The sequence below is a fragment of the Hypanus sabinus genome, unplaced genomic scaffold (genome assembly GCF_030144855.1).
Source record: "Hypanus sabinus isolate sHypSab1 unplaced genomic scaffold, sHypSab1.hap1 scaffold_533, whole genome shotgun sequence".
NCBI lineage: Eukaryota > Metazoa > Chordata > Chondrichthyes > Myliobatiformes > Dasyatidae > Hypanus > Hypanus sabinus.
In genome coordinates this window covers 110,271-182,359 of record NW_026781395.1, presented here as the reverse complement: position 1 = coordinate 182,359, position 72,089 = coordinate 110,271, and positions in this window count along the sequence as shown.

The following is a 72,089-nucleotide window of genomic DNA, read 5'->3' as shown; positions in this document are numbered from 1 at the left end:
CTGACTCCTGGACTGCGCGCTGGGACTCAGTGGACGGAGCTTCACTATATTTCCAATCTGGAGGAGTGTGATGCTCAGGAGAGCTTCACTCCAGGTCTGACCTTGCAAGTGTGTAACGGGACGGTGTGGAGGGGACGTCACTCTGTGTATGACTGTGGGAGTGTGTGATGGGATGGTGTAGAGGCAGATTCAATCTGTGAATGAGCCCGAGAGAATGTGGTAGGACGGTGTGGACGGAGCTGATCTGGGTGTCTGACCCCGATATATGAAATCGGATGGAGTGGAGGGTGCTTCACTCTGGTGTGGATATATGACACATTACTCCTGCTCTTTTGAATTTATTTCAAGAAGCTTTGAAACAGAGTTAGAACAATGTTGCTTCGGCCCATCCTTTCACACCGGCCCATCACACATTCCAGGCGTCAGGTGTAAAGTAAATATCCCTACGAACCGGCTGATCAAACAGACTTGGCGGGTTAGAGACAGAGTGAAGCTCCGCATGCACACTCCCATCAAATAGTCCTGTTGATTTCAAAACACAGTCCCAGTGGATACTCATTTGGCTTGACAGCTAGACAAACACACTCCACTCTCTCTCTCTCTCTCTCTCTCTCTCTCTCTCTCTCTCTCTCTCTCTCTCTCTCTCTCTTATCCAGACACAGACACTACACATCTCCTTCCACACCGCCACCAGTTTATCCACTACCCTCACTCCCATCACCGAAGCCCCCGCTTACTTACTGTGGATGAAATAACTAATCCCCACTGTCCAGTGAGTGGCGTCATTCACGGAAACGGTAGAGACGGCTCGGTCACATTTCAGTCCAGTGAACTTTCACTATGAGTGGGAGAGAATGGGAAGGGAGAAGGTGGATAGAGAGGGTGGGGAGACAGAAAGAGAAAGCTTCGTGAGGAGGGCAGTGAGATAGAATAGCTGAGGAAAGAGAGGGAGTAGAGGAAAAAAGGTGAGTGCATGAGAGAGGAGCGAAATTGAAGCAGGTTAGAGGCATTCAATAGACAATAGGCAATAGACAATAGGAGCAGAAGTAGACCTTTCGGCCATTCGAGCCTGCACCGCCATTCTGAGATCATGGCTGATCATCTTCTATCAATGCCCGGCTCCTGCCTTTTCACCATCTCCCTCGATTCCCCTATCCATAGAGATACCTATCTATCTCCTTCATTAAAGCATCCAGAGAACTGGCCTACACTGCCTTCTGAGGCAGTGCATTCCACTCCCTCACAACTCTCTGTGAGAAGAAGTGTTTCCTTAACACTGTCCTAAATGACCTACCCCTTATTCTCGAAACTTGCCCTCTGGTTCTGGACTCGCCCAGTATCTGGAACATATTTACTGCCTCTATCTTGTCCAATCTCTTATAATCTTATATGTTGCAATCAGATCCCCTCTCAATCTGCTTAATTCCAGCGTGTACAAGCCCAGTCTCTCTAACCTCTGGGTAATACAGTCCGGACCTTGTGAATCTACGCTGCACTTCCTCTGCAGCCAAGATGTCCTTGCTTAACCCTGGAGACCAAAACTGTGCAAAATTGTCTAGTTGTGGTCTCACCAGCGCTCTGTACAAATACAAAAAGATTGCCTTGCTGTTGTACTCAATTCCCTTTGTAATAAACGCCAACATTCCATTAGCCTTCTTCACTGCCTGCTGCACTTGCACATTCACCTTCAGTGACTGATGAACAAGGACTCCGAGATCTCTTTGTATTTCTCCCTTAACTAACTCTACACCGCTCAGATTAAAATCTGACTTCCTGTTCTTACTCCCAAAGTGCATAACCTCACACTTATTCACATTAAACGTGATCTGCCGAGTATCTGCCCACTCACTCAGCCTATCCAAGTCACCCGGCGTTCTCCCAACATCCTCATCACATGTCACACTGCCACCCAGCTTACTATCATCAGCAAACTTTTTGATGTTATTCTCAATGCCTTCATCTAAATAGCTGATGGAAATAGTAAACAGTTGTGGTCCCAATACCGAACCCTCTGGCACCCCACTAGTCACAACCTGCCATTCCGAGACACACCCATTCACCGTTACCCTTTGCTTTCTATCTCCCACCAGTTTCCTATACATGTCAATATCTTCTCCCTAATGCCATGATTTTACCCAACACTCACATATGTAGGACCTTATCAAATGCCTTCTGAAAATCGAGGTACACAACATCCACTGGATCTCTCTTGTCTAACTTCCTGGTTACATCCTCAAAAAACTCCAATAGATTAGTCAAGGATGATTTGCCCTTGGTAAATCCATGCTGGCTCGGCCCAATCCTATCACTGCTATCCAGATTTGCCACTATTTCATCTTTAATAATGGACTCTAGCATCTTCCCCACTACTGATGTTGGGCTGACTGGAAGACAGTTCTCTCTTTTCTCCCTTCCTTTTTCTTAAAAAAGTGGGATAACATTAGCCATTCTCCAATCCTCAGGAACTGATCATGAATCTAAAGAACATTGAAAAATGATTACCAATGCATCCGCAAATTCCAGAGACAACTCCTTTGGTACCCTCGGATGCAGACCATCTGGACCTGGGGATGTGTTAGCCTTCAGTCCCGTCAGTCTACTCATCACCGTGTCCTTCGTGATGTCAATTTGTTTCATTTCCTCTGTTACCCTATGTTCTTGGCCCATCCATACATCGGGAAGATTGCTTGTGTGTTCCCTAGTGAAGACAGATCTAAAGTACTAATTAAATTCTTCTGCCATTTCTCTGTTTCTCTAAACAATTTCACCCAAATCTTTCTTCAAGGGCCCATCATTGTTCTTACCTATCTTCTTTCACTACACATTGCTAAAAAAACTTTTGCTATCCTCCTTTATATTCCTGGCGAGCTTGCGTTCGTATCTCATTTTTTCTCCCCGTATTGCCTTTTTACTTAAGTTCTGTTGTTCCTTAAAAACTTCCAATTCATCTATCCTCCCACTCACCTTAGCTCTGTCATACTTCCTTCTTTTTAATGCTATGCAATCTGTGACTTCCTTTGTCAACCACTGTGCCCCTTTCCCCCCTTTGATTCCTTCCTTCTCCGGGGATGAAATCATTTTGCACATTGTGCATTATTCCCAAGAATACCCGCCTTTGCTGTTCCACTGTCTTTTCTGCTAGGATATCCGTCCATTTAACTTTTCCCAGCTCCTCCCTCAGGGATACATAGTCTCCTTTGTTCAACTGCAACACTGACACCTCCGAGCCGCCCTTCTCCTTCTCAAATTGCAGATAAAAACATCTTATTGTGGTCACTACCTCCTAATGGCTCCTTTACTTCAAGATCGCTTACGCATTCATGGGTTAGAAATAGGGAGATAGTGAAGGGAAAGTGGGGGACGCAGAAAGAGAAAATGATAGACAGAAGGCGATGGAGGGTTTTTGAGAGAGCTCCAGAACTCCGTCTGCGGGGCTGACGTCACTGCTATTTTTATTTTTTGCTGCCTGTATGCCGGCCAAGTCAGTGTAGCCGCACGCTTTCAATACTTCTCTGAAATACTGAAAACCCCAATTACAATGGGTGAAGAGAGTCAAACCTCAAACACCGCTCAGCGTCTGTTGGCTTTCTTTAAACATCAATATCTAAATATATGCACAGAGGGCCTGAATAAACAGGATGTTGCGGTTGGTTCTAAACCTCTCTTACAGTAAATGCAATTTATCCGCCCGAAAGAGTGAATAGAAGACAAAAGAGAAAGCTCGAGAGTGAAGCCAAATTGATTCCCTCCAAAAATCCACCATCTCCATTTCTACCCCTCTCTCTACATTGTCTTCCACTTCTTGCCCTCCCCTTCTTTCAGTGATACCCCTTTCCCTCCCGTCACTCACGATTCTCTCTCCGCCAAACCCTCTCTCCCCTCACTCTCCCTTCTTCTGTTTCTCCCCACTCTCACTGCTTCCCCGCCTCAGCCGCTCTCATCCCTCCAGACCACCCTCCTCTCAATCTCTCTCTCCTCCAGCACTTCCTCCCCTGGTTGATATTTTGTATTTATTCTATAATTAATCAAATGACATTAATATACCTACTTCAAAACAATCTCCTATATATCTAATCTCTGTTTGAAAACAGTTGAATAAAAGTTGATTATCCATTGTAAAAGGAATAAGTATATTTTGAGTTAAAGGTCTCTTTGCTGATAAAGAATTCCTTATCACATCATCACATTTATTTTATTCCATAGATCAATCAAATGTTTTAATATAGGGGATTCTTTCTTTTCCCGTATTCTCTTAGATTCCCACTTATATATAAAATATTCTGGTGTATTTTCTCCTATTTTATGCAGTTCTATTCTAATCCATGCCTGTTTATCTTTAAGTTGATTTGCTCTATAATAATTCTTAAAGCTTGGAAGTTGTAACCCTCCTAGATATATTTCCATGTCAATTTTTCCAACGATATTCTTGACATGTTACCCTTCCAAAGGAACTTCCTCACATATTTATTTAACTCTTAAAAAAAAAACTTGTGGAGTAGTTGTATTGGTAGTGTTTGGAATAAGTATTGCAATCTAGGAAATATATTCATTTTTACGGCATTTACTCTACCTACTAATGACATTGGTAATATCTTCCATTTATCAAGATCTTCTTGAATTATTTTCCATAATGGTAAATTATTTAATTCATATGTTCTTTATATCATTATAAACCCTTATTACTAAAAATGTTTTACCATTTATCGGCCATCTAAATTGAGTTATTAATCGACATAGTCTATAATCTCCTTTAGTAAGAGGTAAAATTTCGATTTTATTCTAATTTATTTTGTAGCCTGATATTTTCCCATATTCTTCAAATCCAGCAGATAATTTACGCAGCGAGTTGAATGGGTTTGTTAAATAAAGCAGAACGTCGTCAGCAAATAAGTTAATCTTGTATTCCTCCTAATTAACTGTGAAACCCTTAATATCTGGATCCAATTTAATTAATTCAGCTAATGGTTCAATCTCCAACACAAATAAAGCAGGTGACAATGGACAACCTTGCCTATTTGACCTGGTTAACTGAAATGTTGTTGAAATTTGAACATTTGTTACTACTTTAGCTTTGGGATTATTATTTAAGGTTTTAATCCATTTTATAAAGGATACTAATCCATATTTTCCCATACCTTAAATTAAAAAAATCACATTCCAATCTATCAAATGCTTTTCCTGCATCTAACGCAACTGCGCACTGATTTCCTCCCTCTTTTGTGCCAAATTAATTATACTAAGTAAACGGGTTACATTATCTATCGAATGTCTGTTTTTGATAAACCCTGTTTGATCCATATGTATTAATTTTGGAAAGTATTTAGATAATCTTCCAGATATATTTTCTGCTATTATTTTACCGTCAGTGTTTAACAAAGAAATGGGTCCATAAGATGTTGACTTTAAAAGATATCTATCTTTTTGTGGCAATACTATTAAGATAGCTGTCGAAGAAGATTCTGGAAGTTCATGTGTTTTTTTCCCCTTGATATATTAACTCCATAAAAGGAGGAATTAATAAATATTTAAACTTTTTTAAAAAAAATTCGGTCGGAAAACCATCTTCTCCTGGGTTCTTCGACCTCTTTTAATGTGAGAGGCATTTCTAATCCCTTCTGTTCTTCCGATGTCAATTTTCGAAGAGACATTCGTGATAAAAATCTTTCTATCCTGACATTATCATTTTGTGATTCTGATTAATACAGTTCGGTATAAAAATTCCTAAAAGTTTCAATAATTTCTAAAGGTTTGTAAGTAATTATATTTAATTTTGTTCTAATTGCATTTATTGTTTTAGAAGTCTGGTCTGTTTTTAACTGCCAAGCAAGAACCTTATGTGATCTTTCACCTAGTTCATATTATCTCTGTTTAGTTCTCATAATTGTTTTTTTCTGTTCGATGGGTCTGAAGTCTATTATAATGTAACTTCTTGTTAACAATTTGTCTTCGTTTTTCTTCTGTCATACATCTATGAGATTCTTTTTCTAATTTTGTAATCTCCTTTTCCAATTGATCAATTTCTATCAAATATTCTTTCTTAACTTTAAAAGTGTAACATTATCTGGCCTCTTAAATATGCCTTCATTGCTTCCCACAATATGAATTTATAATCAACTGAATGTGAATTTGTATCTAAAAGAACTGTCTGCTTTTTCATAAAATCGCCATGTTAATGTTTTAATAATATTAAATTAAATCTCCATCTATAAATCGATACATCTTTATCTATCATTATCATTGTCATTAACAAAGGAGAATGATCTGACAATATTCTCGCTTTATATTGCATATTTTTCACTCTGTCTTGAATATTCGTTGTTTATAGGAAAAAAATCTATCCTTGAATAAGTTTTATGTCTATTTGAATAAAATGAATAACCTCTTTCTATTGGGTTAATTCTTCTCCATATATCAATCAAATTAAAATCGTTCATCAATGATAAAGTTAATTTTGCTACTTTTGATTTTATAACAACCTTTGTTGATCTATCTAAAACTGGATCAAGACAAAAGTTAAAATCTCCAGCTAATAATATTTTGTCATGTGCGTCAGCCAAATTCAAAAAGACGTCTTGTATAAATTTTACATCATAAATATTGGTGCATAAATATTCATGAGTCCATTGTTCTGAAAAAAATTGGCAATGTATAATTACAAGTCTGCCCGTCGAATCAATTAATACATTCTGTATTTTAATCGGTAAAGTTTTATTAACCAAAATTGCAACTCCTCTCGCCTTTGAGTTAAATGAAGCTGCAATAACATTTCCAACCCAATCTTTTTTTTTTAAATTTCTGATGTTCTATCTCTGTTAAGTGTGTTTCTTGTAAAAAAAAAGCTATATCTATTTTCATTTTCTTAAAATATGTTAAAATTATTTTTTCTTTTCACTGCTCCATTAAGCCCATTAACATTAAAACTTTAATAATTCAGTAAATTAGACAGTTTTTAATTGTGTTACTCCAATCTATAATAATACCTAATGTTTCAACTTTCGTGGTACTTTGGGGAGTCTTTTTAAAATTCTTCGTGTTTCTATGTGTGTCCCCATCGATTATCCAGGCAAAGAAAGAAAGATAGAAGAAAAATAGATTATATAAAAATACAATATACACCCCCCCTACTAATGTTGTGGGTAAAGAAAACATAACATTACCCGCCTTTGTTGTACGGGTCATGACAATCGCCATGATTACCACGTGAATCCCGTAGCAATCGATCCGATGCTCCCCCAGCTCCCCCGCAAAATAGAAGTGTATGTACATATGAGAAGAAAAAAATAATATCACTACTCTCAATTAATACTTCTCAAATGTTTTACCTTTCACAGATGTATCATATAATTTAAATAAATTTAAATATTATTCTGTCCTTAAATATCCATCAATTCCATTAACTTTCCCTGTCTTCATCTTCCATCCGTTTCGCTTTGAAACCTTTGAGTGTGGTTAGTGAATATTTGGGAGTTTTTGTGCGAACTCTTCCGCATCTCGATAATCGGTAAAAAAAAAACTTCTTTTCCCATTCTTCAAAAAATTATCGGTGTTGCCGAATGACGCATTATGAATTTATAATCCTTTTCCCATGAAGCATTTTTCGCTGGGTTAAATTACTTCTTTCTCTTCAAAAGGCTATAACTTCTATCAGGATAGAAACGAACTGCTTTCCCTTTTATCATCAATGGCTCTTTTCTCTTTTTGGCTCATTGGGCAGCCACCGTCAGGATCTTTATCTTGATATCATAAGCATTTTCTCAAAAATGATCGTGGATTTTGATAAATTTGAAGTTTTGATCTTAAGGATCGATGAGTCCTTTCAATTTCAATTAACTGGGATACTTCTTCCATTTCCAAGTTTTCCGTACACCATTTTAAAAAAAAAATTTATCGGATATTCTTCTTCTACATATTCTTTAAGTCCAACAATCTTAATATTGTTTCGTCTGCTAAATTTTTCAAGCATATCGACTTTTTTCAATAACTGTTTTATTTCTGATGTCCAGGCAGAAATATTATCGTCCATTTTGTTCATTCCTTCAACAATGTCTTCTGTTGTTAATTCCAAGTCTGTAATTCTCTTCTCCATTTTGTCCTGTCTTTTAATAATTTTGTCAAATATAATCTTGATATATTTAATATCATTTTTATTGCTTTTAATAAGTTTAATTTTTCTAATTTACACATTATTTGCATCAAACATTTTTCTATATTTCCATAAAAAACTTTTACCTCCATCTTCGCATGATTTTTCCAGAGAATCTGAATCTACCGCAGATTCACTTCAACTTCCGGTTTTAGTCTTATCTGGGATTTGTTGTCCAAGTTGCTCGTGGTTGCGCATGCTGCTTCTTTCACGTTTGCGCAATTCTTGTTGATCTTTTTCTTTAGAAATGGTTGATATTGCCACAGTTTCCTGTTTTGTATCGCCGGAGGTATAATGTACTTGAGCTCGATGTTCTTCTGTAGCGGCGGGCCTTGATTCTGTTCCAACTTGCGTTGTCTTCAAGGTAATAGTTTTCTTCGTCTTCCGTTTTTGAGACATAGTTTGAAACAATCCGGAGAAGTTTATAAGTAACTTTTAAAAAGTATTTACTAACTTTTCTTCACTTAAACATTAATTTACTGATGTTTTACGGAAGAGCTGGATTTCCATGTCTCGAACCTACGTCATCACGTGACGTCCCCGATCCAGCTCGGCTTTGAGGGAAACTACTCCCTCTGTGAACTGAGGGAAGTGCAGAGATTCGTGAACAAATCTCCGCACATCCGGGGTATCAGCCTCACCTCCCCGGACTCGCTTTTCACTTTCCGCTGAAGCAGACAGCCAGCCTGGATAATTCTCTTACACCCCATTCCCTCCTATCGGTGGAAGATGCGAAAGCACATTGCAGCACGCTCAAAGACAGGTTCTACCCCGCTGTTATCAGACATTTGAACAGTCCACAATTCCGATAAGATGTATTCTTGACCGCAAAGTTTAACTCGCCGTCGCCCTTGCCCCTTATGGACTGCCTGAACTGCACTTTCAGCATTCTGTCACTGGTTTACCCTGTTCTGCTCTCGTGATGTGATCGGTGTCTATTGCATTCCACTGGGACTCTCCTGTCTGTGACATATCAAGAAGGAGCTGGATAGATATCTGATGGATAGGGGAATCAAGGGATATGGGGACAAGGCAGGGACTGGGTATTGATAGTGAATGATCAGCCATGATCTCAGAATGGCGGTGCAGACTCGAGGGGCCGAATGGTCTACTTCTGCACCTATTTTCTATATCTGTCGGGGTTCTGAGTAGGGTCAGTGGGAGAGACGGTGAGGAGGGGGCACAGTATAAAACTTAAAACTCTCACTCACTTTTCTAACCTCACACTCTTCCTTCCTCTCCCTTGTATACCCTCCTCTCACTCCATCTCCTCTCTCTATCCTCTCTCCCTTTACCACCCTGTCCTTCTCTCAAAATCGTTCCCCTTTGTCTCCCATTGTCCCTTGATCATCACCCTTTCCTCTCACTGTCATCCCCTCCCGAGCTATACCCGTTCTATCTACCACTGTCCCTAGGTTTGCCGCCCATCTGCCTTTCATGCCCTCCTCTAGCCCCTATCCACCTCTATATCCATTTCTCCAATGTTGTCTCTCCTCGCCATTTCCCCTCTCGCTGGTTCTCTTCTCTCTCTTTCCCATTGCTCTCTGCACTCTCTCCGTTTTCATTCACCATCTGTTTCGCTCTGTCTCGCACGTTTCACTCCCCTCTCACTGTTCCTGTCTTTCGGTACTCTCTCCCGTCACACTCACCCCTCCCCGTCATCTCTCAATCTCTCCTCTTTCTCATCTTCTCGTTTGTTGTCGTATTTTCCCGCCTATTGCCCCATGGCTCTCTGCAAGTCCCTGTCTATCGCTTTCACACACCTCTTCATTCTCCTCTCTCTCCCCCACACCATTTGTCCCGCTCTCACCCAGGCCCCCTCTGCCCCTTGCTTACCCTTTCTCTCTCATTCTCTATCCCTGTCTGATTCCCTCCCTGATATGCCTGCCCGACTCTCTTTCCCAGACAGCCTGACCTCCACATACACGGAGCTGAAATTTCGGAGAGACGAACCCTTCATGGATGAGGACGAGGTTCCTCCCATTGCCTCGGGACCCGGACGGATGCCAACGACTGCACAAACAGGTCAGAGTTCACAATAGTGACGCTATTCTGGAAGAGTCAGGAGTCATTCGCCCACGATTTTCAGATTTCTAATTCATCTAACTCAACCACTTCTCTGGGAGCTACTGACTATGATGTATATAAGTGATGAAGATGAAATTGTATAATGAGGGGAGACATGGCAGAGGTATATAAAATTATGATGGGTATAGATAGAATGCATACAAACAGACTTTTCAAGTAAGGCTAGGGGAGAAAAAAAGCAGAGTACGTGTTATGGATGAAGGCGGAAATTTAAGGGGAAAATTGGGGTGGGGGCTTCTTCTCCCAGAGAGCGGTGGGAGTGTGGAGTGGGCTGCCAGATGAAGTGGTAAATGCGGGCTCACAATTAAAATTAAAAAAAAACGAACAGATACATAGATGAAAGGTATGTGGAGGGATATGGACAAGGTGTAGCTCAAAGGGATTAAGCAGAAAAATGCGAAATGAACAGGCGCTCCCTCTCCCCTCAGATCAATTTCAGTCTCCGAACAAACCCCATTGTCCTATCGTCTCCAAACTGATTTATGACTGTTCCGAAATGTATCCCAATATTCCACACCCTTCTCTCAGCCCTGTGCCGGGCCCAGATTAATCCTGTTGCTTTTCTCTCTACCCAAATCTTCGTGTCTGTCTCCTGTCATATCCCACTAAACTGCGCACTCCCTATAGCATTGGCTGATCGGCAGAAAAGAGAGAGTGGGACTAAAGGGAAATGATTCTGGCTAGCAGCCGGTTACCAGCGGAGCTCCACAGGGCTCGTTGTTGGGACCGCAGATTTCTATGATGGTTGTCAATGACTTGGACCATGGGATTCAGGGATTTGTGGAAAAATTAGTGGATGATACAACGATATGTGAAGGAACGGGTAGCGTTGAGGAAACAGAGAGCCTGCAGAGAACCTTAGATAGTTTAGGGGAATGGGCAAAAAAGTGGCAAATGCAGTACAATATTGGAAAATGTATGGTGATGCACGTTGGTGGATGAAATAAACAAGCAGACAATTATCTAGATAGTGAGAGAATTCAAAATGCAGAGTCAAAACAGATTTGGGAGTCATTGTGCAACAGACCCTAAAGGTTAACCTCCAGGTTGAGTTGGTGGTGAAGAAAGCGAAGGAAATGTTGACATTAATTTTTAGATGTATAGAATATAAGACCAGAGATGTGATGTTGAGTCACCAAAAGACACTCGTGAGACCACACTTAGAGTATCGAGCGCAATTTTGGGCTACTTGTTTTAGACAAGATATACTGACATTGGAGAGGGTTCGGAGAAGATTCACCAGGAAGATTCAAGAAATGAAAGCGGTACTGTCTGAGGAAAACCGGGCAGCTCGGCTTCTATTCCCCGGAGTTCTGGAGGATGAGGGGGCATCTCATAGAGAGTTAGCGAATGTTGAAAGGCCTGAACAGGTTAGATATGGAAAATGTTATTTCCAATGTTCAGCGATTCTGGGACAAGTGGGCACCACTTCCGGATTGATGAACTCCCTTTTAGAACTGAGATCCGGAGAAATTACTTCCGTCAGAGGCTGTTAAATCTGTGGAATCAAGTCATTAGATGTATTTAGGGCAGAGAGTGATGTACGCTCTTGATTTGCCCGGACAGCAAAGGGTATGGGGAGAAGGCAGCGGAGTGGAGATGACTGGAAGTATTGGATCAGCCCATGATTGAATGGCGGGTCAGACGCGATGGCCCGAATGGCCTCTTTCTGCCATTATATCTTATGGTCTCATGGTCTTATGGTCTCTCCGCAGGTGCGCATGACCAGCAGTCGAAAGTGAAGATCGGAAATAGACCGTACCGTCTTGTCTGCCTACTCTGCCTAGTTACATCCGCCCTCATCGTGATAGTGGTCCGGCTCTCGATCCATGGTGAGTGGAAACGGCTCCATGTGGAGTCAGACCGTAAATAAAGAGAGTGGAATAAACTGTTATTGTAAAACACCACAGCGACACCGACACGGCCCTTACCTAACACCGATTAAATCCCATCACCATAACACGGACACACCCCTAACCGTGATAAAAACACGGCCTGAACCGTAACACAGTCAAGACTCGTCCTGACACCCACACGACATTCACTGTCGACCTCGTCCCGGCCGCCGAAACAAGCAAAGCCGAGGTCTCGGAGGCCTTCTCCTCCGGAGATTCCGGACCGCACGGTAGCAGCGGCAGCGAAGCGGGCATTTCAGAAGATTCTCCAGATGTTCCTCCGCCTCTCACGTCTGTCTCCATCAAATCAGGATTGTGCTCGGATCCCTACTTAACAAGTAACAGATATCCATCTCCAGAAAGGCCGCGCGCGCTGCGTCGCGCCGCCATTTTCTCCTCCTTTACTGGGACACCCTTCACCGTCACACTGACATAAAACTCTCTGTGACCCGTGCGGTAGCGCGATGCTGACTCACGTGTCACTGCAAACGCGAAACATCCTTCACCATCTCTCTCAGTATCGCAGATTCTTCAGTCTAATGTCACCTCCGACCGAAACTACCATGAGTTGAACTCAACCCTGCAATCCAAGCTTTCTGCACTCAACTGTAATCTGTCCCTTCTTAAAGGAATGCAGAGCGATCTCCGTCACCAGTGCACTGAGATGGAAACGAAGTACAGATCTGTCAACGAAACCAAAGCTCAATTCTGTGAATTTTTGACCAGCAGAAGAGGTGAGGCACCATCCCCTTCTTTCACCCGCTCCTCATCACAGAGCAAGCATGGAGAGAAGAAGCGTCATTCTGTGCTTGACATCGGGAGTGTATGGTTATGGTAGGGAGTGTGATTCAGTCTATGTCTTACTCTGGGAATATCTGACGGGACAGTATGGATCCAGCTTCACTCTGTGCCTGACAGCGGGATTGTGTGATCGGACAGTGCACAGAGAGATTCACCCCATGTCTGACCCCTGAAGTGCGTTATCCACCGTGGAGAGAGAGCTTCACTCTCAATCCGGGAGTGTGTGACGGGACGGTGCAGCGGGGGCTTTACTCTGTGTCTGAATTCGGGATTATGTGGTGGGACCGTGGAGAGAGAGGGACTGTATTTGATTCCAGGACTGTGTGATGGGAGCGTGCAGATGGAAGTAAGGTGACGTAAGGAGGGAGATTCACAATGTGTCTGAACAAGGCCTTGTGTGACTGGACTTTGTGGAGCGATCTTAATTCTGATCTCTGACGTAGGGAATGTGTGAGGGGCGGTGTGGGGTGAGCTTCACTCTGTGGTTGACGCTGGGAGTGTATGAAGGAACCGTGAGACAAGAGTTTCATTCTTTGTCTGTCTCCGAAAATGTGCGACGTGACATTTTGGATGGAACCCTAATTACTGTCTTCACTCCGTGTCTTTCTCCGGGTGTCAGTAATCGGACGGTGCTGAAGGAGCTACACTGTGTCTGATCTCTGGAGTGTGTGAATGGACACTGTCACAGTCGCCGAGCTCTGTGTCTCACTCCGCAAATGTGTGATGTGTGATGGGACGCTGTGGAGGGGAGGGAGGGAGAGAGAGAGAGAGAGAGAGAGAGAGAGAGAGAGAGAGAGAGATTGATTCCCACTGAGTCTGATACCGGGGGTGCACGATAGGAGAGTTTGGAGGGAACTTAATTCTGGGTCCAAACCAGAGACTGTTGGGACGGTGTGGGGGTAGCATCGCTCTGTTTCTGACACACCGGTTGTGTGATGGGTTGCTGTGGATCGAGCCTCACATTCTGTCTGACTCCGTGAGTGTTTCGGGGACGTGGTAGCGGAAGCCTGAATCTGTGCCTGACTGGAGAGTCTGTGATAGATGATGTAGAGGAAACTTCACTCTATGCCTGATCCTGTGAATCTGTGACGGGACGTTGTGGAGGGAACTTCATTCTGTGTCTCTCCCCGGGCGTGTGCGATAGGACAGTGTGGTACGAGATTCACTCTGCGTCTTGACACCGCGAGTGTATGATGGATGGTTTGGGGAGGAATTCACTGTGCCTTATCCTGTTAATGTGCGATGGGACGATGTTGGGGGCGGGAAAATTCCCTCTGTGACTGACCTCAGGTGAACGTAACGGGACAGCATGGCCTGAAATTCACTATGTGCATCCACCCGGATGTGTGTGATGGGAAAATGTGCAGGGAGATTCACTCTGTGTCTCACTGTTCCTTGTTCGTGATTTACAGAGCAAAACAGTTCCAAGGACTGGGTCACAAATAAAGACCGTTGTTATTACGTATCCAGGTTTAAAGCATCTTTCCAAAAAGCGATACAAGAATGTTCAAACCGTGATTCAAGGCTGCTGGAAATCAATTCAAGGGATGAAGCGGTATGTGTCACAGAACGGGAAGATCCCACAATATCGCAGGAATCATCACACACTCTCCGATTCAGGCACAGATTGAACACACAACATACACTCCCAGCACACACACACACACACACACACTCTGACACAGAGTGAATCTACCTCCACATCTTCCCTTCACACACTCCCGGGTTCAGACACAGAACGGTTCTCCCTCCATGCCGTGACGTCACGCATTCCCGGGGTCTGACACAAAGTGAACCTTCCTCCACACCGTCCCATCACACACTCCCGTGGTCAGTCACAGAGTGAATCTCCCTCCACACCGTCCCATCAAATACTCCCGTAGTCAGACACAAAGTGAAGCTCCCTTCACACCGTCCCATCACACACTGCCGTGGTCAGACACAGAGTGAATTCCCTCCACACCGTCCCATCACACACTCCCGGGGTCAGACACAGATTGAATCGCACTCCACACCGTCCCATCACGGATTCCTTTTGTAGTCATCTGAGAGAATTTCCTTACATTGATTTCGATTCTTGGCATTAATCAAATGAATGTAATTCCTCAGAGCTTTGTATACAACAATCTTTTGTACAAGAACCTTGAGTACTGGATTGGAAAATGCGAAGACGGGTAAGATTTAGACTGATGTGTGGGGTGAGAGTTGAGTATGCAGATTGTGCTGATGGGATTATATGGGATTCGTTTACGGACTGAAGTAGTTTTGTGGGGAAAGGGAGGGGCATTATGATTTGTCTGTAGACTGTACGCGGGTAGAGAGCAGGGTGATACAATGGGAACATTTTGGGGACGACAAGTGTCTGCCGGCGAAGGACAGGGCAGTGGGTTATTTCGGAAACTGGCATGGGGCAGCGGGGACAGTTCAGTACACAGGGATTATTTTGGTATGACCCATGTCGGTGGGAGAGCGCTGTTCAGTGGGATCATTTCGGAGATAGTCGCCGGGCTGTGTGGCGAGGGAGAAACAGTGATTCGTTTGCTAAATGACGTAGATCTGAGGGAACAGAGCTGGGCAGGTGGATTAGACGGTGGAAGAGTGGGGGTTGTTCGCGGACTGAAACAGATCAGAGGGGAGAGGGTGGGCATGTTCGATTCGTATGGGGACTGACAGAGGACTGTGTTGAGGAAGCGGTTCGGTGGGATTAGTTTGGGGTATATGGGGCTGTGGGGAGACATTGGGTCAGTGCCTTCGTTGGGGACAGATTGCGGGTAGACATTGGGACCGTGTTATCTGTCTGGGTACCGGCACCGGGCCGTGGTGAAGAGCAGTTGCGTGGGATGAGTGTGCGTACTGACACAGTCTGTTAGGAGAGAGCAAAATCATGGGATTAGCTTGGGGACGGTCACGGCTCGAGTTCTCTGCTGAAGCTGTTTGGTCTCTGTTGAATTTGTTTATCCCTCTTGAATAGGAATGTGAGCTTCGGTCTCCTGTCCAAGGGGTCCTCTGGAACGTCCCCTTGCAGTCAGTGTGATCTGACTTCACTCGGAAGGAAGTACCCTTGCGATGTTGATTGGCCTTTCATTTGCGAGAAGTCGGCAAATTTGTTCTCGCATATTCCTGAAAAGATCCAGGGTCTCTGTCAACAGCCAGTGGAGGCGACGTGAATCAAATGACTGTCCCCAGTCTCCCTTTCACTCTCACTCCCCGATCATTCCAGATTCCCTGCCCACCCTCTCTGCCTTTCCCTGCTACACTAATTCCTCTGCTTATCACAATCATATTGTCTCCACCAGAAACCGACAAGCCTCTCTTGCTGTCTATCCCCTTCTTTCCCTCCATTCCCCCGTCCCTCTCTTTCTGCTCCCTCTACCTCCCTTTCACCTCTCTCGCCGTCCATCCCCTTCTTTCACTCCATTCCCCTGTCCTGCTCTGTCTGCTCCCTCCACCTCCCTTTCACCTCTCTCGCCGTCCATCCCCTTCATTCCCCGTCCCGCTTTCTTCTGCTCCCTCTACCCCCTCATTCACCTCTCTTCCCGTCCACCCCTTCTTTCCCTCCATTTCCCCGTCCCGCTTTCTCTGCTCCCTCCACCTCCCTTTCACCTCTCTCCCCGTGCATCCCCTTCTTCCCCTCCATTTCCCCGTCCCGCTCTGTCTGCTCCCTCTACCTATCTTATCATTACCTCGTACTTCATCCTCCCGCTTTCTTCTGATCCCTCTACCCCCTCTTTCACCTCTCTCCCCGTCCATCCCCTTCTTTCCCAAAATTCTCCCGTCCCGATATTTCTGCTCCTTTTACCTATCTTATTATTACCTCGTACTTCCTCCTCCCGCTTTTTTCTGCTCCCTCTACCCCCCTTTCACCTCTCCCCGACCATCCACTTCTTTCCCTCCATTCCCCCGTCACGCTCTTTCTGCTCCCTCTACCTACCTTTTTTATTGCCTCATACTTCCTCCCCTCTGTTTCCACATTCTCTCTTCGTCAACTATCACTGCTCCATCCTCTCGAACTCCCTCCTCACCTTTTCTGTCCCTTCCTCCTTTCCCATTCTCCATCAGTGCTCGCATCCCCATTCTCCCCATGACACACCGACAAACCTCTGTCCCCTTTGATCTCCAGCTTTTTGGCAATTTCCAACCCGTGCCGTTATTCTCCAACCCCTACTGCCTCGCCGTTTTTCCGCCGGCTCTTTGTCCTCTCCCTATGCCAACATTTTGCCACATTTTCCCACATTTTTCTCCCTCTACACCCTCTTTCTACCCCTCCCTCTGCCTTCCCTCTCCGTCTCTCTGAACTCTCAGTGTTCATCATGTCCACTTTCTCCTTTCCACTTACGTCTCACCGTCTGGTGCTCGGGAACTCAACCCTAGGTGAAAGTGTGTGCCTATTTCCTCTGTCTGTGCCGCTGTTGGGTTTATGTAACTCTGTAAGGTTACAAAACTGATCCAGGGAATAAAGTCCCAAACTCCCTCCCTCTCTGCATAACCCTCAATTTCCTGCAATATCCCAGAGAACTCCATGTACTATTTTTTCCAGTTCAGCGGCATTTTTCCTAAAGCATAAAGCCTCACCGACGCTTTGTACCTCTGCAGCGAGATCTCCCGACTCCCGTGTTCAGTGTCCTGACCGGTGAAGGCCAGCGTGCCCAGTGTCCTGTCCTATCGAATATTTTTCACCAGAATCGCTATTTGATTTTTGCCCTGAAATGTATACGGCATACAATTTGTTCTTTAACTTCATCAGTACGGCAAAAATATGTAGAGCTAACGTAAATTACAAACATTAATAAACACCGCAAAAATGTCGTGTGTGTGCCTGTGCGTTCAAAGATGTGATGGCGCAGGGTGAGAAGATGTTCATGAATCGTTGTGTGTGGGTTTTCAGGCTCCTGCGACTCCTCCCTGATTGTGTTAACGAGCAGAGAGCTTCTCCCGAGTGGAGAGAATACTCACTTCTCGAGGCATCGCCTCCTGACAATGTCCTCGATGGTAGGGAGGGGTGTGACCGTCAGAGTGGCAGCTGAGGCTGGACCACTCTGTAGCCCGTTACTCTTCTGTGTGTTGCAGCATCCACTCCCGGCGGCGATGCGGCAAGTCAGAAAGTTCCCCACCGAACACCCATAGAATATTCCTCATCTTCACTGAGAGAGCACAGCCCCTCAAACTCCTAAAGCTGTGATCCCCTCTGTAACGAAACACAAATGTAGAGTCAGGTCTGGAATTAAGACTCAGAATCGAAGTATATAATACAGCACCAAGCCAACCAAAGCCAAAATCTCAAGCAATTGGACCGGAGACGGGACTCTTAAGATTGAGCACTGTGCTCTGCTTCAGTGTTTTAACTATAGACTGTCCGTAAGGAATTGTGGCATTGCTAAATTATATCTCTGAATCTTTAGAAGAAAAGTGACTGTTAACTATACTCTGGGAAATGCACGTGCGGAAACATGACACCTTCTTAGCGTTTGCGTGAACGCGTTGGGCCACAATAGACCCTCTGAGTTACTGACACTCAATAACCTAGTAATTAAACCCAATTAAACCCATACGACGCGGGAGGAGAATTAGGACATCGAGTCTGCTGGTCGTTTCATGGCAGATTCATAGTCCTCTTGGTTCTAAACTCCCGCCTTCATTCCTTCAATAATGAAGAATTTTTCAGACTATCTCTTTCATATACAGAATGGCTTGTAGTCCATGGCTGCCTGCGGCGTGGAATTCCGCAGATTCAGCACGATCTGGCGAAGGAAGTTCCTTATTATCCCCTTTTTAAAATATATCTCTACATTCTCAAGCTGTGTCTTCTGATCCTAGATCCATTCTCTTCACACCAACTCTGTCATGATCTTTCACAATCTGAAATCTTTAAATTTGCACCCTTCATTATTCATTATTCTGAGTTCCCGCGAGTCGAGGTCCACAACATCAAACGTTCTTCATACGACAGGCAATTTATTTCGGGAACCTCCTTTGAATCCTTTCCAATATAACCACATGCTTTGTTCGATAAGAAATATCAACTTGCTCACAATTCTCCAAATGTGGCCTCACAGATCCTTATTTAGAATTATTGGCATTCTTGCTTGGAAGCTGAGGTGTGATGAGGTGGTTATACTGGGAGGAGGTTAGACGCAATGTGCAGTTCACAGGAAACTGGCTGACAGTCAGAAGGATGAAAGCGGTTCAACAGACAGGCCCAGGTTAGAGTGCCCTCTGTCGCCCACCCCTTCAATAGCAAGTCTACCACTTTGTATACTTTTGGGTGGGGGACTGGCCAAATGACCAAGTAGAGGGAAGTATCTCAGGTCAGGTCTCTGGCACTGATTTGGTCTCTGTAGTTTAGAAGGGAAGGGGGAGGGCGAGATGAGGCGCGCTCTGGGATAGGGCATTATTTGTTAGGGAATTAGAAAAGGGGTTCTGTGTGTGACAGGGGGATTCGTGGATGGTATGTCGCCTCCCGAGTGTCGGGGACACTACCACTCTGAGCGGGACCTCAGCAATATTAAGTGGGAGGGTGAGTAGGCGAAGTTCGGTACATGCTGATGTGGCCAGAAATAGGAAGGCAACACCTACTAACACGGGGCTAAAGTGTCGAGGTGTGAATGAGGGCTTCTGATAGTTGGAACATTGGGTTCTCTTCGAAGGAAAGTGTGGCCAGTGTATGAGGCCTGTTTCAATATTATCCTAGTTGAATTTTCATTCAGTCTTACATGAATAGGCTGAAATGCTGAAATAAGCGTTACTCCAGGACCAAACGTGCAAAAAAAAAGCTTTAATATATAAGGCTTAAAATAGGCCACGACGCAGCTTGAGGCCCGTGGTCCACAGAATGCGACCGAAATCTAGATTCGACACCAACAGAGGTTGTCTTCTGCCGAGCGAACACTAGAGGGAAGCACATATACCTGCCCAGAGGCTGCGCCACAGCGCCCCCACGTGGCGCAGCCCCGTCATTTCCTCCGCCACCGAGCAAATCACACGGTTTCCACCTGGACTGGACTGGAACTGATATTCCAGCCGGAAATTCTGTCACTAAAGATGAGGAGGAGTGGGGATTGAACCAGCGATGCAGGGTATGAAATACAGAATGTCAAAACAGATGTTGGAGTGGTTGTTGGAGCAGATGTTGTTGAGACCACAGACAAAGTGAGGAAGCAAAAGGATGAGCCTGCTGGGACTCTTGTTCTGAGCTGCCTCCGTTTCAATGCGAGAAGTATTGTACGAAAGACCGACGGGCTCAGGGAAGGGGTCATCCGCTGGCATTATGATATTGTAGACATTCGTGAGACGCCGTTACAGGGCGGGCAGGAGGGTCAGCTCAACATTCCCGGTTTCCGTTGTATTAGTCGTGATGAAGCGGGAAGTATTGAAAGTTGCGAGGTAGCTTTCCTAGTCACGTGAGATTCACTGACAAACTCAACGAGAGAGGAGTTCATGTGCCTCTTTGACAGGGATGTTACTGTGCAGGGAATGCAGGGGGTTGGTTGTTGTGCAGTCAGAAGTGATTCAGCTCAAGTGGTATATCACAACATTCATGGCCAAAGGGTCTGTTCTGTTCCGTCATTTACGTTCACTGCTCTGCGAGAGGGGCAAAAAGACACATTTAAACTCATCAGGGGATGGGTTAAATCAAGCTGTTAGACGATAGGTTGCGAAACACAGAGAACAGCCACTTCACAGACAGCATAGGCAGTGATGGAGTCAGACAGCTGACACTGTGACACCTACGCACCCCTCACCATGACATGGACACAACCCCGACCGGACGCTAAACGACCACATAGTATGTTACCCACGCGCATCTCGCCGTTACACTCTGTGTAACAGCGTTGGAACTGGTACTGGATGAACTCGGGATCATTCGGGAAGCTGAGGGGTTGATAGGGAAGACATATGGAGAGGTTTTTAAACCCACGGTGTACAGGAAACTGGGTGACAGACAATAGTCAATAGTCAACATGTGCAGCAGTAGGCCATTCGGCCCTTCTAGGCAGTATCGCCATTCACTGTGATCATGGCTGATCATACACAATCTGTACCCCGTTCCTGCACACTGTCCATATCCCTTTACCTCGCTATCTATAAGAGCTCTATCTAACTCTCTCTTGAATGTATCCCGAGACTTGGCCTCCACTGCCATCTAGGGCCGAGCATTCCACATATCCACCACTCTCTGGGTGAAAAAGATTTTTCCACATCTCAGTTCTAAATGTCCTACCACTTATTCGTAAACTGTGGCCACTAGTCCTGGTCTCACCCATCAGCGGGAAAATGTTTCCTGTCTCCAGCGTGTCCAGTCCCTTAATAATCTCATATGTCTCAATCAGATACCCTCTCATCCTTCTAAATTCTAGTGTATACAAGCCCGGTCGCACCAGTCTTTCAGCTTATGACAGTCCCGCCATTCCGGGTATTAACCTATTGAACCTACGCAGCTCTCTCTCTCAATAACAAGGATGTTCTACCTCAAATTTGGAGACCAAAACTGCACACAATACTCCAGGTGGGGTCTCGCCAGGGCCCCGTACAGCTGCAGAAGGACCTCTTTACTCCTTTACTCAATACCTCTTGTTATAAATGCCAGCATGCCATTAGCTTTCTTCACTGCCTGCTGTAACTGCATGCTTGCTTTCTTTGATTGATGTACAAGAACACCTGGACCTCGTTGTACTTCTCCTTTTACTAACTTGACTCCATTTAAATAGTAATCTGCCTTCCTGTTTTTGCCACCAAAGTGGATAACCTCACATTTATTCACATTAAACTGCATCTGCCGTACATTTGTCCACTCACCCAACCTGTCCAAGTCACCATGAATTCTCATAACATCTTCCTGATATTTCACTCTGTCACTCAACTTTGTGTCAACAGCAAATTTACTGATGTTACTGTTAATCCCTTCATATAACTCGTTAATGTATATTGTAAACAGCTCAGGTCCAGCATCGAACCTGGCGGTACCCTAATTGTCACAGCCTGCAATTCCGAAACGGACCCGTTAATCGCTATTCCTTGTTTCCTGTCAGCCAGCCAATTTTCCATCCATTTCAGTACTCTGCCCCCAATACCATGTGCCCTAATTTTGCCCACTAATCTCCTATGTGGGACTTTACCAAAAGCTTTCTCTAAGTCCAGGTACACTACATCTACTGGCTCTCCCTTGTTCGTTTTCATAGTTACATCCTCAAAAAAAACTCCAGATCAGTCCACCATGATTTTCCCTTCGTAAATCCATGCTGACTCGGACCGATCCTTCTTCGGCTATCCAAATCTGTTGTAACTCCATCTTTTATAATTGACTCCAGCATCTTTCCCACCACTGACGTCAGGCAAACCGGTCTATAATTCCCTGTTTTCTCTCTCCCTCCTTTCTTGAAAAGTGGGACATTAGCCACCCTCCAGTCAGCAGGAATTATTCCTGAATTAGTAGAACATTGTAAAATGATTACCAATGCGTCCACAATGTCTAAAACCACCTCTTTGAGTACCCTGGTATGCAGACCATCAGGTCCCGGGGAATTATCAACCTAGAGACTCAACAGTCTGTACAACACCGTTTCTTGCCTAATTTAAAATTCCTTCAGTTCGTCCTTTACCCGAGTTCATTTGACCACTTTAACAGGATGGTGAAAGTGGTTAAACAGCCAGAGCCATTGCAGAGGCCACTATTTGCCAATCCTCTCAATAGCAGGAAGACCACTTTGGATACTTCCGGATGGGAGGAGAGAGGTGCAAATGCCCAACCAGGGGAAAGTCTCAGCGGGCAGATCTCAGGCACTGAGTATGGTTCTGTGGCTCAGCACGGAAGAGGGTGAAAAGTGGCGAGCTGTATCGATAGCTTTGCCTTTGTCAGGGGAGCAGACAAAATGTATTGTGGACGAAACGAGATTAGAGCATGGATAGATACCTGGAAATATGATGTTGTAGCTATTAGTGAAACATGTTTCTAGGAGGGGCGTGATTGGCAACTAAATATTCCTGGATTTTGTTGCTTCAGGTGTGATAGAATCGGAGGGTGCAGAGTAGGAGATGTTGCATTGCTTGTCCGAGGGAATATTACAGCGGTGCTTTGGCAGGACAGATTAGAAGGCACATCTAGGGAGACTATTTTGTTGGAATTGAGGTATGGAAAAGGAGTTGTAACACTTATAGGCTTGTGTTATAGACCACCAAATGGGAAGCAAGAATTGGAGGAGCAAATTTGCAAAGAGATAGCAGATATTTGTAGTAAGCACAAGGTTGTGTTTGTGGGAGATTTTAATTTTCCTCACATAGACTGGGAAGCTCATTCTGCAAAAGAGTTGGATGGCTAGGAGTTTGTAAAATGTATGCAGGATAGTTTTTTTGCAGCAATACATAGAGGTACCGACTACAGAAGGGGTAGTGTTGGATCTCTGTTCGGGAATGAGATAGGTCAGGTGACGGAGGTATGTGTTGGCGAGGACTTCGGGTCCAGGGAACACAATAGCATTAGTTTCAATACAATTATGGAGAAGGATAAGACTGGACCCAGTGTAGAGATTTTTGATTGAAGAAGGCTAACTTTGAGGAGATGCGAAAGGAGGCAGAAGGAGTGGATTGGGACATTTAGTTTTATGGGAAGGATGTAACAGGGAAATTGTGGTCATTTAAAGTTGAAATTTTGAGGGAACAGAATCTTTATGTTCCTATCACGTTTAAAGGAAATATTAAAAATTTGAGAGTGCCATGGTTTTCTAGGGATAGTGGAAACTTGGTTCGAAAAAGAGGGAGATCTATAATAAATAAAATCAGCATGGAGTAAATGAGGTGCTCGAGGGATATAAAGAATGTCAGTAGAATCTTAAGGAAGAAATTAGGAAAACGAAAAGAAGATACGAGATTGCATTGGCAAGTAAGGTGAAAATAAATCCGAAGTGTTTCTACAGCTATATTAACAGCATAGGGATACTGAGGGATAAAATTTGACACTTAGAGAACCAGAGTGGACAGCTATATGTGGAACCGAAAGAGATGGGGGAGATTTTGGACAATTTCCTTTCTTTGGTATTCACTTAGGAGAAGGATATTGAATTTTTTAAGGTCAGGGAAACAAGCAAGGAAGTTACGGAAACTATGACAATTAAAGAGGAAGAAGTACTGACATTTAAAGGAATATAAAAGTGGATAAATCTCAGGCTCCTATTAGGATATTCCATAGGACCTTGAGGGACCTTGGTGTATAAATAGCAGGGGCTCTGACAGAAATATTTCAAATTTCATTAGAAACGGAGGTGGTGCCGCAGAATTGGCGTTTTGATCATGTGGCTACATTGTTTAAACACGGATCTAAGAGTAAACCTAGCAATTATAGGCCTGTAAGTTTCACGTCAGTCGTAGGTAAATTAATGGAAAGTATTCTTAAAGATGGTATGTATAAATATCTGGATAAACAGGGTCTGATTTGCAATAGTCAGCATGGATTTGTGCGTGGAAGGCCATGTTTGACAAATCTTATCGAAATATTTTGCAGAGGTTACGAGGACAGTTGACGAGGGCATCGCAGCTGATGTTGTCTATATGGACTTCAGTAAGGCCTTTGCCAAGCTTCCGAACAGAAGTTTAGTTAGGAAGGTTCAATCGTTAGGTATTAACATTAAAGTACATTTGTAGTAAAATGAATTCAACAGTGGCTAGATGGGAGATGCCAGAGAGTAGTGGTGGAGAACTGTATCTCAGTTTGGAGGCCGGTGATTAGTGTTGTGCCTCAGGGATCTGTATTGGGTCCAATGCTGTTTGTCACATACATTAATGATCTGGATGATGGGGTGGTAAATTGGATTAGTTAGTATGCAGATGATACTAAGTTAGGTGGCGTTGTTGCTAATGAGATAGGTTTTCAAAGTTTGCAGAGAGATTTAGGACAGTTAGAAGAGTGGGCTGAACGATGGCAGATGGAGTTTAATGCTGATAAGTGTGAGGTGCTGCATTTTGGTAGGAATAATCCACACAGGACATACATCATAAATGGAAGGGCATTGATGATTGCAGTAGAATAGACTGATTTATGAATATTGGTGCATAGTTCCCTGAAGGTGGAATCTCATGTGGATAGGGTGGTAAAGAAAGCTTTTGGTATGCTGGCCTTTATAAATCAGAGCATTGAGTATAGGAATTTGGATGTAATGTTAAAATTGTACAATGCATTGGTCAGGCCGAATTAAAGGAAATATATCAACAGAGTAGAAAGAGTACAGTGTAGATTTACTAGAATTCTGCCTGGTTTTCATCACCTAAATTACAGGGAAATGCTGAACAAGTTAGGTCTTTATTCTTTGGAGCGCACAAGGTTGAGGGTGGACGATAGAGTTATTTAATATAATGAGGGGGATAGATCGAGTTGACGTACATAGGCTATTTCCTTTGAGAGTAGAGAATATTCAAACAAGAGGACATGATTTGAGAATTAGGGGGCAAAAGTTTAAGGGTAACACGAGGAGGAAATTCTTTACGCAGAGAGGGGCTGCTGTGTGGAATCAGTTTCCTGTAAAAGTGGTAGAGGCAGTTTCGGTATTGTCATTGAAAGAAAAATTGGATAGTTATATGGACAGGAAAGGAAGGGAGGGTTATGGGCTGAGTACGGGCCAGTGGGACTAGGTGAGCATAAGCGTCGGCACAGACTAGAAGGGCCGAGATGGCCTGGTTATATGGTTAAATATATGGTTATTCCTCGATCGGGTGCGGTCATTTTCGTCGCCATTTTTTAGGTATGAAAGGAGCCGGTTCTGCAAACGTATGTATGTGCAGGTGTGGCCAAATTTAGAAAGGACATTCAGTTTAAAACGAGGCTAAAGTGTTAGAGTTGCAACGCACATAATATGGATAAAATATGAAGATAACAAGCATATGTAGGAAATCTGTAAGTACATTTTCGCATTCTGCACACACACAATCACACATACACATCTCTGCAGCTTGAGACCCCCTGGGCATTTTGAATGCCACGGTAATCTACAATTGTTCACAACAGAGATTGTCTTCTGCCGAGCGAACACCGGGGGGCAGTACAGACACCTGGCTGGAAGCCGCGCCACGCCGCCTCTGCCTTGCTCAGCTCATTTCCTCTCCCATAAGTACACCTGAACTGGATTGGAACTAATATTCCAGGGGTAATTTTTTGCCAATAAAATGGGAGAGTGGTGGTTTAAATTATAGTTGCAAGGACAATTAAACATGAACGTCATTACAGATAGTTGAGTGGTTGTTGGGATAGATGTTGTTAAGACTTCTGTAAAAGTCAAGAAGCAAAAGGTTGAACCTACTGGGACTCATGTTCTGAGCTGCGTACGTTTCAATGCAGGAAGTATTGTTTGAAAGGCCGATGCACTCAGGTCAGAGGTCAACGCCCCTGAGCCTGACACGGCAGATATTAGTGAGACTAGATTGCAAGAGGGACAGTACCGTTTGCATAAGCTATGAACGAGACACGCAACTCTCAGTGTGACACGGAGACGTTCTTCAATGCGACACTAAAAGTGTTTTGGTGTCACAGCCACAACCCACATCTGACATGAACACGCCTCTCATCGTGACACTGACAGACTGACAGGCTCTGCACCACAGTAGGATCTCACCACTCAACGATACCAACACAGAGTCAGGCCCTGCACTGTAACTCGAATACAGTCCTCCCCGTCGTCATAACACATTCCCTCTCCAAAATCACAACCCGACTCCGTTAACCTACTCCTACACTATTCCCAGTCACCGTCAGACAGACTGCAGGGCACCGCTTCTCTTTCCGTCACCCATCCCTCTCCTACAAGCAAACCCGTCTCCGTAAACCACATCCTCTCCTGCACACTTCGCCATCTCCATCATCCCGTACGTACCCATACGCCCCGCCCCGTCTCCGTGATACACTCCGCCCGCTAAACGCTCCCCATCTACGTCGTCCCTCCGCTCTCCTCCCACTCGATGTCCGAGAGACGGTCCAGCTGCAGTAAGTGCAGTACTGGAGGTACAATTGTAAAAGTAAACACAGATTCATCTGCGAGATGTCTGCACATTTATACCCAGATATTCCTGAAGAGATCCGAGGTCTCTGTCAACAGACTGTCGGGTCCTCGCTGATGGATGCGGTCTTCCCGAGGCTTTCCTTATTGAACATGTCCTCGATGGAGGGGAGGTTTGTGCAAGTGATGGGGTTGACTGAGCCGAGATCCTTCTGCAGCCTCTGGCGACCCTCTGCGTTGCAGCCTCCTCACCAGGCGGCGATGCGACAAGTCAGAACGCTCTCCACAGTACATCCGGAGAAATTCGCGAGTCCTCAATGACAGAGCACATCCCCTCAAACTCCTTACGCTCTAATCCGTTTTGTAGCGAGAGAGATATAACCATAAAACCATATAACAATTACAGCACGGAAACAGGCCATCTCAGCCCTTCTAGTTCATGCCGAACGCTTATTCTTACCTAGTCTCCCCGACCTGCACTCAGCCCATAACCCTCCATTTTTTTTCCTCTCCATATTGTCATTTCTTAAAATGGCAATATCGAAACTGCCTATACCATTTCTACTGGAAGCTCGTTCCACACAGCTACCACTCTCTCAGTATATGAATTTCCCCTCTTGTTGCCCCTAAACTTTTGCCCCCTAACTTTCAACTCATGTACCCTTGTTTGAATTTCCCCTACTCTAAATGGAAATAGCCTCTCCGCATCAACTCTATCACCCACATAATTTTAAATGCCTCTATCAAGTCCCCCCTCAAGCTTCTACGCTCCAAAAATAAAGACGTTACTTGTTCAGCCTTTCTCTGTGACTTTGGTGCTAAAGGCCAGTTAACATTCTAGTAAATCTCCTGTGTACTCTCTCTATTTTCTTGACATTTCCTATAATTCGGTGAACAGAAATGTACACAATACTCCAAGTTTGACCTCACCAAGGCGTTGTATAATTCTAACATTACATCCCAACTCCTATACTCAATGCTCTGATTTATAAAGGCCAGCATACCAAAAGTATTCTTCACCACCCTATCCACATGAGATTTCAACTTCAGGGAACTATGCACCATTATTCTTAAGTCAGTCTGTTCAACCGCATTCCTGAATGCCTTCCAATTTACAATATATGTCCTATTTTGATTAGTCCCACCAAAATGTAACATCCCACACTTATCAGCATTAAACGCCATCTGACATCTTTCAGCCCTCTCTTCTAACTGGCTTCAATCCCTCTGCAAGCTTTGAAAACCTTCTTCACTGTCCACTATACCTCCAATCTTTGTATCATAAGCAAATTTGCTGATTCAATTTGTCACATTATCATCCAGATTGTTGCTATAGATAACAAATAACAATGGACCCGGCACTGATCCCTGTGGCACACCGCTAGTCACAGACCTCCACTCAGAGTAGCAATACTCCACTACCACTCTCTGGCTTCTTCCATTGAGCCAATATCTAATCTAATTTACTACCTCTCCATGTATACCTAGCGATTGAATCTTCCTAACTAACCTCCCATGCGGGATATTGTCAACGGCCTTACTGAAGTTCATGTATACAATATCCTCTGCCTTCCCTTATCCACTTTCCTGGTAACTTCCTCGAAAAACTCTAATAGATTGGTTAAGCATGACCTACCACGCACAAAGCCATGCTGACATTTTCTAATAAGTCCCTGTCTATTCAAATACTTGTAGATCATATCTCTTAGTATTCCTTCCAATAATTTACCGACTACCGCTGTCAAACTTACCGGCCTATAATTTCCTGGTTTACTTTTTGAGCCTTTTTTAAACATTGTAACCACATGAGCTATCCTCCAATCCTCTGGCACCTGACCCGTGGAGATTGACATTTCAAATATTTCTGACAGGGCCCCTGCAATTTCAACACGAGTCTCCCTCAAGGTCCGAAGGAATTCCCTGTCAGGTTCTAGGGATTTATCTGCTCTGATTTGCCTCAAGACAGAAAGCACCTACTCATCTTTAATCTGGATAAGTTCCCTTGTACAGACACAGAGTGAAGCTCCCTCTTCCCCGTCAAATCACACACTCGCGTTTCCGACATCGGCTTCAGATACTCCCTTCACAATCACAGCATCAAACTCTATCCGAGGGGACTGTTGGCTGGCCTGTAATGTAGCCCCATGAGCATGGTCATGCATTTCTCATTCCTCATTCTGTTGTGACGCCTCTCAGCCTTCGCTGCTCCAGAGCAAAGAAGCAAAAAAATTCTGATCTCTGCTGACAGATTGTGCTATCGAGTCGTGGCAGCATCCTAGTAAATCCCTTCAGTATCCTCTCCAAAGACACCCACACTCTTCCTGTAACGGGGCGACCAGAAATGAATTAAGGAACTCGGAAACGTCAAGCCCAGTCCCAACTCCCATCTATTTTTGGTCAGTTTCTCGGCAATCCAATCTTGTTCACTGAAGTCGCTCTCTCCTTCAACGCCTCCATCTATTCACGGTCTGGTCCTTTCCACTCGACACTGAGGCTGATCAGCGCTTCCGCTCCAACTTGCGATGAACAGCAGAAAACAGCCTGGCCCGTTCCACACTTGGCAGATCACTCCTGACCCCAATAAAGCTGGTCTTCCTCAAATTCGGAAACTAAACTCAACGTCACACTTATCCTTTTCCATAATGACCTTTTACCTAATGGCATCATCATCACTAGATGCAATGTGGTTCCCTACACAAACTTCTGTCCCTTGCCTTGTCCCATTCCGCAGTAGGAGATCAAGTATTGCACTCCCCCGATGAGACTTTATACGCCCTGATTCGGACAACTTTCTTCCAAACGCTTGACAAACTATCCCACTGGTCCTTTCACGGTATGGGACTCACAGTCAATACCTGTTAAAATCACCAAAGATCACAGCGATATGTTTCTTGCAACAGTCTGCGACCTCTTACAGGTTTGTTCCTCTAAACTCCCAGAACTGTTGCCCCATGAACGAGTCCATTCCTTTTTATTCCTCAGCTCCACCCTTAAGTCCTCACGTGGACGAGTTCTCCTTTCTGTCATAACTGACCATTGCCGTGATATATTCAGCGATAGTTCAATATAACCGTAGCCCTTGAATTAACCCCGTATTAGTACGACTAAAACAGCAGATACCGGGAATGATGAACTAACGGTCCTGCCATTCCTGCAAACAACTCTCACTAATTGCTATAATATTATACTTCCAGGCGTTGGGCCCTGCCCTGACCTCATCTTCCTTTCGTACAATACTTCCTTCAACGAAATGGACGCATCTCAGAACATGAGTCCCAGCAGGCTCAACCTTTTCCTTCCTGACTTTGTCTGAGGTCTGGACAACATCTGTACCAACAACCACTTCACTATCTGTTATCAGAACCTTGCTTCAGAAACCGACTGAAGTTTAAACCCACCACTCCCCCTGTCTAATGGCGAAACTCACGCCGGGATATTACTTCTACATCGGTTCTGGTGTAAACTGAGAGAGTTGCTCGCTGTCGGAGAAAATACAGGAGCGGCGCAACGCGGAGCGGTGTATTGCGGCCTCCAGGCAGCAGTCCGTGCTTCCCCCCAGTGTTCGCTCTGCAGAAGACAAGTTCTGTTGTGGTCGAATGCAGATTTGCATAACTGTATTTGCTTACATGTGAATGTATTTACAGTCTAAATTGTGTGATCGTATAAATACTGGTATTCACCGTGTGCTTTCCATTTTACCTGATACATTTTTACTGATGTCTGGTTGAATGACAATTAAACTCGGATTGGATTGAAACGCTCTCTTATCACAGTTCTCACCTTCCATAGAAGCCCCAGTGATTCAATATCTGAAGCCCTCATTCCCACCCCAACACCTTAGCCACGTGTTGATCTCTATTACCCTCCTATTTCTGGCGACACCAGCCCGTGCAGAACTCGGCCGCTCAGCCTCCCATTTGACATCGCTGACGACTCACTCCGAGAGGTCGCGGGAGGCAGGAATCTCTATCCTGCACAGAAAGCCAGTTTCATGTTCCCCAAACCAGGAATCGCCGATAACCACCGCTTGTTTCATCTCGCCGTCCCTTCTTAACGACAGAGACAAACTCGGTGCCAGAGACCGGAACTGTGAGACGTTCCTCTTCTTGGTCATTTCCACGCATCTCCCCCACCCAGACGTATACAAAGTGGGAAACCTGTAATTAAGCCAGTTGGACACAGGGGTACTCTGCTGTGGGTCTAGCTGGTTAACACCATTCAACCTCCTGACTGTCACCCAGTTTCCTGTGAACTGCAAATGGGGTCTAACCCCCTCCCAATATGTCTCCCGACCATCCACTCACCTTCCCGAATGACCCTGAGCTCATCCAGTATCAGTTCCAACTCCATAAATCCGAGTGCTGGAATCTGCATCCGGAGGCAATTATCAGAGGCGAGGTTGTCAGAGACACTGGAAGTCTCCCTGTCGTCACAGATCCTGCAAGAGGAGCATTCAACTCTCCTGCCAGGCATGCCTACTGTTCTAGCTGTGCAATTATAAACGATAAATAAACTGAAAACAAACCTACCAACAGTTTGCCATTACTGTGATATGCAAATGTTTGGGCACCCCGGTCAAAGTTTTTGTTACTTTGAATAGATAAACGAGTAAAAAAGGACCAGAATTCCAAAAGGCATAATGTTAAAGATGACACATTTCTTTAATATTTCAAGCAAGATTGCCTTTTTTATTTTCCATCTTTTACAGTTTCAAAATAACAAAAAAGTAAAAGCGCCCGAAGCAAATTTTTGGGTACCCTGCATGGTCATTACTTAGTAAAGCCCACTTTGGCAAGTGGTACATCGATTAAACGCTTTCTGTAGCAATCTAAGGGTCTTTCAATTCTTATTTCGAGGAATTTTCACCCATTCTTCCTTGCAAAGGATTTCTAGTTCTGCGAGATTCTTTGCCCGTCTTGCGTGCACTGCTCTTTTGAGATCTATTCACAGATTTTCGATAATGCTCAGGTCGGGGGACAGTGAAGGCCATGGCAAAACATTCAGCTTGCGCCTCTTGAAGTAGTCCGTTGTGGAGTTTGAGTTTAGGATGTGTTTCAGATCATTATCCTGTTGTTGAAGCCGTCCTCTTTTCATCTTCAGCATTTTTACAGACGGTGTGATGTTTGCTTCCAGAATTCGCTGGTATATAATTGAATGCATTCTTCCGTCTACCAGTGAAATTTTCCCCGTTGCCACTCGCTGCAAAACAAGCGCAAAGCATGATTGATCCACCCCCGTGCTCAACAGTTAGAGAGGTGTTCTTTACATGAAATGTTGCACCCATCTTTTCTCCAAACATACCTATGACGGCAAAAGGATAGAGGGATGTCAATTCACAACAGAGATTGGGAGGAATCTATTTTGCCAGAGACGGGTGAAGCTGTGGAATTCGTTTTTACAGGTGGCCGTGGACGAGAAGCTACTGGACAGAGAATCATAGATTCCAGACGAGACAGAGCATGTAGAGAACGGAGCGAAGGCTGGACATTGGGAAAAAGGGTTGAGCAGCCATAATCAAATGGTGGACCGACCCGATGAAGCAAATGGCTTAATTCTACCACACTGTGGTATGAAGGTTCCTGGGATACTGGATATCAGCATCTCAGAGGGTCTACACTGGGCACAACACATTCATGTGACACGAAGAACGTGTCATGTTCCTGAAAAAACAGCCTCAGGCACCCAGGGTTCAGCACTCCCATTCCTCCGAGAGTAGTTCGCTGTCACTTTCCCTTTAAGTCTCAGACTGCCAATTATTGTCCGCCAGTGTTCCTTCATGGAATGTCTGGCGGTAACGGCCTCGCGCCGAGCACTCAGTGCTCAACCGTACGGGATCCATTTCTTGTACTGCTGTTTGTGACTTTATCTTTGGATTTCATCACTGTGCTCTTGTTTAATTCCAGTCTGAGCCGGAGTGTATTCTAGACTCTACTCGGTCCCTGTCTTCCCCACCATCCATACCTCTCTCGGTACAGAAGGGATTGCAAGGTTAGGGGTTTGAGGGTATGTAGTCTCTCATTGAAGACTCGCGAATTTCTCCGGATGTACTGTGGAGAGTGTTCTGACTTGTCTCATCGCCGCCTGGTATGGAGGCTGCAACGCAGAGGGTCGCCAGAGGCTGCAGAGGGTACTAGGCTCAGCAACCCCATCACGGGTACAAACCTCCCCTCCATCGAGGACATGTTCAAGGAGGAACGCCTCGGGAATACCACATCCATCAGCGAGGAACCTCTCCATCCGGGAAATGCCCTGTGCTCATCGGTACCATCGGAGAGGGTGTACAGGCGGCTGTAAACTCATCAATTTACAACCAGTTGCGTCCCCTCCGCCATCAGTTTGCGAACGCTCCCTGAACACTTAAACACTCTCTCGGTATTCACCTTTGTTGCAGTTTTTATTAATTCTCCAAATTTATGCTAATTTTGCATCATTGCGCCATGCCGAGGTCACGTTGAAGTTGCACAAGGCGTCGGTGAGGCCGCTCACGGAGGGCGGTGTTCGGTTCTCGTCGCCCTCCTGTAGAAAAGATGCCACTGAGCTGGAGTGCTGGAGGAGATGTACGATAATGTTGCCGGGATTTGAGTGTCTGAGTTCTGGGGAGAAGGCAAGAATATGTGTTTGCATTCCTTATAGCGTGGGTATGAAGACAGGAGTGTCGCAGTCTGGGATGAGGAACTGAGAAACAGTGTGGTGAGAGTGTGTGGAAAGTACAGAGAGGGGAGATACAGAGGATGGTGTCAAAGGAGGAGGGGTTGGTGGAAAGGGAGTAAGTTTGAGAGACTGAGGGTAAAAAGAGAAATGGAATAGAAAGGGGAAAATGGGGGGAGCCGGGAGAGAGTGGCAGAGTGGTGAGGTGTGGATCAGCGGGGAGAGGGAGAACAGTGGAGGATTCTGGGCTTGGAACGAGGGGAAGAGAGGAGGGGAGGGGATGAAAGGATGTGGAAGTAACAGTGCGGTAAATTGAATGGGGAGAAGTGGGGTGAAGTCACTTGATTGAAGTCGACCCGACAGGCAGTTGACAGAGACCTTGGATCTCTTCAGGAATATCCTGGTATAAATGTGCCGACTTCTCACAGATGAATCTGTGTGTACTGTTACAACTGTAACCCCGTGAGTGCAAGTTGCACTCTCTGCAAGTGTGCCATTTATAGTACATCTTGTACAGAAGAAAGGAGGTCACATTCCTGTCAAAGAGAGTTAGACAATTCCAATAGAGTCAAAAAAGATCCAGCAAACCGGAGACCGTCGCCAAACTAATCTTCGTAATCTGCACTCTCCCCACAGCCACTAGTCAGCCTCTGAACTAACCTCATGATACCGCCCTTTCCCCACAGCCCCTAGTTAGCCTCTAAACTAATCTCGATACCGCGCTCTCCCCACTGCCCCAGTCAGCCTCTGAACTAACCTCATGAAACTGCGCTCTCCCCACAGCCCCTACTCAGCCTCTGAACTAATCTCATGATACCGCGCTCTCCCCACAGCCCCTACTCAGCCTCTGAACTAATCTCATGAAACTGCGCTCTCCCCACAGCCCCTACTCAGCCTCTGAACTAATCTCATGAAACTGCGCTCTCCCCACAGCCCCTACTCAGCCTCTGAACTAATCTAAAGATACTGCGCTCTCCCCACAGCCCCTAGTCAGCCTCTAAACTAATACCATGATACCGCAAGTAGTTCCCAAATAAATCCAAACAACCCTGCATCCTTCAACAAGCTAATCCCACTGTCCCAGTCTCCCCCACGGCCCGCTGTCCGTCTCCAAAATTAACCCATTCACAGAAACTTTCCCCACAGCCTCGTATCACTCCCACACCACGGAAATGTAACACTCCCAACCTCACCCGTCTCCACATTTTCCAATCCAGTAAGTTTTGGATTCTTCGCCGACAAAGATGGAAACAAATTCCTGTGAAAGTAAATCCCTGCGATTAATGTGCTTGTTACGCCCTGGGAAATGTTTCACTGCTAATGTAATGTTTTCTCTGTAGCAGCAGTGTGTTTGTGTTATGACGAGAGATAACGGGGGCATTGGAATGGGTGGCGTCCCATGATGGGAGGGGTTTTCTTTCCTGTGAGCCCGAGAGCGAGGGACTCGCGTGTATTTGTTCGGCAGAAGACGGAGGGAGAAGATGCCAGAACGGGGTAATCGTAGACTGCAGGCCTGAGCGGACTGGGAATGGGGTCGGGAGTGGACCACACCCGGGGGAAATCGATGGAGAACGGACGGACGGGAAAACAGTGAGCTCCAAGGAGCGCATTAGACTGTTTCGTTAAAATGGGCCCTTTTTCTCTTTGTTTTCTGTAAGAACCCTATAGTCAAATTAATCCTGGGATACGGGGTATCAGCATATCAGGGGGTCTACACTGGGCGCAACACATTCATGTAACATGAAAATGTGTCATGTTCCTGACAAAACAGTCTCAGGCATCCAGGTATTAGCAACCCCATTGTTCGGAGAGTAATTCGCTGTCATGGATAGAAAACTGGTTGGCAGATAGAAAGCAAAGGGTAGCAGTGACTGGCTGGAGGTGACTAGTGGGGTACCACAGGGCTCTGTATTGGGACCACAGCTCTTTACGATTTATGTCAATGATTTAGATTAGGGCATTGTAAACTATATCAGCAAGTTTGCTGACGATACTAAACTGGGTGGCAGTGTAACATGCGAAGAGGACGTTAGGAGAATACAGGGAGACTTGGATAGGCTGGGTGAGTGGGCAGATACTTGGCAGATGTCATTCAATGTGAATAAATGTGAAGTTCCACTTTGGAAGCAGGAACAAGAGGGCAGAGTATTGGCTGAACGGTGTAGAGTTAGGTAAGGGAGAAATGCAAAGAGACCTAGGAGTCCTAGTTCACCAGTCAATGAAGGTGAATGAGCAATTGCAACAGGCAGTGAAGAGGGCAAATGGAATGTTGGCCTTTGTTACAAGGGGAATTGAATACAAGAGCAAGGATGTCCTTTTGCATTTGTACAAGTCCCTGGTGAGACCACACCTGGAATATTGTGTACAGTTTTGGTCTCCAGGTTTAAGGAAGGACATTCTGGCAGTTGAGGAAGTGCAGCGTAGATTCACTAGGTTGATTCCTGGGATGGCAGGGCTGTCTTACGCAGAGAGATTGGAGAGATTGGGCTTGTACACGCTGGAATTGAGGAGATTGAGAGGGGATCTAATTGAAACGTTTAAGATAATTAAGGGATTTGATAGGATTGAGGCAGGAAATATGTTCCAGAGGTTGGGAGAGTCCAGTACCAGAGGGCATGGATTGAGAATAATAGGTCAGTTATTTAAAACAGAGTTGAGGAAGAGCTTCTTCTCCCAGAGAGTTGTGCAGGTGTGGAATGCACTACCTCGGAAGACGGTGGAGGCCAATTCTCTGGATGCTTTCAAGAAGGAGCTAGATAGATATCTGATGGATAGGGGAATCAAGGGATATGGGGACAAGGCAGGGACTGGGTATTGATAGTGAATGATCAGCCATGATCTCAGAATGGCGGTGCAGACTCGAGGGGCCGAATGGTCTACTTCTGCACCTACTGTCTATTGTCTCTTGTCTATTGTCAATCACTTTCTCTTTTAGACTCAGACTGCCAATTATTGTCCGCCGATGTTCCTTCATGGAATGTCTGTGGGTGAAGGCCTCTCGCCGAGCACTCAGTGCTCAACCGTACGGGATCCATTTCTTGTACTGCTGTTTGTGACTTTATCTTTGGATTTCATCACTGTGGTCTTGTATAACTCGAGTCTGAGCCGGAGTCTGTTCTGGACTCTACCATTCATACCTCTCTCGGTACAGAGGGGATTGCAAGGTTAGGAGATCGAGGGGATGTGGTCTTTCATTGAGGACTCGCCAATTTCTCCGGATGTACTGTAGAGAGCGTTCTGACTTGTCTCATCGCCGCCTGGTGTGGAGGCTGCAACGCAGTGGGTCGCCAGAGGCTGCAGAGGGTTATAGGCTCAGCCAACCCCATCACGGGCACAAACCCTCCCCTCCATCGAGGACATGTTCAAGAAAGAATGCCTCGGGAAGATCACATCCATCAGCGAGGACCCTCTCCAGCCGGGAAATGCCCTGATCTCATCGGTACGATCGGGGAGTGGGTACAAGCGCCTTTAAACTCAACAATGTACAAACAGTTACTTCCCCTACGCCATCAGATTGCGAACGCTCTCTGAACAGAAGCACTCCCTCGATATTCACCTTTGTTGGAGTATTTATTAATTCTCCCAATTAACGTTAATTTTACATCTTTGCACCGTATCGGGGTCACATTGAAGTTGTACAAGGCGTCACTGAGGCCGCACATGGAAAGATGCCACTGAGCAGCAAAGAGTGCGGGGGGATATTTACGAGGATGTTGCCGGGTCTCGAGGGTCTGGGTTCTGGTGAGAAGGCAAGAATGATGTGTCTGCGTACCTTGAAGCGTGGATATGAAGCCAGGAGGGGCACAGACAAGTTGAATGTGTACAGTCCTTTTCCCCTGGGTTGAGGAATTGAGAGCCAAAGTGCACACAATTGAGGTTAGAGTTTGTGGAGAGAACGGAGAGAGAAGAGGCAGAGAATGGGGACTGAGGGGAAGAGGAGGGGTGGAATGGGAGTGAGTTAGAGAGAAGGGGAAAAAGAGAAATGGTGTAGAATGGGGGAGTAAAAGTGGGAGCAGGGGAGCGGGGCAGAGAGGTATGGATCAGAGAGGGAGAGTGGTGGGGGAGAATGGGGATACCAGTGGAGGAGGAGACTGGGGTAGGAAGGAGGAAAACAGCAATTGGAAAGAGGTGAAAGGATGGGGGTTTGAGAGTGGGGTATATAGAATGGGGAGAAGTGGGGTGAATTCACTTGATTGAATTCAGCCCAACAGGCTATTGACAGAGACCTTTAATCTCTTCAGGAACATCCGGGTATAAATCTGTTGACTTCTCGCAGATGAATCTGTGTTTCCTGTTGCAACTGTAAGTGTGACTCCAACCGTACAAGTCACACTTACTGCAGGTGGGCGGTCTGTTAAACGTCTTATACAGAAGATTAGAGTCCACATTCCTATCAAAGAGATCAGACAATTTCATCAGAGATAAAACAGCTCGAGCAGACAACCGGAGACGTCGCCAAACCAATTCCTCTAATCTGCGCTCTCCCCACAGCCCCTTGTCAGCCACTGAACTAATCCCATGATACCGCGCTCTCCCCTCAGTCCCGGGTCCATGGCCGTACGAATTCCACTGCACCACACTCCCCCACAATCCCGACTCAGTTCCCAAACTAATCCCACTGCACCACCCTCTCCCGACAACCCTGAGACAGTCAACAGATGAATCCCAATACCCCACTCTCCACACAGACCGGTGTCAGACTCCAAGATTATCCCACTGACCCACTCTCTCCCCACGGCCTCGTGTCAGTCCCACACGACCGAAATGTAACTGCCCAAACCTCACCCGTATCTACATTTTCCAATCCAGTACGTTCTGAATCGATGGCCGATAGATGTGGAAAGAAATTTCTGTGAAATTAAATCAGTTAGATTAATGTGGATGTAACGCCCTGGGAAATGTTTTACTGCTAATGTAATGGTTTCTCTGTAGAAGCAGTGTGTTTGTGTTATGACGAGAGATATGCGTGGCGTGGCGTTCAATGATGGGAGGAGTTTTCGTTCCTGTGTGACCGAAAGCGAGGGACTCGCGGGCTTTTTTTCGGCAGAAAATGGAGAGAGAAGATGTCAGAACGGCGAAATCGTAGACTGCAGGCCTGAGCGAACTTGGAATGCGGTCGGGAATCGACCACGCCCGGGGGAAATCGATGGAAAACGGACGGACGGGAAAACAGTCAGCTCCAAGGAGCGTATTAGACTGTTTCTTTAAAATGGGCCCTTTTCCTCTTTGTTTTCTGTACTAACCCTGGAGTCAAATGAAGATTCATAAAGCTCAACCGTTTAATTGCAAATGGTGTACTGTTCGTTATTTCGTGGGATTGATTTGTAACCGGGCAACACATCACGCAGCAACCACACAATCGAGATTTCTCAGTCTGATCGGTCCGGAGGCAGTATCGCCCCCGAATCCCGGACAAACGCATGCTGGTCAAAGCTGAGGGATACATTTATCCTCCCTCCATGTATAACCACAGGAACATGAGAAGAGATGGCACAGAGATGGATTCATCCAGTGTCTGATCGCAGGAATGTGTGATGGGACGGCGTGCAGGGTGGTTCGCTCTCTGTCTGACGCCGGGATTGTGTGATGGGACGGTGTGGAGGGAGATTTACTCTGTGTCTAACCCCGGGAGTTTTTGATGGGACCGTGTAGAGGAATAATCACTCTGTGTCTGACCACCGGGAGTGTTTGATGGGAGGTGTGGAGGGAGATTTACTCTCTGTCTAATCCTGGGAGTTTTTGATGGGACCGTGTAGAGGAATAATCACTCGGTGTCTGACCCCCGGAAGTGTTTGATGGGACGGTGTGGAGGGAGATTTACTCTGTGTCTAACCCCGGGAGTTTTTGATGGGACCGTGTAGAGGAATAATCACTCTGTGTCTGACCCCGGGAGAGTTTGATGGGACCGTGTAGAGGAATAATCACTCTGTGTCTGACCCCCGGGAGTGTTTGATGGGACGGTGTGGAGGGAGATTTACTCTGTGTCTAACCCCGGGAGTTTTTGATGGGACCGTGTAGAGGAATAATCACTCTGTGTCTGACCCCGGGAGAGTTTGATGGGACCGTGTCGAGGAATAATCACTCTCTGTCTGACCCCGGGAGTGTGTGATGGGACGGTGTGGAGGGAGATTTACTCTGTGTCTGACCCCGGGAGTGTGTGACGGGACGGCGTTAAGGGTGATTCACTCTCTGTCTGACCCCGGGAGTGTGTGATGGGACCGTGTAGAGGAATAATCACTCTCTGTCTGACCCCGGGAGTGTGTGATGGGACGGTGTGGAGGGAGATTTACTCTGTGTCTGACCCCGGGAGTGTGTGACGGGACGGCGTGGAGGGACTTAATTCGGTCACACTGAAAAAAAACTTCTATAGTTGTACCGTGGAGAGTATTCTGACAAGCTGCATCACTGTCCGATATGGAGGGGCTACTGCACAGATCTGAAATAAGCTGTGGATGCTTCTAAATCTAGTCAGCTCCATCTTGGGCACTAGTCTACGAAGCACACAGGACATCTTCAGGAAGCAATGTCTCAGAAAGGCAGCGTCCATTATTAAAGACCTCCAGCACACAGGGCATGCGCGTTTCTCTCTGTAAGCAGCCGGAAGGAGATACAGAACCCAGAACGCGCAGACTACGTGATTCAGGAACATCTTCTCCTCTGCCATCCGATTCTTGAAGCTTTACACACTCCTTCACTTTTTATGATGTGCGCCATTTCTGTATTTTTTTTACATTTTAAATAATCTATTCAATATACTGAATGATTTACTTGTTTGTTTTTATTCTTTTTTTATTTTATTTATTATTATTTCTCCCTGCTAGATTATGTATTGACTTTGATTGCTGCTGCTAAGTTAACAAATATCACGTCACATGCCGGTGATAATAAACCTGATTCTGATTCTGCTTCTAGTGGGAATTTTGCTCTGTGTCTGTCCTCGGGAGTGTGTGATGGGACGGCGTGGAGGGAGTTTCACTCTTTGCCTGTCCCCGGAAGAGTGTAACGGGACGGTGTGGAATGATTCAATCTATGTTATAACCCGGGAGTCACTTACCTCTTCCAGGTTTGAATTTATTTCGAGGAGCCTTGCATCAAAGTTTGAACAATGTTCTCTCGCTCCATCATAAGATTTCTCAAAGGTGGATATGAAATAACACCGATTTTCGTTTTCATTCCAGTTCTGTGGACACGTTTGCTCTGCAAATCAGGAACAAAAAAAAAACAAAACAAAAAAAAAACAGTGAATCTCCTTCCATAACTCCCATTGAACCCACTGGGATCAGGAAAAAAGTCCACCTCCCTCCACAACGTCCCATCCCGGATTCAGACAGCAGGTGTCGCTGCTTTCACACTGTCCCATCATGCATTCTTGCTGCCAGACACAAAGTGAACCTTCCTCCGCACCGTGCCATCGCACACTCCCGATTCTAACAGAGTGCGAATCTCCCTCCTTACGTCCCATCACACAATTCCTGGCGAGTCACAGTGAGGCTTTCTCTGAAACGTCCCATCACACACTTCTGTGTTCTCACACAAAATGAAGTTCCGCGCACAACGTCCCATGGCTTACTCACGGGGCCAGACTCCCTCCACAATATCCAATCACACAATCCTGTTCCACATAGAATGAACATCCCTCTGCACTGTCCTATCAAACACTCGCGGAATCGGTCACGGAAACTCTCTCTCTACGATCCCATTTCACACTGTGACAGTGAGACACAGAGGGAAGCTCCATCCACACCGTCCCATTACACACTCCCAGATTCAAACACAGTATTTATCCATTTCTGCAACTTCACATCACTCACTCCCGGATTCAGACACAGAATGGAGCTCCCGCTGCACCGTTCCGTCAAACACTCGGATTCAGAGTGAAACTGCCTCTCCAAGTGTCAGACATGGGGTGGATTTCTCACAATCCCGCTGTCAGACACAGAATGAAGCTGTATCTATACTGTCCCATCAAACATTGCAGGAGTGAGACATGGAGTGAAGCTGTAATGTTACGTCTCACAATCCCGTGGTCAGACCCAGAGTGAATCCACCTCCAGAACGTCCCATCGCACTCTCCTGGATTCAGTGATAGAGTGAAACTTCTTCCTCGCAGCCCTATCACATACTCACCGGGTCAAACACAATGTGAATCACTCTCCATACCATCTTTTCACACACTCCCGATGTCAAGCACAGAGTGACGCTTCCTCTCTCCATGCCTGCCCTGTGATGAGGAGCGGGTGAAAGAGGGGGATGATGCCTCACCTCTTCTGCTGGTCAAGAGCTCACAGATTTGAGCCTTGGTTTCATTGACAGATCTGTACATCGTTTCCATCTCAGTGAACTGGTGACGGAGATCGCTCTGCATTCGATTGAGATCGGACAGATTAGAGTTGAGCGCAGAAAGCTTGGATTGAAGGGTTTGGTTTAACTCATTGTAGTTTCGGTCGGAGATGACCCTAGACTGATGGATCTGTGATACTAAGAGAGATGGTGAAGGTTGTTTAGCTTTTGCAGTGACACCTGAATCAGCGTCACGCTACCGAAAAGTTCACAGAGAGTGTTGAGTCAGTGTCACGGTGAAGGGTGGAACAGTAAATGATGAGCAGTTTGCACAGTGAGAGGCGTCACGCTGAGGTGTATGCCGGTGTTACCGAGAGCACTTTGTCGGTGTCATTGTGAATTTAGGTGTTTATATCACGTTAAGGGGTTTGCCTGTGCCAGGGTGAGGTGTGCTGATTACCTCAGTGAGAGGTGCATCTGTGTTAATGGTGAGGGGTGATACTGTCTCGGTGAGGGGTGTTACAGTGACGTGTGAGATAAAATTAAGAATGAATGGGAAAAAATAACTTTAACTTTCCTTACCTACAGAGAAATGGGAGAAAATTTTACACTTCGTTAACTGTTCCTCTCTATGTGCTAAACACGCGTTGATACAATTTAAGGTGGTGCATCGGGCCTATACGTCTAAAGACAGAAATGCTCGTTTTCACTCCCAGAATAATCCTATCTGTAAAATAATCCATCCCAAAGCAGCCTCTTTGACTCACATGCTCTGGTCTTGTCCTTGTTTTTGGACAAACATTGGAAAGATATTTTGTTCGTATTATTTCAACAGTTATGAGTATTAATTTACATCCTCCCACTACTTCTGCAATTGTTGGCTTACCAAAGACGGATAAAAGTTATTTATCCCCATCAGCTCGTGGGATGATTGCATTTGTTGCATTAATGGCAAGAAGATCCAATCTACTGTACTGGAAAGAGATAAATCATCTGACTACATTCTAATGGTTTTCCTAAACTATATCTTGTTTTAATTTAGAGGAAATCAGAAGTGTTATTTTTGACCCTTCGATTAAATTTGAAGAAAGCGCGAGACCATTTATGCAACACTTTCATATGAGCTAAATCAACATTTCCTGAACCGTTTTTATTATCCTTAAATATTTGGATAGATGACCGGAGTTGTTGATACGACTGTTTATAACCGTTATAATATAATATACTATTTTTGTTCAGTTTAATTTGCAAGTTAGTTAGTTTTTATTTCAATTTGTTTTCTGTTCTTCTATACAAATACGGTATGAGTTTGGGAGTGTTGGGACAGTTGTGTTATCAACAATTTATACTTGTATATACTGCTATATTAACTATGTATTCCCAATTTCCCTGTATTTCTAATGTTACTATGTTTTGTATGACATCGTCAGGAGCATGTCCATGTTAGTGAGGGGTACATTGAGGTCAGTGTGACGGCAATGTGTCTGTCATGGCGATGGTCGTGTCAGTGTTGCGTTTAGGAATGTATTTGTGTCTCGTTGAAGGTCGTGGCCATGCTGCGGTCAGAGGATTGTTGATGTGATGGTGAATAGCGTGTCGGTGGCAGGACAAGTCTTGATTTTGTTATTGTAAAAGCCATGTTTTTATCACGGTTAGGGGTGTGTTCGTGTTATAGAACATAGAACATAGAATAGTTCAGTACAGTCCGTTCGGCTCACAATGTCTTGTCGACCCTTAAACCCTGCCTCACCTATAAACCACGACCTTAATTTACTCCATATACCTGTCTTGTAGTCTATTAATTTCACTTGTGTATCTGCCTCCACCACTGACTCAGGCAGTGCATTCCATGCACCATCCACTCTCTGAGTTAAAGACTTTCCACTAATATCCCCCTTGAACTTTCCTCCCCTTACCTTAAAGCCATGTCTTCTTGAATTAAGTAGTGGTGAACTGGGGAAGAGACGCTGGCTGTCCGCTCTGTCTCTTCCTCTTAATATCTTGTACACCTCTATCATGACTCCTCTCATCCTGTTCCCTCCAAAGAGTAAAGCCCTAGCTCCCTTAATCTCTGATCATAATGCACACACTCTGAACCAGGTAACATCCTGTTTAAACTCCTCTGTTCCCTTTTAATGCTTCCACATCCTTCCTATACTGACGCAACCGGCACTGGACACAGTAGTCCAAGTATGGCCTAACCAGAGTTTTACTCTATCCCACGACTTATGAAAGCTAACACCCCATAAGCATTCTTAACTACCCTATCAACCTGTGAAGTGTCTTTCAGGGATCTGTGGACATGTATCAACAGATCCCTCTGCTCCCCCCCACTACCAAGTATCCTGCCATTTACTTTGTACTCTGTCTTGGTTTGTCCTTCCAAAGTGTACCACCTCACACTTTTCCAGTTTGAACCCGATCTTCTACTTTCAGCCCACTTCTGCATCTTATCAATTTCTCTCTGCAGTCTCAGACAAACCTCTAAACTATTCACAACAACACCAACCTTTGTGTCGTCTGCAAACTTACCAACCGATCCTTCTACCCCCTCATCCAGGTCGTTAATAAAAATCACGAAAAGTAGATATCCCAGAACAGATCCTTGTGGGACACCACTAGTCACAGCCCTCCAATCTGAATGTACTACCTCCACCACGACCCTCTGCCTTCTGCAGGCAAGCCAATTCTGAATCCACCTGGCCAAACCTCCCTGGATCCCATGCCTTCAGACTTTCTGAATGAGTCTGCTGTGTGGATCCTTGTCAAATGCCTAACTAAAATACACGTAGATCACATCCGCTGCACTACCCTCATCTATATGCCTGGTCTCCTCCTCAACGAAATGTAACAGGCTTGTTAGGCGCGATCTGCCCTTCACAAAGCCATGCTGTCTGTCTCTTATCAGACCATGATTTTCCAAATGCCCATAGATCCTTTCTCTAAGAATCTTTTCCAAGGACTTTCCCACCACAGACGTAAGGCTTACATGTCCATTGTTACATGGACTATCCCTACTAAATTTATTTGAACAAAGGGACAAGATTCCCTTCCCTACAGTTCCCCGGTACCATTCCTTTAGGCAACGAGGACATAAGGATCCTAGCCAGAGCCTCAGCAAACTCTTCCCTCGCCTCGTGGAGCAGCCTGGGGAATATGCCGCCTTACTGCATTTTAACAAATTCAACACCTCCTCTTCCATAATATCAACATACTCCAGAACTTCAGTCTCACTCATATTGTCTTCGCCGTCAACAAGTTCCGTTCCACTCACCATAGATTGAGAGCCCGGCCACTATCGTGACGAGACCAAACGTAACTAAGCAGAGCAGGCAGATCTTACGGCACGATCTATTTCCGGTGTTCTGCACCGGCTCATGTTTCTGCGCACCTGTAGAGTGACCATTCAGCGTGTGTGTGAATTCAGCCATCTTCCCCAATTGGACTCACTCCCACACCTCATCCGCGCTTTCTTCTTACACCACATTCACCCCCTCCCTCTCTCAATCTCATCGACTTTCAGCCGTCATCACCGACAGTCCCAATTCCTTGATTTAGCAAAGGCTGACAGGTGTCTGACGGATTCCAGAGATCAGTCAGATCTCCCCTGAGCCTCCTCGGCTCCAGAGGAAGCGACCCAGGTGTCCGACCTCTCGTTGTAACACATGCCACCGAATCCCGGCAGAGTCCTGTTAAACCTCTCCGGAGGCTCCCCAACGCCCTGACATCCTTCCGATAATGGGGTGACAAGAACTGTATACAATACGCCTGATTCAGCCTAACTAGTGATTTTTATAAAGTTGCAACATAACTCCCTAACATTTGTACTCAATGCCTCGACTAATAATGTCAAGAAAGCCATCGGACTTAACCATCCCATCAAACTGTGCAGCCCCGTTCAGGGAGCTATGAACATGGACACCAAGATCCTTTGCCCATCTAAAGTAAGGACATGTTCGGCACCGCACTGTGCTGCGAAGGGCCTTTGTTGTGATGTCGGTTTTAAGTGTTTCTCTGTTTCAACACTGTGTGTCATTTCTTTTATTTGACCTACCAAGGTGCAACATTTTAGCGATACACACAAACTGCTGGTGGAACACAGCAGGCCAGGCAGCATCTATAGGAAGAAGCACTGTCGACGTTTCGGGCCGAGGCCTTTCGTCAACGACTAACTAAAAGGAAAGATACTTTGAGATTTGAAACCAGGAAGGGGGGGGGGGGTGCGAGATTATAAGAGAGGACCGGAGGGGGTGGGATGAAGGATGAAGCTAACAGCTGAAGTGGTGATTGCCAAAAGTGATACAGCTGGAGAAGGGAAAGTATCATGGGACGGGGAGGCTTATGTTGAAAGAAAGAGGGAGGGGAGCACGAGAGGGAGATGGAGAACAGGCAGAGTGTTGGGCAGAGAAAGAAAATATCAAACAACTAAATATGTCAGGGATGGGGTAAGAAGGCGAGGAGGGGCATTAACTGAAGTCAATGTTCATGCAACATTTTAGGTTTGTTCCTGTTCAACTCTATCTCCTCGTCTCCAAGCAATATCTGTTACTCAGCTACATCCCACTGAATTCCTTACCAGCCTTTTCCGCTCTCTACAGCACCAACTCTCGCCGTATCATATGCAAACCTACTAACAATCTACATTTGCATATAACATATACAATTTCATGCAGGTCATTTATATACATTTAAGAGCCGAGTGGTAATTTTGCAGTTCTATAGGATCTTGTTCAGATCCCACTTGGGAGTATTGTGCTCAGTCCTGGTCGCATTGAGAAAACGTGGAAAACATAGGACGGTCGCAGAGGAGATTTACAAGGACGTTTCCTGGATTGGACAGCATGCCTTGTGAGAAGAGGCTGAGTGAACGCGGCCTTTTCTCCTTGCAGCGACGGTGGATGAGAGTTGAACTGTTAGAGATGTTATGAGAGACATTGATTTTGTGAGTAGTCAGAGGCTTTTCCCCAGGGCGGAAATGACTAGCACGATAGGGCCTGGAGTTAAGAAAACCAGGAGGAAGGCACAGAGGAGATGTCAGGGGTAAGTTCTTTAACTCAGAGGGCGGTGTGTGCATGGAATGGGCTGCCGGCGGCAATGGTGGAGGTGGAAACGATAAGTTATTTTAAGAAAGTTCAATTTGGTTGCATCGAACTTAGAATAATAAACGACTATGGGTAAAGCATAGGTTTTCTAAGCTAGGGATGCGCTGTCAGTTTTGTGGGCCGAAGGGCCTGCATTATGATGTATATTTTCTGTTTCTAGGTTTCTAACCCACCCATCTGCAATTTCATCGAGATCTATTAGATACATCACAGACAGGGATTAATTGGGGAGCCGTGTGACACAGTTTTATTACCCTGATGGTGGTCAGGCTAAGGGTGACAGAGGAATTGTTCCAGCCAGATGCACTAGGAACTTGGACAACTGGGAGTATGGCACTCCGGACTGACGTCATCACGGTGAACTCTGACCTGTTTGTGCAGTGATTGGCAGCCCGCCGTGTCCGGAGGAAATGGGTGGATCTTGGTCCTCATCAATGCGGGGTTCCTCTTTCCGAAAGTTCAGCTCTGAGTAGGTGGAGTTCAGACCGTCTGGGAGAGAGAGAGAGGGAGAGAGCAGATAAGAAAGAGAGTGAGTGTTAGAGAATGTGGGAGGGTATCGCGAAGAGAAAGAATAGAGAACGTTGAGAAAAGAGAGAGAGACAAGTGACGGAGAGAGAAGGTGAGAATGAGGGAGAGAGGGTGAGGACAGGGGTAGAGAGGTGAGACTCGGAGGGCAGCAGAGGAGAGCGATGGGCAAACAGGAGGAGGTGCCGACAGAGCGATGGGCGGGAATATGTAAGAGAAATAATGGGGAAGGAGAACGGGGTGAAAGAGGCGGAGACAGAGGGGGAGAGAAAGGGGAGAGAGTCCGGAAAACGGAGAGATCAGATGGAGGTGTGAGAGAGGGCGAAAGAGAGGGGGACAGAGAAAAGGTGGAGAAAAGTGGGGAGGGATGGGGAAGAGAGAAAAGAGAATTTGAGAGAGAGTGAGAAGAGTGAGGTTAGAGCGCGTCGGGGAAAGGAAGAGAGCCGTGGATAGAGAGGAGGAGAGGGCGTGAGGGAAGTTGAGGGGCAAATGTGGGGACACAGCGAGTTTGGAAGACCCGGGTGGGCGGACAGGGAAGGATGAGAGGGAACGGAGAGAGAAGGAAAGAGCGCGAGGTGGAGAACGAGAGTGGTAGAGACGGCGACTGTCATAGAGGAGTGATGAGAGGGAGAGGAGCAATGAGAGAGGATGAGGAGAACGGGACTTGTGGGAGACAGTAGGGAAAACGGGGAGAGGGAGAAAGATAGAGAGGGAGAGCGGAGAGGGTGTGACGAGGAGAGTGAGGGGTGGGAAGGGGAGAAAGGAAAAGAGAGTGGGGTTAAGAAAAGTGCGAGCGTTTATATATTTATACTGCTCTCCCTCCACAACCTCATCCCACAGCGCCCCTTCCTCCACACGGCACATCCCATGATACCTCTCCTCACCGACCCTTCTCAGAGCACACCCTCTTGAAAACATTCAACGGCGCTCCCTCTATACCGCTCCTCACAGGGCGCTCACTCCTCACAAATACCTCCCCATCGTCACACCCAAAAATTTTACCCCTCCCCATCGTCTGTCCCACGCGTTCCCTCCGTCTTATGCTCAAACAGGCAACCATTAGGGTAACTACATTTTTGCCCTGAGATCTCTCAACAGGACTGGACATTACAGCTAAACAGGGTCAAAAGAACAAAGACAAAACTAACCTTGATCTGTCCGGACCCGGGACGCCGAGAGGGTCTTGAAATTAACTTCGGCGTACGATACATCAGGATCAGCTGGGGACAGAACAGCGGGGTTCAGAGACAGAGTGAGGAACCCTCCACACCGCCCCATCACATAATCCCGGAGATCAGACAGAGAGTGAAGCTCCCTCCACAACGTCCCATCACAGACACCGGGGATAAGCTGCAGAATAGTGTTGTCTCCTGTCTCTCTGCGCCACTCACCTCGGGAAGGAGACCTTGAGTCCTTTTTGCCGAAATTCACATTCATGTAACTCTCGCTCCGGTCCATCCTGCCGAGGATTCACTGCGTCTCTGAGCTCAGATCTGGGAAGCAACCGTTGTCAGAGGAAGCCTGTGTTAACAAGCGGGTTAGACCGGGACCAGCCAACGCCGGATGAAGAGCTGATGAATTGAGGAACCGTGAGCAGGGGGAGGAAGTGCGGGGAGCAGAGAGATTGAGGGTGTTGCAGAGGGTGGTCGAGAGAAATGAGAGTGGTTGGGGGAAGAGTAATGAGAGTGGGGAGAAAGAGGGCAGGATTTTGGGTCGGATTGAGATAGAGGTGGGTGACAATGGACAGACCGGGGAGAAGGGAGCTTCAGAAGGTGTGTGAGGGGAGAGGAGGGAGGAAGGAGTGATGGATACTGGTGAAATGAGCGGACAGGGTGAGACGGAGAAATAAAGGCGGCAGAGCTGGACAGTGATTGGGAAGAGAGGGCGATAGGGCGGGACGGTGAACGGAGGTGAGAGAGTGAAATCAGTGTGAAACAAGGCAGAGGAGAGGAGGAGAGGAAGGATGGAGATCGGGGTGGAGATGAAGATGGATTCTGGGAGGACTGAGGGAATGTGGAATCGAAGGAGAGACATAGAACGGAAAGGATTTGGAGGAGGTGAGTTGAAACGGAGGGCAGGAATGAGGAAGGAGGGAACGTTCGATGGATTTTCTCAATCACACTGAGCCTGAATTATCCGGGACAGATGCACCCCCAGCTGGTGCCTGTTTTGATGATTGGACGTTCCCACTGCTCCTGCTCATGACCGGGGCTTCAGACTCTCTGTCTGCCAGAAAGCAGGGCAGCAGGAGGTCCACCCAAAACCCACCGATGTGAGTGAACCCCCTCCCTCCGAGTGAGGTGAACAGCTCTCCTCGAAACCCCTTCCCTCCACAGGCTTTCCTCGCTTTCCTCGTCCAGTGGCGCACTCTCTCTCTCCCTCCTTATTCCGTGACATTCTCAGTGTCTTCGTCTCGTTCTCCTTCGACAAGCTTCCCCCACGCTCCCCTTTTCATTCTCCCATTCCCTCCCACCATTCTCTCTCTCACTTTCTATCCCATCTCCTTCCCCTCCTCAACACTTGCTCTTTTCTCGACCTCCTCTCGCACACATTTGCCCCAATGTCTCCTCTCCCCGATTATCTTATTCCACTCTCTAACCCATCTGCCCCTCACTTTTTCTTCTCTGCACGACCGCCACTCCTGTCGCCCTGACGCACAGATGTGCTTAAACACCTACCGATGGATTCTCTATTCCCCCGTCCCTTCCGAATGTCCACATTCATCTCCTACGGCTCTTCACCCGCCTCCCATTCTCTCCCATCGCACCCTCCCTCTTCTCTCTCCCACTCTTCCTCTCCCTTCCGTCTCCCTCATTCCCTCACTTCTCTCTTCACCATCGCCTCGCACTGGGTCCTTCTGTCCCGCTTACCTCCCCCCTTCACGACTTCCCTGTCACGCACCTTCCCTCTCCAGTTCCTCTCTCCTCTACACCTTCCCACTTTTACCTACCTTAATCGCTTTCTTTGATCCTCTTCCCTCATATTTCCTCATCCACCTCACTTTTTCCTTTACTCCTCCTTCCTCCTTTCATCCTTCTGACCCTGCACCTCCAACCCTCCCTCCCTATCTACGCCTCGCTACGCAACTACCGATAACCAGGTGTGACCGGCCCCCACGGGACGAGCTTCCCTGGTGGAGCGCTGAGATAAGGCAGCTCCACGCCGCAATGCCCAACTCGGCATTGGCGACGCCGTCCGGCTCCTTTACCCTGGAGCATCAACACCTCCCTATGGAGCAGGTGTGACCGGCCCCCACGGGACGAGCTTCCCTGGTGGAGCGCTGAGATAAGGGAGCTCCACGCCGCAATGCCCAACTCGGCATTGGCGACGCCGTCCGGCTCCTTTACCCTGGAACATCAACACCTCCCTATTGAGCAGGTGTGCGAGCGGAATTTTCAGGACTGCTGTTAAGAGAACGAAGTTTTGCCGTATATGGGAGATATTTATTTCTCAAATATTGATTGGCCTCTCCCTAGAGCATGGGATTTAGAAGGGGTGGAGTCTGCTAGGTCTGTTCAGAAATGTTTTTGACACAATATGTAGACAGGCCTACAAGAGGAGTGGCTCTAATTTATTTAGTATTGGCGTCGCACTTGATGAGTCCTGATCTTTCACGTCTTATCCTCTTCCTCTTCACATACTTGTGGAATGCCTTGGGATTTTCCTTAATCCTGCTCGCCAAGGCCTTCTCCTGGCCCCTTCAGGGTCTCCTAATTTCCTTCTTAAGCTCTTTTCTGCTAGACTTATAATCTTCCAGAACCCTAACATTACCGTGCTCTCTGAAGGTATTCTAAGCTTTTCTTTTCTTCTTGACGAGTTTTATTTCAGCTATTATACACCACTATTCCTGTACCCTACCATAACTTCCCTGTCTGATTGGAGCGTACCTATGCAGAACTCCACACAGCTAACCCCGGAACATCTGCCATCTTACTTCCGTGCATATGTTTCCAATTTTAGCGTCCAATTTCATGCCTGATAGCCTCATAATTTTTCCTTTCTCTAATTAAACGCGTTTTAACTTCTCTGTTCCTATTCCTCTCCAATGCTATTGTAAACGAGATAGAATTAACATCACTATATCTATAATCCTCTCCAACTGAGAGATCTGACACCTGACCAGGTTCATTTCCAAATAGTTCTAGGAAGATACCAATCAATATTTGGGAAATTAAAATCTCCTATTACACCTTTACAGGATTTGTTTCCCTGTCTGCTCCTCCATATTCCTGCTACTATTGGGCGGCCTATAATAAAAACGCTACTGATCCCTTCCTGTTCCTAATCTCCAGACACAGAAATTCCGTAGACAATTCTTCCATGGCGTCCACCTTTTCAGCAGCCGTGACAGTCGTGGTCCATTTTGGCACCTTGCTATTTACCTTAGGAGATAGGTCTCAATGACGGTCGCAACCTGAGCACACACCCATCATCATCAGCGGCTTCACAGTGCAGAGAGCGGAAAACATCAACTTCCTTAGGCTGCAGATCTCCGATAATCTCACCTGGTCCAGGAACACCCCTGGGATTGTGAAACGGGCCCAGCAGAGATTGCACTTTCTGAGGAAACTTAAACAAGCATCACTCCCCACTAACATCTTAACTGCATTCTACAGAGGCGTGGTTGAGAGTGTGCTGACCTTTTGCATCACAACCTGGTACTACAGCTGAAGTGTTGCCGACAAAAAAGGTTTGCAGGGGGTGGTTAGGGGAGCAGAGCAGGTTATTGGTGTCTCCTTACGCTGTGTCCCAGGCCTCTTGCAGAGTCGATGCCTCCAGAAGACAAGGGGCAGCATTAAAGACTCCTCACTCCCTCTCCATAAACTGTTTGTTCTTCTGCCATGAGGGATACGTTACAGGAGCAAAAGAACTGAAACCACAAGGCTACTAAACAGCTTATATTTTGATTTTAACCGACATGTGGCTGTTGTGTTTTACTATTTATTGTTGTATTTACTATTTATCGTTGCGTTTGTTATGCTATGATTGCACTTGCCACTGGGAAACGCTGTCTCATTCTGCCCTACAGAGCTGATGTGTTTGGAATGACAATAAAGTTTTTGAAACTTGAATCTTAATTCCCGATAATTCTCAGTTTCCACCTGCTTCCCGTTAGAAACTGCAGGATAAACAAGAATCCTGTGATCACAAGAAGGAGCTGCCAGTTCGTTGGTTGACTCGTGTACAAGTTTCTTTGGACGAGCAGTTCTAAGTCTGGCATTGCTCCTGAATCCTCGACAAAAAAAAAAAATAGACTGCGGTTAAAGAGTCCTTTGGCATCCATTCCACGCTCGCTACGACCGTAACTCCTCCCCACTCGGCCTCCGCGCCCGTGTTCAGCAGTTGAGGTCGTTCCACGGCCACGTTCTTGCAACAACTACCCAATTTCTCATCAACAGTGCCACGTAGCAACCTCTCGCCTCTCGTCCTGTCCTTTCTAAAACATCCAAATTTCCGTCACCTGATGTAACCATTCCTGTCCCGAGCCATTTAAGCTTCTGCAATGGCCACCACATCACATCTCCAAGGGAGATAGCGTTTAAAATTCTGTATCATTTACCACAGCATTGCAGAGGGATAGGAACTAAAAATTAGCAAATCGTCGAATGCAGTAGGGAAGAATGTGATCCTGTCAGGCAGCAAGTTGGAAGCATAAATTGGGTTCAGGTCTCACAAAACTGTACGAAATAAATGTGGCAAACCTTCAGTTGATATTTGCGTGGGGCTCTGCATCGGTCCGTTCCAAATAGAAAGGAAAGAATGGTGGAGTACAGGAACCGTGGCGTTCAAAGGCGGTTGTAAATCCAGTTAACAAGAAAAGAAGGCCTTACAAATGGTTCAGAAGACAGTTGATGACTGAGATCTAGAAGATTATAATATATGATGGAGCTTAAAAAATAAATTAAGATAGCCAGAAGTGGCCTTGGTGAGCCGGATAAATGTTACCAACAGTACATTCTATAAGTATGTGAGGAACAAGTGGATAAGACGTGAAAGAATAGGATGAATCAAGTGTGACAGTGGAAAAGTGTGCATGGAGGAGGTAACCGAGGTCCATAATCAATACATTGCTTCAGTATTCACTGGGGTAAAGGATTCTGGCGATTGTCAGTGTGTCTTTTAGCGGACTGAAAAGTTTGCGTGCGAAGATAATAAAATCAAGTTGCCGAAATCACCGGGGAAGGACGACAAGGCGACAGCCCGAGCCGAGGGAAGAGATTGCTGAGTCTCTGGCGATGATGATTGTGTCAAAAAATGGGGACGGGAGAGGTTCCGGATGATTGGAAGATTGTGGATGCTGTTCCTTTATTCGAGAAAGGGAGTAGAATTAGCCCAGGAAATTATAGACCAATGAGACTTATTTCAGTGGTTGGTAATTTGATGGAGAAGATCCCGAGAAGCAGGATTTATAAAGAACTGCAGAGGCATGAAATGATTAGCAATAGTCAGCATGGATTTGTCAAAGTAAGAAAGAATGGGGCACAAGGGGACATTGTTTTGTGGCTCCACAGCTGGCTTGCCCACTGAAGCAAAGAGAGTTTAAAGACTGGTTATATTGTGCATGGAGGACGGTGAGCAGTGGAGTTCATCAGGGATCCGTTCTGGGAATACTACTCGTAGTGATATTATAAATAACCTGGATGAGAATATGGATGTGTGGGTTCGTAAATTTGCGGATGATACAAAGGATCGGGGTGTTGTAGATACCCCGAATTATGAGGTCCCTCTGATCAAACAACCGGACAGTCACAGGATGCAAAAGGGGGCTGAGATGTGGCAGGTGGAGTTCAACCCATATCAGTGTGAGGTTGTACTTTTTGGCTGCTCAAATATGATGACAGAATATAAAATTAATGGTAAGACTCTTGGCAGTGTGGTGGATCAGAGAGGTCTCGTGTTTCCTGTCCATGTGGCACTCAACGCTGCTGCGCAGGTTGACTCTGTAGTTAAGAAAGCTTACGGTGCATTGGCCTTAATCAATCCTGAGATTGAGTTTAGGAGCAGAGAGGTAATATTACAAATATATACGACCCTGGTCAGACCCCACTTGGAGTACTGTGCTCAGTTCTGGTCGCCTCATTACAGGAATGTTGTGAAAACGATAGAAAGGGTAAAGAGGAGATGTACAAAGATGTTCTCAGAATTGGGGAGCATGTCTTATGAGAATAGGTTGAGTGACCTCAGCCATTTTTCCTTGGAGCGACGGAGGATGAGAGATGACCTGATACGGTGTACAAGATGATGAGAGGATTTGATCGTGTGGATAGTCTGTTTCATGAGAATGTGCCCTCTTCTTTGTTTTTGTTTCTTTACTAACCATATATTCAAATTACGAATTATAAATCTCTATCGGTTAATCTCATTTTGCGTACAGTTTGTTATTTCTTGACACTTGTTTGGAACAGGGAACACACCGTAGAACATCCACGCAAACGAGATTGCGAATCGATGATAGCATTCCCACTTATTTTGGTTTTGTTCTGTGCCCTTTCTTTAGCTGTTTCCAAGAGCTTTGTGTTCCCTTGTCAGACAGAATCGAATACTTCTTGTGTATTGAGTATTTCTTCATTTCTGCAATACAGATGTCCTGCACCTTCCTCATTTCCCCCCCCCAGAAACGAAAGCCACTGCTGCTCTACTGAAATCCCTTGCAGATAAGACGGAAAAATGACAGATAGAGTTCAACTCGGAAAAATTCAAAGAAATAGCACAGCAATAAAGACAAACCTGTTTCGATGACCAGAGTGATCTTGTGGCCCGTGTTCGTAGCTCCCTGAACGTGCCTGCACAGTTTGCAGACGATATGAGGATAAGGGGAGGGGCAGGTAATTTTGAGGAAGTAGACAGGCTACAGAAGAACTTAGACAGGGCAAAAACACGGCAGATGTACTTTTGTGTTGAAAGATGCATGTTCATGCACTTTGGGAGAAAATAAAAGGGTTGACTATTTTCTAAATGGAGTGAAAACACACCAATAAAGAACTGATATTCAAGGGGACTTTAAAGTCCTTGTGCGGAATTCCCTAAAGTTTAATTTGCAGGTTGAACATCGAAATCTACAGCACATTTCCGGCCCCTCAGCCCACAAAGTTGTGTCGATGATGTAACTTTTTCAGGTTGAGTCTGTGGTGAGTAGGGCAAATGCATGTCAGCATTTCGACTCGAATATAAAATGAAAGGTGCGATGCTGAGGCTTTATAAAGCACTGGTGAGGCCTCACGTGGAGTATTATGAATAGTTTTGTTTCTCTTATCTTAGCAAGATGGTGCTCAAAGTGGAGAGGGTTCAAACGAGGTTCACAAAAATGCTTCTATGACTGCAAGGAGTCATATGAGAAGTTCTCGATATCTCCAGGCGAGTACTCACCAGAATTTAGGAGTAAGAGGGTAACGACATTGAAATCTATCGAATAATTAAATGCCTTGAACGAGTGGGTGGGTAGCGGATGTTTTCGGTGGTGGGGGTGTCGAAGACCAAAGGTCAAAGACTTGGAAGAACAGGGTGAACTTTTAGAACGGAGATGAGGAGAATTACCTTTAGCACACTGTGGTGAATCTGTGGATTCCTTTGCCACAGGCGGCTGTGGAGGCCAAGGTTTTTGTTTGTATATTTATTGCAGAGTTTCTTGATTGGTGCGGGCTTGGAGGAATACAGGAAGAAGTCAGGAGATTGAGGTTGAAAAGTAAATTGGATCGGCCACGATGAAATATTGGAGCAGATTCAATGGGCCAAATGATCTAATTCTGCTTCTAAATCTTACTTTCTTATGATGTTACTTTGACCTAATGTGGAAAAACTAAATGTTGTTTCTGAGCTTGACAAGCTGAAGATTGAGGTCACGAAGGTCACAGGATAAGATGCAGACACTGCCTTGCTTGTGGGAGCTAACAAAAGCAAGCAGCATTTCATGCCGAGAATGAGGTATTGCTAAACGTTGTCCGAAATTGTCCTGGTGAAAGAGGAACTTACTGTAGACATGGAGTTCTGATTTTGTGCACCGTCCGGAAACATTCGTAGACTGTCTGATATTTAGCAAGTGCTTCTTGAAATCGCTCACTGAGTATATTTGGCTGTTGGCCATTACTCAAAATTCACTGTCTAAATTTAAGATATGACCTGAAATTGGTGAAGTCGTAAGACAATGTGATCACCTATTGAAGGGTTAACCGAACACAGAGGTCTGTGTCCTTATTTCTTGTTTGATCCCGGGATAAACCCTTTTGGATTCCAATTCGGTAAAATAGGGCGAAGCCTTCGGGAGTAATGATGTGGGAGCCAGGGAGAGATGACTGGCTGATTTGTTTGTGCAGGAACTATATCTCTCTGTTGGTATTGAGTTAAGGCCTTTAATGATATCCCAGATGGTATACACCCTGGAAGATGGAGGGTCAGGAGAGACAGAAATGAGCTGTAGTAGTCAGAGAGGGAAATAGATGAGGAGATCGGGAGCGTGGAACATAGAATAGAGAAGGTGATGCCAGATGGCGTGAGACGCAGGGAGATTTGTCGGTCTGATTTGACCGGGGATGCTGCTCGGCACGGGTAGTAGAGGTAACTTTCATCGATTTTAATAAGACCTTTAACAAGCTTCATGTTGTAGACTACACTGGAGGATGGCATGGAACTGGCTAAGACCTCTCTGACCAGTTTGATTGCGGTCAACAATATGGCGGTTTGTACGAGAATGCACAAGGAGCAGTTAATATCCTTACGAAAGACTTTAATGTTGGTGGTTTTGACAACAGTGAAGACAGTTCTCATATACAGGGGGATCTTAATCAGCTGAGGAAGTGGGTCCTGCGGAGTCACATGCAGTTCAATTCAGATATCGGCGAGTTCACTCAATCTCTTTTCAGTCAGCATGCTCCCCAGTCCAGACAACATCCTTGTAAATCTTCTCTGTACCCTTTCTATAGTTTCCACATCATTCCTGTAGTGTGCTGAGCAGAGCTGAGCACAGTTCTCCAAGTGGGTTCTGACCGGTGTGCTATAGGACTGTAACATTACCACTCGGCCGTTGAACTCAATTCTGCGGTTGATGAAGATCAATGCACCGTATTCTTAAACACAGAGTCACCCTGCGCAGCAGCTCTGCGTGTCCGATGAATTTGAACCCCAAGATCGCACTGATCCTCCACACTGCAAGTTTTACCATTAATACTGTATTACATTTGACCTATCAAAATGGACCAGCACGCACTTATCTGAGTTGAACACAATCTGCCACTTCCCAGCCCAGTTTTGCATCCTATCAATATCCCGCCGTAAACTCTGACATTACTCCCCACTATCCACAACACCTCCGACTTTTCTGTCATCAGCAAACTTACTAACCCATCGCTCCACTTCCTCATCTCTAAGAGTAAGGGTCACAGAACAGATCCCCGAGCCACTCCACTGTTGACGGACCTCCATGCAGAATATGACGCATCTACAACTACTCTTTGCCTTCTGAAGGCAAGACAGTTCTGAGTCCACAGAGCAACGCACACTTGGATACCATGCCTCCTTCCTTTCTCAATAAATCTTGCATGGGTATCACACCAAATGCCTTGCTAAATTCCAGTAACACTATATCTACTGCTCCGCTTTCATCAATCTGTTTAGTTACATCCTCAGAAAACTCGATCAGGCTCGTAAGGCCCGATCTGCACTTGACAAAGCCATGCTGACTATCACTAATCATTTCATACCTCTACAAATGTTCATAAATCCTGCCTCTCTGGATCTTCTCTATCAACTTAACAACCTCAAAGGTAAGAAGCACTGGTCTATCATTTCCTGGGCTATCTCTCCAGTGACCGTTGATGGTACACACCTCATAGACAGAAGCTGAGCAAGCTCCCCGCCCCCCGGCTCGTGCAGTAGCCTAGTCGTCCTCTCGCCGGGACTTCGGCAGCTTGATGCTTTCTAAAAATTCCAGAATATCGTCTTTACTAATAGTTACGTGCTCAAGATTTTCAGTCCGCTCTAAGCCACCCTGATAATCGCAGGAATCCTTTAACCTAGTGAATACTGAAGCAAAGTATTCATTATGTACCTCTACTGTCTCTTTCGCATCCATACCCACTTTTCCACTGTAAACCGTGATTCGTCCTATTCACTCACGTCCTATACATCTATTCTTCTCATACTTATAGAATGTCCTGCGGTTTATCTTAATCCTGTCCTCCAAGGCCTTCTTATGGCCACATCTGGTTCTCCTAATTTATTTCTTCAGCTCCTTCCTGATCTTCTAGATCTCTGTCATCAAGTAGTGTTTTGAACCTTTAGTCAGGTCTTATTTTCTTCTTGAGAGGATTTACAACAGACTTTGTACACAAACTTTCCGGTACTCTACCATCCTTTCCCTTTCCCATTTGAAAGTAGCTATGCAGAACCCCACGCAAATATCCCCTGAACATTTGCCACGTTTCTTTCGTACAGTTCCGTGAACACCTGATCCCAATTTATGCTTCCAACTTCCTGTCAGATAGCCCCATATTTTACTTAATCCAATTAAAGGTTTTGCTATCTCATCTTTTCCTGTCCCTCTCCAATGCTATGGTAAATGATGCAGAATTCTGAACACTATCTACGTTGGAGATATGATGTGGTGGCCATTGAAGAGACATAGATGGCTCAGTGACAGGAATTGTTACTTCAAGTGTCGGGGTTTAGAGGTTTCAGAAAGGACAGGGAGGTTGGCAAAAGAGTTGGCCGCTGGCACTGTTGATCAGAGATAGTGTCAGGGCTGCAGAAAAGGTGGACGCCACAGAGCGATTTTCTACGGAGTCCCTGTAGTTGGAAAGTATGAACAGGAAGGGATAAAAAACTTTACTGTGTGTTTTTATAGACCGCCGAATGGTAACAGTGATATCGAGGAGCAGATAGGGAAACAGATCCTGGAAAGTAATAATAATAACGGAGTTGTCGTAACGAGAGATTTTAAATTCTCCGATATCAACTGGCATGTCCCTGGAGCAAGAGGTAAAGATGGACTGCAGTTTGGTAGGTTTGTCAGGAAGGTTCCTTGACACAATATATAGACAAGCCTACAGGAGGAGAGGCTGTACTTGATTTGGTATTGGGAATTGAACCCGATCAGTTATCAGAACTCTCAGTGGGAGAGCATTTTGGAGATAGTGATCATACTTCTATCTCCTTTAGAATTGCATTGGGGAGAGGTGGGAACAGACAAGTTAGAAAAGCGTTTTATGGGAGAAAGGGAAATTATCAGGCTATCAAGAAGGGAATTGGAAGCTTAAATTAGAAACATTTTCTCAAGGAATGGTACGGAATTGCATTGTCTGCATTGGTACTTTCCAATGAGAGAGGGTAGTTATGGTAAGCTACAGGAACAGTTGTGTACAAAGTCCGGAATATAGGAAGTCAAGAATAAAAGAAAAGCTTACAAAAGTTTCAGAGAGCTAGGTAATCTTAGAGATCTGGAAGTTTGTAAAACTAACAGGAAGGCGCATGAGAAAGAAATTCGGAGAACTTGAGGTGTCCTTGCGAAGATCCTGGCGGGCAGGGTTAAGGAAACCCCGAAGGCATTCTACAGGAATGTGAAGTGTAAGAGGATACGATGTGAAATATTAGGAATACCAAGTGTGAAAGTGGGAGAGTGTATATGGAACTGGAGGAAATTGCAGAGTACTAATTGAATACTTTGCATCTGTATTCACTGTGCGAAAGGATCTTAGTGATAGTAGGGTCAACCTGCAGCAGACTGAAAAGCTTGAACATGTAGATATTAAGAAAGAAATTATGCTGGTGCTTTGCGAACGCCGCAAGCTGGATAAGGTGCTGGGAAGGGATGAGATGTATCCCGGGCGACGTGGGAGGGGGTTACTCAGCCTCTGGCGATTATCCTTGCATCATCAATATGGAAGGGAGAGGTTCCGGAGGATCAGAGGGTTGCGGATGCAGTTCCTTTATTCAAGAAAGGGAGAAGAGATAGCCTTGGACATTATAGACCAGTGACTCTTATCTCATTGGTTGATTATTTATGGAGAAGATCCTGAGAGGCGGGATTGATGAGCATTTATAAAGGTGTAAAATGATGAGGAGTAGTCAGCATGGCTTTGGGGCGGGTCGTGTCTTAAGAGCTTGATTGGATTATTGAGGATGTGACTAAATATCAATCACAGAGTAAAAAACTTAACTCTGCCATCTCCTTTGTACCTAATTCCAAGCACATTAAAATTAGGCCCTCTCGTGCTAACCGATTCTTTTCCTTTCCTTTAACCTTTCTTTTCAACCTAACAGGAACATAACGATTCTGTACCCTCAGAAATTCACGTTTAAATGACCTCCATTTCTCCATTACATCATTCCCATTTAAAAAAAAATGTTCCGAACCACTCTTTCTCAACAATTTCGCATCTTCTCAAAGTTAGCTTTTCTCCAATCAAAAATCTCAACTCTGTGTCCTGTCCTATCCTTCCCATACTATATTGAAACTAACGGCATTTTGATCACTGGACCCGAAGTACTCCCGAACACATACTTCTGTCACCTGACCTATCTCATTCCCTGACAGAAGATCTAACCCTGCCACTTCTCTAGTTGGTACCTCTATGTATTGCTGCAAAAACTATCCTGCTCACTTTTTACAGAATCCAATCCATCGCCCTTTGACTGTATGGGCTTCCCAGTCTGTGTTTGTAAAATCAAAATTCCCACAATCACAACTCTGTGCTTACAACAAACATCTGCTATCTGCTTGCAAATTTGTTCCTCCAACTCTCGCTCCACATTAAGTGGTCTATAATACAACTCTATGAGTGTTACTACACCATTCCTATTCCTCAATTCCAACCAAATAGTCTCTCTGGACGAGCCCTCTATTCTATCCTGCCAGAGCACCGCTGTAATATTTTCTCTGACAAGCAATGCGACACCGCCGCCGCTTACCCCTCAGATTCTGTCACACTTGAAGCAACGAAATTCAGGACTGTCTCAGTAATCTTCTCCCTCGCCTCCCAGCGTAGCCCAGTATTCATCTCATCCGGTCATCTTTCGGAATATCTAAAGGCTCAAGCTTTTCAGTCTGCTGCAAGTTGCCACTACCATCACTGGGATCCTCACCCACAGTGAATATTGAAGCAAAGTATTCATTAAGTACCACTTCAATTTCTTCCAGTTGCATATACACTCTCCCACTGTTACACTAGATAAGTCCTCTTCTTTCACACTTTTTCCTCTTACTCGTCACATTCCGGTAGAATGCCTTGGGGTTTTCTTCATCCTCCCCGCCAAGGCCTTCTCTCGGCCCCTTCAGGCTCTCCTAATTTCAACCTAAGCTCCTTCCTGTCAGTTTTATAATCTTCCGCATCCACATTACCTAGCTCTCTGAAGTTTTTTCTTTTATTCCTGACGTCATATCTTACGGACTTTGTACACAACTGTTCCTTCAGCTTACCAGAACATCCCTGTCTCATTGGAACGTACCAATGCAGAACTCCACACAAGTATCACCTGAATATTTGTCACATTTCTTCCGTACCTTTCCCTGAGAACATCTGTTTCCAATATCCTGCCTGCTAGCCTGATAATTCCCCTTACTCCCATCAAACACTTTTCTAACGTGTCTGTTCCTATCTTCCCCCAAAGCAATTGTAAAGGAGATAGAATTATGATCGCTATCTCCAAAATGCTCTCACTAAGAGTTATGACACCTGACCAGGTTCATTTCCCAATGTCAAATCAAGTACAGCCTCTCCTCTTGTAGGCTTGTCTGCATATTGTGTCAAGAAACCTTCCCGAAGAACCTACCAAACTCCAGCCTATCTTTAACCCCTTGCTCCAGGGACATGACTGTTGACATCGGGGATTTTTAAATCTCCCATCACAACTCCGTTATTATTATAACTTTCCAAGGTCTGTTTCCCTATCTACTCCTTGATATCCCTGTTACTATTGGGCGGCCTATAAAAGCAAACTGTAATCTTATAGATCCTTTCCTGTTCCTAATCTCCACCCACAGACACCCTGTAGAATATTGCTCTTGGGCGTCCCCCGTTTCTGCAGCCCTGACACTATCTCTGATCAACAGAGCCAGCCCCACAACTCTGGCCACCACATCATATCTCCTACGGAGATAGTGTTTAGAATTCTGTATCGTCGGAGAGGGACAGGAACAGATAAGTTAGCAAAACATTAAATTGGAGTAAGGAAATGTATGAAGCTATCAGGAAGGAAGTTGGAAGCATAAATTGGGATCAGGTGTTCTCGGAACTGTACGAAATAAATGTGGTAAATGTTCAGGGGATATTTGAGTGATGTACTGCATCGGTACGTTCCAATGATACAGGGAAAGGATGTTAGGGTACAGGAACTGTTTGTGAATAAAGGCTGTAGGAAATCTTGTCAAGAAAAAAATAAGGTCTGACGAAAGGTTTAAACCACTGCTTGATGACAGAGATCTAGAAGAATATAAAGCTGGCAGGAAGGATCTTAAGAAAGAAATTTGGAGAACCACAGGTGGCCATAAGAAGGCATTGGAGGACAGGAATAAGGTAAACCGCAGGCTGTTCTATCAGTATGTGCAGAACAGTGGATAAGACATCAGAATGCACAAATCAAGTGTGACAGTGGAAAAGTGTGTACGGAACCGGAGGAGATAGCAGAGGTATATAATGAATATTTTGCTTCAGTGTTCACTGGAATCCACGCTCATTATCTCCTCCTCTCTCCCACCACTCCAGCTCATTTCTGTCTCTTCTAACCTTCCATCTTCGAGGGTGTCTACCATCTGGGATATTATTAAAGGCCTGAAGTCAATGTGTGTTACATATACCAACAAAGAGATATAGTTCCTACACAATCAAATCAGCCAATCATCTCTCCCTGGGTCCCACATCATTACGCCCGAAGGATTTTCACTGTTTTACCGGATTGGAATCCAAAAGAATTTATCCCGTGATCAAATAAGAAATAAATACACAGACCTCTGAGTACGGTTAACCCTTCAATAGGTGATCAAGTTGTCTTAGGACTCCGCCAATGTCAGGTTATATCTTAAGTTTAGGCAGTGAATTTTGGGCAATGGTCAACAGCCCAATATACTCAGTGAGCGATTTCAAGAAGCCGTTGCTAAATATCAGACAGTCTGCGAATGTTTCCAGACGGTGCACAAAATCAGAACTGCACGTCCACAGTCAGTTCTTCTTTTACCAAGACAATGTCGGACAACGTTTAGCAATACCTCATTCTCGGCATGAAATGCTGCTAGCTTTTGTCAGCTCCCACAAGCAAGGCAGTGTCTGCATCTTATCCTGTGACCTTCGTGACCTCAATCTTCAGCTAGTCAAGCTTAGCAACAACATTTAGTTTTTCCACAATAAAACAAGGTAACTCCTCTCACGGCGGGAGGGGTACAATCACATCGGGGGGTTTTGGGTGGTTCTCCTGCTGCCCTGCTTTCTCGCAGACACCGGCCATGAGCAGGGGCAGTTGGAGCATCCAATGCCTAAAACAGGAACCAGCTGGGGGTGCAACTGTCGTGGATAATTGAGGCTTTGTCCGAGTGACAACATCCTCGGACGTTGCCTCCTTCTTCATCCCTGCCCACCGTCACACCCCAACTCCAACAATTCATTTCCTTTCTCTGTCCTTTCTTCGATTCCACATTCTCTCAGTCCCATATTCCCACCTTCATCTTCATATTTCCTCACTTCCTCTCCGCTGCCTTGTTCCATACTGATCTCAGATTCTTACCTCCAGTCACCGGCCCTCTCTCCCCAATCACACTCCAACCTTCCCGGCTTTCTTTCACCAGGTCTCACCCTCTCCGCTCACTTTTCCCCATGTCCATAACGCCTTTCGCCCTCCTCTCTCACATGCCGCTTCTCTCCATCCCTTCTCCTCAGTCTGACCATTGTCATCCACCTCTGTATCTCTACCAGACCCCTCCCCTCTTTCTCCCCACTCTTTTTACTCTTCCCTCAACCACTCTTATTTCTCACGACCACCCTCTGAAACACCCTCAATCTCTCTGCACCCATCACTTCCTCCCCCTGCTCTCGGTTACTCTATTCATTATCTCTCATCCGGCGTTGGTTGGAACCGGTCTACCACAATTGTTTACACAGGCTTCCTCTGACAACGGATGCTTCCCGTATCTGAGCTCAGAGACGTAGAGAATCATCGGCAGGATGGACCGGAGTGAGAGTCACAAGAATGTGAAGTTGGGAAAAACGGACCCACGGACTCCTTCCTGAGTTGAATGGGGCAGAGAGACAGGCGACAGCTCTATGCAGCAGCTTATCCGCGGTGTGTGTGATCGGACGGGTGGAGGGAGTTTCACAGTATGTCTGTTCACAGGAGTGCGTGGAATGACGGGTGAATGGGGCTTCACACTGCATCTGTGTCATGGGACAGTGTGGCGGGAGCTTCACTTTGTGTCTGACCCCGGGATTGAGTGATGGGACGGTGTGGAGGGAGATTCACTCTGTGTCTGACACCGGGAGTGTGTGATGGGACGGTGTGGAGGGAGATTCACTCTGTGTCTGACTCCGGGAGTGTGTGATGGGACATGTGTGGAGGGAGATTCACTCTGTATCTGACCCCGGGATTGAGTGATGGGACGGTGTGGAGGGAGATTCACTCTGTGTCTGACTCCGGGAGTGTGTGATGGGACATGTGTGGAGGGAGATTTACTCTGTATCTGTCCCCGGGAGTGTGTGATGGGACGGTGTAGTGGGAGCCTCACTCTGTCTCTGAACTTCTCTGATCTTTCCCCAGCTGAACCTGATGTACCGTACGCGGAAGTGAATTTCAAGTCCCTCTCGGCGCCCCGAGTCCCGACAAATCGAGGTCAAGTTCACCATTATTGTTTTGACCTCGTTTTGCTGAAATGTCCAATCGTGTCGAGAGATCTCATAAGACGGAGGGAACACGTAGGAGAGACAATGAGGGGTGTAGTGAACTTTGTAGTAGTTGAACTTCCGTGGGGATGGTGCCGTGAGTTCTGAACCCCTGGGAGGGGCGAAATAGCGGGATCGCCGTGTAATTGTTTGAGAAGAGTGTGCTGTGAGAAGGGACGCAGAGGAGAGAGTGCATGGAAGGTGCCGTGAGGAGGAAGGGGTAATGAGGAGAGGGCGCTGTGGGATTGGGGCGTTGGGCGGAGATGAGTGACAGCCGTGTCCGTGTGGTGAGGAGAGAGCGCAGTATAAATCCTTAACCGCTCTCTCCCCTTTTTCATAACCCGACACTCTCCTCTTCCCCTTCTCTCCCATCCCTCACCTCCTCAGCTCTCCCTCTCTCTCCTCCTTTGTCTCCCCGTTTCCCCTTCTGTCTCCCACAGTCCCGTACTCTTCGCCCTCTCTCATTGCCCCCTCTCCCTCCCTTCTCTCCTATATCACAGACACCGTCTCTAGCACTCTCGGTCTCCCGCTCGCGTTCTTTCCCTCTCTCTCTGGTCTCTCTCATCCTTCCCCGTCCGCCCCTCCGAACTTCTAAACCAGCTCTGTCCATGCTTGCCGCTGATCTCCCGTCGCGCCTTCTCCTCCTCTCTATGCACGCCTCTCTTTCTTTCCCCGACACTCTTCCCCCTCATTCTTCTCTCTGTCTCGCTAATTTTCTTCTGCCTTCCCCATCCCTCTCCCACTTTTTCCTCCCCTCACTCTCCCTTCTCTAGCCCGTTCTCTTTCGCTTTCTCTAACACCTCTCCCTATCCTCTCACTTTTCTCGACCCACTTCCCCCTCTCTCCGACTCTTTCACCCCGTTCTCCCTACACATTCTTTATCTCGCATCTGCCCGCCCATCGCCCCTGTCGCTGTCTCCCTTCTCAGTCCGTCACTCTCCTCTTCTGCCTCTCTCTCTCCTCTCTCTCCCCCCTCTCCTTCAGCCCCTCTCTCGCACGCTTACCCCTCCGCACTCCCTCACTTGCCTCTCCCGACACCCTCACCCATTCTCTACCCCTTTCACTCTCTTCCTAATCTGCCTGTCCTAATCTCTCTCCCAGACGGTCTGAACTCCACGTACTCAGAGCTGAAATTTCGGAAAGAGGAAATCGGCATCGATGAGAACGAAGATCCTCCCATTTGCTCGGGACCAGGCGGGGTGTCGACCACAGCACCAACAGGTCAGAGTTCACTGTGATGATATCAGCCTGGAGGGGTCACGTGTCATACTCCCAATTGTCCTAGTTTCCAATCCATCGGCCCTGACAACTTCCTCTGTCAGCTCGTCCCATAGACTGACCACCATCTGGGTAATAAAACGTTGTCACTCGGGTCCCCAATAATTCCTTTCTGCGATGTATATAAATGATCTGGAAGAAATTATAGATGGGTGTGTTAGAAACATAGAAACATAGAAAAATACATCTCAATACTGACCCTCTTAAAAGACTCGATTGTTTCCTTTTCCACCATCGTTGCCTGCAGCCCATTTCACGCACTCACCACTCTGCGTGTAAAATTTATCCCTGACATCCCTTTTGTATTTACTTCCAAACACCCTAAAACCATGCCCTCTCTTGCAAGCCATTTCAGCCCTGGGGAAAAGCCTCTGACTACCCACATGATCGATGCCTCTCATAGCATTATACATCTCTATCAGTTCACCTCTCATCATCCGTCGCTGCAAGGAAAAAAGGACGAGTTCGCTCAACCTACTCTCATAAGGCAGGCTCCGCAATCCAGGCAACATCCTTGTAAATCTCCTCTGCACCATTCTGTGGTTTCGACTTCTTTCCTATAGTGAGGCGAGGAGAGCTGAGCACAGTACTCCAAGTGGGGTTTGCTCAGTGTCCTGTATAGCTGTAAAATTACCACTCGGGTCTTACATGCGTAGAAATGATATAAAATTCACTAGTTAGGCTGACTCAGGCGTATTGTATACAGTTCTGGTCACCCCATTATCGGGAGGATGTCAGGGCGTTGGGGACCCTCCGGAGAGGTTTAACAGGACTCTGCCGGGATTCGGTGGCATGTGTTACAACGAGAGGTCGAACACCTGGATCAGACTGATCTCTGGAACCCGTCAGACACCTGTCAGCCTTTGCCAAGTCAAGGAATTTGTACTCTCGGTGATGACGGCTGAAAGTAGATGAGATTGAGAGAGGGAGGGGGTGATCGTGGTGGAAGGAGAGAACGCAAATGGGCGGTGGAAGAGAGGCCCAGTGGGGAAGATGGCTGAATAAACACACACGCTGAATGGGCTCTCTACAGGTGCGCAGAAACTGGAGCCGAAGCAGAACATCGGAAATAAGATCTGCCTACTCTGCCTAGTTACGATCGGCCTCGTCGCGATAGTGGCCGGGCTCTCGATCTACGGTGAGTCGAAAGGAAATTGATGACTGTGAGGACATTATGAATGAGGTTGAAGTTTTGGAACATGTTGAGATTAATGGAGAGGAGTTGTTGGAGTTGTTAAAATACATTAGGACGGATAAGTCCCCGGAGCCTGAGTGAATATTCCCCAGGCTGCTCCACGAGGCGAGGGAAGAGTTTGCTGAGTCTTTGGTTCGGATCTTTATTTCCTGGTTGCCATCGGTGATGGTACCGAAGGACTGGTGGAAGACGAACGTTGTCCCCTTGTTCAAAATTTAGTAGGGATAGTCCAGGAAATTATAGATCAGTGACTGACGGGAATCCTGTTGGAAAAGATCCTTAGATATAGGATGTGTGGGCATGTAGAGAACCATGCTCTGATCAAGGACTGTTAGAATGGCTTTAAGAAGTGCTGATTATGTCTAACAAGACTGTTAGGTTTCGCTGAGGAGGAGACCCGGTATAGAGATTAGATTTTTGCAGTGGTTGTGATCAACGTGGATTTTATTGAGGCATTTGACAAAGTTCCACACGATAGGCTTATTCAGAAAGGCTAAATGCATGGGATCCAGGGATGTTTGGCCAGATGGGCAGATCTGCCTACTCTGGCTGTTTACAATCGGCCTCGTCGCGATTGTGTCCGGTCTCTCGATCTATGGTGAGTCGAACGGAACTTGATGAGGGTGAGGACAATATGAGTGAGGTTGAAGTTCTGGAGCATGTTGATCTTAATGGAGAGGACTTGTTGGAGTTGTTAAAATGCAAAGGGACTGAATATTACCCAGGCTGCTCCACGAGAAGAGGGATAAGATTGCTGAGCCTCTGGCTAGGATCGGCATGTCCTCGTTGACAACGGAAATGGTACCGGGGAATTACAGAGAGGGGAATGTTGTCTTCTTGTTCAAAAAAGTGCAGTCGGAATAGTCCGTTTAATTATAGACCAGTGAGCCTTACGTCTGAGATGGGCACGCTCTTGGAAAAGATTCTTAGAGATAGGTTCTACGTGCATTGAGAAAATCATGGTCTGATCAGGGACAGTCAGCATGGCTTTGTGAAGGGCAGTTCGTGTCTAACCATTGAACCATAGAATATTACAGCACAGAAACAAGCCTTTATGCCCTTCTTGGCTGTGCCGAACCACTTCACACTTAACCAATCTCCTTTATTTTTCCTTCTCCCCTGGCCTCAATGGAAAAAGCCTGCTTGCATTCACTCTATCGAAACCCATCATAATTTTATATACCTCTATCAAATCTCCCCTCTTTCTTCAAAGCCCCATGGAATAAAGTCCTAACCTTTTCAACCTTTCTCTGTATCTCGGTTTCTCAAGTCCCTGCAACATCCTTGTGAACCTTCTCTGCACGGTTTCAAACTGATCAATATCCTTACTGTAATTCGGTGACCAAAACTGCACACCATATTTCACTATTCTGGTATGTTGTATTTGTATTCCTAGAATCCTCTGTTCTACTGCACTCCTCAGTGCCCTACCATTTACCTTGTATGTTCTACCTGTTTTTTCCATCTAAAGTATAATACCTCACACGTGTCTGTGTTAAAGTCCATCCGTCATTTTTAATCCCGTATTTCCCGCTGGTCCGGATCCCTCTGCAAGCTTTGAAAACGTTTCTCACTGTCCACTACACCATCAAACTTTGGATCATCAGCAAATTTGCTGATTCAATTTGCCACATTATCATCCAGATCATTGATATAGATAACAAATAACAATGGACCCAGCACTGATCACTGTGGCACACCACTAGTCACAGGCCTCCATTCATAGAAGCAATCCTCCACTACCACTCTCTGACTTCTCCTATTGAGCCAATGTTTAATCCAATTTACTACCTCATCATGAGGGACTGAATCTCCCTGACTAATCTCCCCTGCGGGACCTTGTTAAATGCCTTACTGAAGTACACGTAGACAACATCCACTGCCTTTCCTTCATCCACTTTCAATTTAACTTCCTCGGAAAACGCTAATCGTTGTGTTAAACATGTCTTATCACGCGCAAAGCCGTGTTGACTCTCCCTAAAAAGTCGCTGTCTATACCAATACTCGTAGATTCTATCTCTTAGTACACCTTCCAATAATGTACCTACTGCCGACGTGAAATTTACTGGTCTATAACTTCCCGGATTACTTTTAGAGTTTTTTTTTTTGTTTTGAAACAGCGGAAGAACATGAGTAAATACAGATGCAAAAAAATAAACATTTAAAATCTCCCCTATTTCTTTTGCTTTCATTCATCGCCGACCACACTGATCTTCAAGAGGAGCAAGCTTATTCTTACAACATCTAACAAACACATTAAATTCCGTTGAGGGGGTGACCATGCATATAGATGAGGCTGGTGCCGTCCATGTGACCTACGTGGATTTCAGTAAGGCATTTGACGAGGTTCCACACGGTAAGCTTACTTAGACAGTCAGAAGGCATGGGATCCAGGGAAGTTCTGAAAAGTGGATTCAGAATTTGATTGCCTGCAGAAAGGAAAATATCGACGTGGAGAGAGTAACCTCGGACTGGAGGGCTGTGACTAGTGGTGTCCCACAAGGCTCGGTTCTGTGACCTCCACTTTTTTGATATCCACCTGGATGTAGGGATAGAAGCGTGCATTGGCAAGTTTGCAGACGACATCCATGCTGTTGGTGTTCTGGATAGTGCTGAGGATTGTCGAGGATTGCAGAGAGACATTGATAGGATGCAGAAGTGGGCTGAAAACTGACAGATGGAATTCAAACAAGAGAAGTGTGAGGTGGTACACTTTGGAAAGACAAACTCCAAGACAGAGTACAAAGTAAATAGCAGGATATTTGGGAGTGTGGACGAACAGAGGGATATGGAGGTATTTGTCCACAGGTCCCCGAAAGGTGCCTCACAGGTGGAAAGGGTAGTTAAGAAAACTTATGGGGTATTACCTTTTATTTCGAAGGATAGAGTTTAAGAATCACGGTGTAATGATGCAGCTGTATAAAACTCTGGTTAGGCTACACTTGGAGTACCGTGTCAAGTTAAGATCGCCTCACTATCGGAACGATGTGGACGCATTGGAAAGGGTACGGAGGAGGATTACCAGGATGCTGCCTGGTTCAGAGAGTATGTATTTACAACAGAGGTTAAGGGAGCTTGGGCTTTATTCTCTGGAGAGAAGAAGGATCAGAGAAGACGATACAGAAGTATACAAGATATTAAGAGGAATAGATAGAGTGGACAGATAGAGCCTGTTCTCCAGGGCACCACTGCTCAATACAATAGGACTTGGCTTTAAGGTAAGGGGTGGGGTGTTTAAGGGGCATATTAGAGGAAGGTTTTTTCACTCAGAGAGTGGTTGATGCTTGGAAAGCACTGCCTGAATCGGTGGTGGAGTCAGATACACTAGTGAAGTTTAAGAGACCACTAGACAGGTGGATGGAGGAATCTAAGGTGGGGAGTTTTATGGGAGGCAGTGCTTAAGGATCGACAAACATTGTGTGCCGAATGGATTGTACTGTACTGCATTTGTCTATGTTTTTTGTTCTATAACACGGACATACCACAAACCGTGATCAAAACACAGCCATTACCGTAACACAATCAAGACTCATGCTACTCCGACACGCCATTCACCATAACATCAAAAATGCTGTTACCGTAGCACGGTCACGACCTTCAGCGAGACACAGATACACTCCTGACCGCGACCCCGACACACGCTTCACTGTTTCACTGAAATTCCGTACACTGTGACACTTTAAAGCTCCTCAGAGTGATCCGCTCCGCCACTCACTGTTACAGAGACTCACACGTCACTGTAACACCCCTGACCGAGACAGTATCACGCCTCAACACAACACAGATGCACCGCTCACTGAGGCAATTACTCACACCTCACCCTGACACAGAAATACCCCTTAACAGATACAGACAGCTAAATTCCCAATGACACGGACATAGTCCTCTCCGTGACACAGTCAGACACCTCAGCGTGACCCTCTCACACACACCGTGGCCATGAAATGTCTCTGACCGCGACACAGAGACAGCACACCCCACACCAAGACACAGATTCTCTACCTACCATGACCCATTCCGCCCCTCACTCTGACATTGCCCTCGCCATGACATCGAGATGAACATCAGAACGCTTGCCGGGGCACAGATACAGAAACAGAAACGTTTGCAGTATCACTGCAACGTTCCTTACAGCACCCCGGACTTGGCCCACACGATGTTGACGCCGACCGTCATTGTAACATCAACAAAATCTTCGCCGAGTCTTTGATATTCCCCTGAGTTTGAAACAGACATGCCCGTCAAGGTGACGCCGACGCCTCTCACTGTGCCACCAGCACATCCTTCACTGTGACACCCTTCACCGTAA